Source organism: Crinia signifera, chromosome 4 (assembly GCF_055691185.1).
Source record: "Crinia signifera chromosome 4, ASM5569118v1, whole genome shotgun sequence".
Classification (NCBI taxonomy): Eukaryota; Metazoa; Chordata; class Amphibia; order Anura; family Myobatrachidae; genus Crinia; species Crinia signifera.
This window is the reverse complement of record NC_139220.1, coordinates 7,654,102-7,725,866: the sequence shown is the minus strand read 5'-3', so window position 1 is coordinate 7,725,866 and position 71,765 is coordinate 7,654,102. Positions and strand designations below refer to the sequence as shown.

At 51.4% G+C, this 71,765-nt stretch overlaps 2 protein-coding genes across 3 annotated transcripts; one reads left to right on the top strand and one right to left on the bottom strand.

Moving 5' to 3' along the window:
* The first annotated feature begins 22,352 nt into the window (after positions 1-22,352).
* TBXAS1 (thromboxane A synthase 1) lies at positions 22,353-47,472 on the top strand. The gene is made up of 15 exons (XM_083180926.1): positions 22,353-22,498; positions 27,666-27,819; positions 35,606-35,710; positions 37,856-37,949; positions 38,170-38,222; positions 39,888-39,984; positions 40,109-40,225; positions 40,416-40,504; positions 40,761-40,912; positions 42,272-42,402; positions 43,653-43,958; positions 44,432-44,520; positions 44,623-44,760; positions 45,304-45,466; positions 45,895-47,472. The coding sequence occupies exons 3-15, from the start codon at positions 35,628-35,630 to the stop codon at positions 45,967-45,969; spliced, it is 1,587 nt and encodes a 528-aa protein (XP_083037052.1). The 5' UTR covers positions 22,353-22,498; positions 27,666-27,819; positions 35,606-35,627; the 3' UTR covers positions 45,970-47,472.
* Positions 47,473-48,466: 994 nt separating this feature from the next.
* Positions 48,467-71,041, bottom strand: LOC146073621 (protein mono-ADP-ribosyltransferase PARP12-like). Of its 2 annotated transcripts, none has more exons than XM_083180925.1 (12): positions 70,783-71,041; positions 63,720-63,855; positions 54,833-55,136; positions 54,531-54,614; positions 54,257-54,377; positions 52,631-52,799; positions 51,733-51,853; positions 51,489-51,585; positions 50,756-50,840; positions 50,018-50,145; positions 49,772-49,923; positions 48,467-49,410 (listed from the first exon to the last, which is right to left on the bottom strand). In XM_083180925.1, exons 1-12 carry the CDS (start codon positions 70,809-70,811, stop codon positions 49,097-49,099), a joined length of 1,740 nt encoding a protein of 579 aa, XP_083037051.1. In that variant the 5' UTR covers positions 70,812-71,041; the 3' UTR covers positions 48,467-49,096. The 2 variants fall into 2 exon arrangements, with proteins under 2 accessions (XP_083037051.1, XP_083037049.1); XM_083180923.1 differs by lacking the exon at positions 70,783-71,041 and adding an exon at positions 69,126-69,673.
* Positions 71,042-71,765: the final 724 nt, after the last annotated feature.

Genomic DNA, 71,765 nt, shown 5'->3' with positions numbered 1-71,765 from the left:
CTCATATGTGGCTGCTTCTCCATATGGCCGCGGCAGTCCTTACTGTTGTCTGTCTTATCTGTGACTGAGTCCTCCTATGACCGAGGCGGTCCTTACTGTTGTCTGTCTCATCTGTGGCCGCTTCTCCCTATGGCCGCGGTGTTCATTACTGTTGTCAGTCTCATCTGTGGAGGCTTCTCCCTATGGCCGTGGCGGTCCTTACTGTTGTCTGTCTCATCTGTGGCCGCTTCTCCCTATGGCCGCGGCGGTCCTTACTGTTGTCTGTCTCATCTGTGGCCGCTTCTCCCTATGGCCGCGGTGTTCATTACTGTTGTCAGTCTCATCTGTGGAGGCTTCTCCCTATGGCCGTGGCGGTCCTTACTGTTGTCTGTCTCATCTGTGGCCGCTTCTCCCTATGGCCGCGGTGTTCATTACTGTTGTCAGTCTCATCTGTGGAGGCTTCTCCCTATGGCCGCGGCGGTCCTTACTGTTGTCTGTCTCATCTGTGACAGCTTCTCCCTATGGCTGTGCCGGTCCTTACTGTTGTCTGTCTCATCTGTGGAGGCTTCTCCCTATGGCCGCGGCGGTCCTTATTGTTGTCTGTCTCATCTGTGACAGCTTCTCCCTATGGCTGTGCCGGTCCTCACTGTTGTCTGTCTCATCTGTGGAAGCTTCTCCCTATGGCCGCGGCGGTCCTTACTGTTGTCTGTCTCATCTGTGACAGCTTCTCCCTATGGCCACGGCGGTCCTTACTGTTGTCTGTCTCATCTGTGACTGCGTCTCCCTATGGCCGCGGCGATCCTTACTGTTGTCTGTCTCATCTGTGACAGCTTCTCCCTATGGCCACGGCGGTCCTTACTGTTGTCTGTCTCATCTGTGACCGCTTCTCCCTATGGCCGCGGCGGTCCTTACTGTTGTCTATCTCATCTGTGGCCGCTTCTCCCTATGGCCACGGCAGTCATTACTGTTTTCAGTCTCATCTGTGGCCACTTCTCCCTATGGCTGCTGCGATCCTTACTGTTGTCTGTCTCATCTGTGGCAGCTTCTCCCTATGGCCGCCACGGACCTTACTGTTGTCTGTCTCATCTGTGACTGCTTCTCCCTATGGCTGCTGCGATCCTTACTGTTGTCTGTCTCATCTGTGACAGCTTCTCCCTATGGCTGTGCCGGTCCTTACTGTTGTCTGTCTCATCTGTGGAGGCTTCTCCCTATGGCCGCGGCGGTCCTTATTGTTGTCTGTCTCATCTGTGACAGCTTCTCCCTATGGCTGTGCCGGAACTCACTGTTGTCTGTCTCATCTGTGGAAGCTTCTCCCTATGGCCGCGGCGGTCCTTACTGTTGTCTGTCTCATCTGTGACAGCTTCTCCCTATGGCCACGGCGGTCCTTACTGTTGTCTGTCTCATCTGTGACTGCGTCTCCCTATGGCCGCGGCGATCCTTACTGTTGTCTGTCTCATCTGTGACAGCTTCTCCCTATGGCCACGGCGGTCCTTACTGTTGTCTGTCTCATCTGTGACCGCTTCTCCCTATGGCCGCGGCGGTCCTTACTGTTGTCTATCTCATCTGTGGCCGCTTCTCCCTATGGCCACGGCAGTCATTACTGTTTTCAGTCTCATCTGTGGCCACTTCTCCCTATGGCTGCTGCGATCCTTACTGTTGTCTGTCTCATCTGTGGCAGCTTCTCCCTATGGCCGCCACGGACCTTACTGTTGTCTGTCTCATCTATGGCCACTTCTCCCTATGGCTGCTGCGATCCTTACTGTTGTCTGTCTCATCTGTGGCCGCTTCTCCCTATGGCCGCGGCGGTCCTTACTGTTGTCAATCTCATCTGTAGCCGCTTCTCCCTATGGCCGCGGCGGTCCTTAGTGTTGTCTGTCTCATCTGTGACCGCTTCTCTCTATGGCTGCGGCGGTCCTTACTGTTGTCTTTCTCATCTGTGGCCGCTTCTCCCTATGGCTGCGGCGGTCCTTACTGTTGTCTGTCTCATCCGTGGCAGCTTCTCCCAATGGCCACGGTGGTCATTACTGTTGTGTATCTCATCTGTGGCCGCTTCTCCCTATGGCCGTGGTGGTCCTTACTGTAGTCTGTCTCATCTGTGACCGCTTTTCCCTATGGCCGAGGTGGTCCTTACTGTTGTCTGTCTCATCTGTGGCCACTTTTCCCTATGGCCGCGGCGGTCCTCACTGTTGTCTGACTCATCTGTGACTGCGTCTCCCTATGGCCGCGGCAGTCCTTACTGTTGTCTGTCTCATCTGTGACTGTGTCTCCCTATGGCCGCGGCAGTCCTTACTGTTGTCTGTCTCATCTGTGACTGCGTCTCCCTATGGCCACGGCGGTCATTACTGTTGTCTGTCTCATCTGTGGCCACTTCTCCCTATGGCTGCAGCGGTCCTTACTGTTGTCTGTCTCATCCGTGGCAGCTTCTCCCAATGGCCACGGTGGTCATTACTGTTGTGTATCTCATCTGTGGCCGCTTCTCCCTATGGCCGCGTCGGTCCTTACTGTTGTCTGTCTCATCTGTGGCCACTTTTCCCTATGGCCGTGGTGGTCCTTACTGTTGTCTGTCTCATCTGTGGCCGCTTCTCCCTATGGCCGCGGCGGTCCTTACTGTTGTCTGTCTCATCTGTGGCCACTTTTCCCTATGGCCGCGGCGGTCCTTACTGTTGTCTGTCTCATCTGAAGCCGCTTCTCCCTATGGCCGCGGCCAGGGGCGGGCTGGGCCGGGGGGCAGAGTGCCATATGCCCCCCGGGCCGCTTACCCACCCACTGGCTGCGGGCCGTGCTGCGGCTGGATCAGCTTCTCCAGCCCTCCTGCACTGGCCGCGGCTTACAGAACACGGCCGCGGCTACAGGAAAATGGCCGCCGGCCCCCTGCACTGAGGACATGTTCTCAGTGCAGGAGGCCGGCGGCCATTTTCCTGTAGCCGCGGCCGTGTTCTGGAAGCCGCGGCCAGCGCAGGAGGGCTGGAGAAGCTGATCCAGCCGCAGCACGGCCCGCAGCTAGCGAGTGGGTAAGCGCTCTCCCCCCCCCCCCCCCCTCCCTCACCCCAGCATATGTGTTTCTGTCACTGTGGGGGGCATATCTGGCACTGTGTGGGGGCATATCTGGCACTGTGTGGGGGCATATCTGGCACTGTGTGGGGGCATATCTGGCACTGTGTGGGGGCATATCTGGCACTGTGTGGGGGCATATGTGTATCTGGCACTGTGGGGGGCATATCTGGCACTGTGGGGGCATATATGTATTTGGCACTGTGGGGGCATATGTGTATCTGGCACAGTGGGGCATATGTGTATTTGGCACTGTGGGGGCATATGTGTATCTGGCACTGTGGGGGCATATGTGTATTTGGCACTGTGGGGGCATATGTGTATTTGGCACTGTGGGGGCATATGTGTATCTGGCACTGTGGGGCATATGTGTATTTGGCACTGTGGGGGCATATCTGGCACTGTGGGGGCATATGTGTATCTGGCACTGTGGGGGCATATGTGTATCTGGCACTGTGGGGACATATGTGTATCTGGCACTGTGGGGGCATATGTGTCTGGCACTGTGGGGGCATATGTGTATTTGGCACTGTGGGGGCATATGTGTATTTGGCACTGTGGGGGCATATGTGTCTCTGGCACTGTGGGGGCATATGTGTCTCTGGCACTGTGGGGGCATATCTGGCACTGTAGGGGCATATGTGTCTTTAGCACTGTGGGGGAATATGTGTCTCTGGCACTGAGGGGGCATATGTGTCTCTGGCACTGTGGGGGCATATGTGTCTCTGGCACTGTGGGGGCATATGTGTCTTTGGCACTGTGGGGGAATATGTGTCTCTGGCACTGTGGGGGCATATGTGTCTCTGGCACTGTGGGGGCATATGTGTCTCTGGCACTCTGGGGGCATATCTGGCACTGTGGAGGAATATGCGTATTTGGCACTGTGGCAGAATATCTGGCACTGTGGCGGCATTTGTGTCTGGCACTGTGGGGGCATATGTGTATTTGGTACTGTGGCGGAATATCTTGCACTGTGGGGGCATATCTGGCACTGTGGACATCACATTGTGCGGTGTAATGGGCATCATGGTATGGGGCGTAATGGACATTACGGTGTGGGGAGCATTGGGTAATTGCCATCACAGTATGGGGTGTAATGGGCATCAAGGTGTGCAGCATAATGTGTAATTAGCATCACAGTGTGCGGTGTATTGAGTAATTAGCATCGCAGTGTTGGGCGTAATGTGTAACTGGCATCATGGTGTTCAGCATAATGTGTAATTGGCATTACGGCATGTGGCTTTATGTGTAATGGGTATTACACGGTTCGCTAAAATGTGCAATCTGCAGGTACACAATACAATCATGGTACAGGCAACGCCCCTTATGATAGGCCACGCCCCTAATTTTTCGGCGCGCCTACGGCGCGCAAAAGCATTCCTTCCGACGGTGACTTGGCTGATTATGGGCCAGTGCTCTGGACTTGCCCCCTAGGCTAAAAGTTGCCAGCCAGCCCCTGGCCGCGGCGGTCCTCACTGTTGTCTGACTCATCTGTGACTGCGTCTCCCTATGGCCACGGCGGTCATTACTGTTGTCTGTCTCATCTGTGGCCACTTCTCCCTATGGCCGTGGCGATCCTTACTGTTGTCTGTCTTATCTGTGGCCACTTTTCCCTATGGCCGCGGCGGTCCTTACTGTTGTCTGTCTCATCTGTGACTGCGTCTCCCTATGGCCACGTCGGTCCTTACTGTTGTCTGTCTCATCTGTGACTGCGTCTCCCTATGGCCACGGCGGTCATTACTGTTGTCTGTCTCATCTGTGGCCACTTCTCCCTATGGCCGTGGCGATCCTTACTGTTGTCTGTCTTATCTGTGGCCACTTTTCCCTATGGCCGTGGTGGTCCTTACTGTTGTCTGTCTCATCTGTGGCCGCTTCTCCCTATGGCCGCGGCGGTCCTTACTGTTGTCTGTCTTATCTGTGGCCACTTTTCCCTATGGCCGCGGCGGTCCTTACTGTTGTCTGTCTCATCTGTGACTGCATCTCCCTATGGCCACGGCGGTCCTTACTGTTGTCTGTCTCATCTGTGACTGCGTCTCCCTATGGCCACGGCGGTCATTACTGTTGTCTGTCTCATCTGTGGCCACTTCTCCCTATGGCCGTGGCGATCCTTACTGTTGTCTGTCTTATCTGTGGCCGCTTCTTACTATGGCCGTGGCGGTCCTTACTGTGGTCTGACTCATCTGTGGCTGCTTCTTCCCTATGGCCGTGGCCATCCTTACTGTTGTCTGTCTCATCTGTGGCCGCTTCTCCCTATGGCCGCAGCGGTCTTTACTGTTGTCTGTCTCATCTGTGACTGCATCTCCCTATGGCCACGGCGGTCCTTACTGTTCTCATCTGTGACTGCGTATCCCTATAGCCGCATCAGTCCTTACTGTTGTCTGTCTCATCTGTGGCCACTTTTCCCTATGGCCGCGGCGGTCATTACTGTTGCCTGTCTCATCTGTGGCCGCTTCTCCCTATGGCCGCGGCGGTCCTCACTGTTGTCTGTCTCCTCTGTGGCCGCTTCTCCCTATGGCTGCTGCGATCCTTACTGTTGTCTGTCTCATCTGTGGCCGCTTCTCCCTATGGCCGCGGTGGTCCTTACTGTTGCCTGTCTCATCTGTGGCCGCTTCTCCCTATGGCCGCGGCGGTCCTTACTGTTGCCTGTCTCATCTGTGGCCGCTTCTCCCTAAGGCCGCGTCTGTCCTTACTGTTGTCTGTCTCATCTGAGGCCGCTTCTCCCTATGGCCGCGGCGGTCCTTACTGTTGTCTGTCTCCTCTGTGGCCGCTTCTCCCTATGGCCGCGGCGGTCCTTACTGTTGTCTGTCTCATCTGTGGCCGCTTCTCCCTAAGGCCGCGTCTGTCCTTACTGTTGTCTGTCTTATCTGTGGCCACTTTTCCCTATGGCCGCGGCGGTCCTTACTGTTGTCTGTCTCATCTGTGACTGCATCTCCCTATGGCCACGGCGGTCCTTACTGTTGTCTGTCTCATCTGTGACTGCGTCTCCCTATGGCCACGGCGGTCATTACTGTTGTCTGTCTCATCTGTGGCCACTTCTCCCTATGGCCGTGGCGATCCTTACTGTTGTCTGTCTTATCTGTGGCCGCTTCTTACTATGGCCGTGGCGGTCCTTACTGTGGTCTGATTCATCTGTGGTTGCTTCTCCCTATGGCCGTGGCCATCCTTACTGTTGTCTGTCTCATCTGTGGCCGCTTCTCCCTATGGCCGCAGCGGTCTTTACTGTTGTCTGTCTCCTCTGTGGCCGCTTCTCCCTATGGCCGCAGCGGTCTTTACTGTTGTCTGTCTTATCTGTGGCCGCTTCTCCCTATGGCCACGGCGGTCTTTACTGTTGTCTGTCTTATCTGTGGCCGCTTCTCCCTATGGCCGCAGCGGTCTTTACTGTTGTCTGTCTCCTCTGTGGCCGCTTCTCCCTATGGCCGCAGCGGTCTTTACTGTTGTCTGTCTCATCTGTGGCCGCTTCTCCTTATGGCCGTGGTGGTCCTTACTGTTGTCTGTCTCATCTGTGGCCGCTTCCAGCCGGGCAGCATTTGAGCGAGTGCTCAGACGCTGTCCGGAATTAGACTTTACATGCGCAGTCTAATCCCAAAATCCTGGGATTGGAGACTCCTATCCCAGGATTGAAATCCCAGCGATTGGCTATCCTACAACCTATGGCCCACAACAGCTACACCCTATAGGTTTTGATGCTAATGCCTGAAGATGGCGTTATCCCGCTGTAGGCTAAGGAACCCTCCCCAGCAATGGCTGTCACTAGAGGTCCACATTTATAAAGATTTGGTGAGTGATAAAGTGTAGAGAGAGATAAAGTACCGGACAATCAGCGCTGCTATGTTACAGCTGCGTTTGAACAACGTCAGGAGCTGTCTGGCTGGCACTTTATCTCTCTCATAGGCTTAGTACATCACCCACAGAATCATTTACAGTCAACAGAATGGAAACCTCCCAAGAATGCAGCCAGCAGCTGTGTACGAGTCCTGTCTACTCCGCTGTATAAACAGCTTTATCCTGAACAAACACTCACACGCGCCCCCTGCTGGCCTGACAGGGGATCGGATTGAATAATAAGTTATTTTTCTGCTTCCTGTTGAAGTGAACTTGTCAACCCCACATAATCAGGGCCGGCAACAGAAATCTTGGGGCCCCATACACTGATATCTGTGGGGGCCCCCTTCCCCATTAAGCACAGTAATGGTAAAGAGCAGGATGGGAGTAGTGGTGCGGAGCATGGAAGGAGGGTGGGAGTAGTGATGCGGAGCAAGGGAGGAGGATGTGAGTAGTGGTATGGAGCAGATATGGAGGGTGTGAGTAGTGGTGAAGAGTAGGGAGATAGGGTGAGAGCCGAGTAGTGGTGCTGAGCAGGGAGGGAGAGAAGTACCTCTTTATTGTACCCACCTACCCATCAGCTGAACAGCAGCACTCAGGGGTCACTTCTGCGGTGGCCGGACATCTTAGTGGCGGGGGGGCGGGTGCCTGAGCGGTTGGACTCCAGGCACCTGGGTGGTGGGGGACCAGGGGGTTACGCGGGGGGGGGGGGGGGGGGGGGGTGCAGTGACAGGGGACTGGCTTTGGGCTAGTTAGAGCAGAGATATCCCTTTTGAACCACCCCTGTGCATTACACATACATATACACGCAGAATATACATACACACAAAAGAACACACATAAAATACATACACAGCTGTCATTGATGCCAGGTCTGGGCAGCAGCCTTCTTTACACCTCTGAGGCTCTGACCCATGGCTTAAAAATCACGCAATTTGCAGGTCGATTGTGAGGGGGCAGGGCCAATATGACAAGATTAAAGATTAAATGTGTGTCACTTAGGCTCCACCCCCTCACCGCCGACCCGCAAATCACGGCAAACAGCCGCGAGGGGGCGGGGCTACAGAACCAGGACTGTCTGCAGAGTGCAGACTGTCAGTGTAAAAATAAAACAATTGTTTGCCTAGGCCATCGGCTGGGCAGCACTGCAGTGCTGGGGACTCGGAGATGAGTAGCCGTGCGAGCAGCAGAGCTGGGGGGCGGAGCGACCGGGCAGCAGAGACTGCGGGGATGCGGTGACCGGCCAGGCAGCAGATCTGGGGGGCTGAGCGGCTGGCTTTGGGGCCCCTGAGATCATCGGGGCCCAGGACGACTGTCTCCCTTGACCCCCCCTGTTGCCGGCCATGCACATAATATGGCATTGCGGCGGGGGAGTTTTAGCCGCGATCAGGGGGGGAAGAGCGGGGGTCTCCCAGAAACCGGGAGGTTTGCCCACCTTTCCGGGAGACCCGATTTTCGGGACCCTCCCGGCCATTCCGGGAGGGTAGGCAACCCTGGGTTATTCCGGTGGATTTGCCTCGAATTGGCATCCTTGCGAGTCAACCAGATCCCGCCATTCGCATGGCACGTATGTTTGCCGCCCCCCGCACCCGTGTCATCGGCCGATTAGCATAAGAACGCTAGAGGTTACCATATGCTAATGGGCCATCCCACGCCCCCCACCCTCGCATGGATGGTTGTTCGCCATTGCCACACGCACCCAGCAAATGCAGAAATGCACATACGTAAAACATTGGCCCCGTGCAAACGAACGCGGCCCAGCTAAAGGACCTCAATAAGGTCCAATATTTAGCAGAGATCCTGAGATTTCGGGTCATCCACACACTGACTGTGGGCCTGATTCAGCGCTGTGAGCAAGGATGCAATTTTTGCAAATGGACAAAACCATGCTGCTCTGCAGGTGGGGCAGATGTAACAGGTGCAGAGAAAGTTAGAATTGGGTGAGTCATATTGTTTCTGTGCAGGGTAAATACGGGCTGCTTTATTCTTGCACTGCAATATAGATTTCAGTTTGAACACCCCCCCCCCCCCCCCCCCACCCCCCACCACCCAAAGCTAAAGGGGCCTACATTCATGAAGATGTGCTGAGCGTTCTGAGCAATCTGTCAGGTTCTCCGGTGAGAACGCTGGCCCTGACTGATTCATATCCAGAGACTTTACCTCTCTCCCATGCTTGGTACGTCGCCCCCTGTGTCTGGCGCAGCATCTGTTGCAGATCAGTAGACGCCTGCGCAGACTGCGTGTAATCACCACCGTGCATCTCTGAATTAGGCCCTCTGTGTGGAGGAATATTGGAGGAGAAGGGTGTCCAATGTGAGCTCCATTGTGGCGCTGACCAGCTTGTGTGATGGGGACATCTGAGGTGACTAAGTCGGACCAGTTTGCCCTTGAGAGGCCCCCAGCAGCTCCCCGCAACCGCTGTTGCGGCGGCAGAGGGAGGGCAGCGGGGTCCAGCTAGCGGCGTTCCGGCAGCGAGGATATGGGCTGGAAGCATGTAGCACTATTTGCTGGGCGGCGGGGCGGGTCTTTTCAAAATATGTTTTCAAATTCAGCAGCACTTCCCACCCCGCCGCCCGACAAATAGTGCTACAAGCTTCCAGCTGCCGCTGTCTGGATCCCCTCCGCTGCCTGGATGCCACTTCCTAGATGCCACTGATGCAGCGGAATAACTATAATTTGGGCGCCCCCGCCGATAATAAAGCACCCCCCCCCCTCACCACCACCCTGCCCCCCCCCCCAGATTTACCTGTATTCGCTGCGGTGGTCCCGGCTCCCCTCCTGGCTTCATTTTGATGCTATGAACAACGCCCCCATACAGCAGACAGTTTCAGAGAATAGGAAAAAATTCACAAGGAAAGAAATCAGGCACTATGACAGTAGCTGTATTTCTAGGTAAAGCTGCTGCTGAAAATTGGGGGGTAGTCAATCCCCACCTGGAGAGATAACACACAACACCAATCATGCACAAGGCATGTGAGCAGCGCTAATGAATTGAACCAATTTTTTTGATAAAAAATTATACCTTTTACTGTTGATAAAATATATAGACATATACATAAACAATACACAGTGGGATGCACACTAATAATATATCTCTTATATATTTGGCTACATCTGTCACTCAAAGTGTGTCTGAAGCTGTAACGCTGGGTGGAGCCTCTGGCTCACATGACTCACTCACACGACAGAGAACCAGCCCAGTGAGCCCACAGACAGTGCCAGACACCCTCTGCCTCTCCATGTTACACAGCAAAGACACAGCTACTCACCAGACACACCAGGTGAGCGCCCCACACCGCCATACCTCCCAACATGACCCTGTCCAGGAGGGACAGAATGCTCTGTTTGTGGACTTCCATCTTAATTTATGATTGTCATCACCTGTTTTAAACAGGGTAATTGATAAGAAAGGTGTTTAAGCACAGGTGATGGTAATCCATAAATTAAGAAGAAAGTCCAGAAACAGAGCAATGTGTCCCTACCCCCCATTCACGGCAACCCCACGATTAAATGGCACATGCAAAATACTGACATGGCTATGGTCGACAATGAAAAAGGTTGACATGAGTTTTTGAAGATCACTTTTTGAATGTTTTCATATTCATTCTCATGTGTCGACATGGTCACCAATGAAGTGCCAAACTTATGTCAACATTTAATGTGTTGACCTTTCTGTGTTGATTTTTTCTTGTGGCGATTCGCGTCACCCCCCGGCGACCCCCCCGCGATTCACAGCACACACACCCCCCCCAATTCGCGGCGACTCCCGCGATTTGCGGCCCCACCCCGTGACACACCCCCTCCTGTGATTCGTGGCATCCCGCAACCCCCCCCTCCCACGATTTGTGCCAACCCCCCAGGCCCCCCTTCCTCGCGGTACCCCCCACCCCCCGCGACCCCCCCCCTACCACGATCCTACCCCCTGTCATTGCGGCAACCCCCCGCCCCTGCGACCCACCCTCCCATGATTCACTGCAACCCCCCGCGTCCCCCCCTCCCACGATTCGCGGCACCCACACACCCCCCCCCCCCCCCGCGACCCCCCCTCCCGCAATTCACGGCATCCACCCACGACCCCTCCTCCCGTGATTCGCGGACACACCTCACCTCCTCCCCCCCCCCACCCCCGCTTGCGATTCACGGCAACCCCAGGATTAAATGGCACATGCAAAACACTGACACGGCTATGGTCGACAATGAAAAAGGTTGACATGAGTTTTTTAAGATTTATTTTTCTTTTTTGAATGTTTTCATATTCATTCTCATGTGTCGACATGGACACCAATGAAGTGCCACACTTATGTCAACATTTACATGTGTTGACCTTTCTGTGTTGATTTTTTCTTGTAGCAATTTTTTTACAGTGACAACTATGTGCACGTCAACCTACACATCATCAACCAATTCTTTGTATAATATATAACACCTGTTTTGTTTTACTGTAGGTGTTTTAAGTCAGATCTTTTACTGCTACTATTACTGTTTATGTAAATGCATTTTGAATGACAGCAACATCCTACCATCCTGCTACAAGAATATATAAACAACTAGGTGATTTATGGCGCCCCATGCCCCCCCCTCCCGCAATTCACGGATCCCCCGCGCACCCCTCCCCACGATTCACGCCCCCTCCCACGATTCACGTCACCCCCGCACACCCCCCCTCTCTCAATTCGCAACCCCCCCTCCCGCAATTCACGCCCCCTCCCACGCTTTGCGGACCTCCGTCCTCTCCCGCGATTCGCGGACACGTGCGCCCCCTCCCTCCCTTGATTCACGGCACCCCCCACGCCCCTCCCACAATTGACGGCACCCCTAAGCCCCTCTTTAGTCCCCCGTATACTCACACACCCCTATCACTACCCAGCTTCCTGCTCTCCTGAACCGTAACTTCCACCACTGGGGAGTCGCTGACACTGTTTTGGCCACATGCCCCTATCATGCCTCATAGCCCAGCCTCCTGCTCTCATGTACCCTAACTCCCACCCAGTAGGAGGAGACACTGACTCAGGGCCACCATCCTGTACTCCTGTACTGCCACGCTGGACCCTCACCCACTGGCAGAAGCTGCACAGTATCTCCCACCCTCCTCTTTAGTCCCCCTTATGTCCACACACCCCTATCACTACCCAACCTCCTGTTTTCCTGTGTCGTGACCTCCGCCAGTGGGGAGCCGCTGACTCAAAAACACCCTACTATATTATTGCACACACACACCTAAACAACATGCACACACAGCCCCCCCCCCCCACACACCCACAAATGTCACTGTACCATCCACACTATCAATGTACATCTTACTCTGTAACCGCTTTTTAATTAAACAAAACAATACACACCCCCTTCCAAATCATATGCTCTCTATTTAACACATTTCACCTATAACTCAAGTTGCAATACAGGCATCTTTCATACAATTCTAACCATATTTCTCATATACAAATGTTCACAAATTAAGGGGGCGCAGCCCCTTACGACGGTGTGAAGAGCGCCCGTAGGGCGCGATGAATCACCTAGTAGTATAATAATTGATAAAATCACGCCACAGGAGGGTGGATGGAGTGTGGAGATGGCCCAAGGAAACAAGAAAATTTGGGGGTACAGTGGGTCACAGGTAAGTGCACTTTACCGATTTGGTGGGTGACCTTTTGGTCCAATGAGATCCACTTTATGGAGATGATGGTAATTCTCACTAGTTGTTGTGGCGTTGTAATTGCCGTTGGAGGAAGAGAACCGTGGGCTTCCGCATTAGCTGGTAGTTTACCTTAGTGGTCTATGTTGGACCATAGCCACCAAGGTGGTCCAGGGTGCGAATACAGGTAAAGCTGTGGGGGATGGAGGGGGGGACATTACAATAGCGCCGCAGCCCCCCCGGCGCCCGCATTTACACAGCACCCCCCCCTAACCGCGGGGGCTGCGGTGCTATTGTTACGCCACTGCACTGATGGGATCCCCGCTGCCTGGTCGCCGCTGCCCGGACCCCGTGCTTCACCATTGGGGGACACCTGCGGATTGGACCGACTAAAAAGCACCCGCGATGTGCCACTGATGGGTCCAACCCAATAGATTTAGGGTGGGATGCACTAATGCAAAAATGCGGTAAAAAACCCCGTTATCTGGGTTTTTACCGCATTTTGATATGCCGAAACACCCGCACGCCGGATTTTCACTGCGGAGGGTATCAGCAAAAGACTCCGCCTCCGCCGCCCTGCACCAACCTCCGCCGCCCCGCAACGCCACACGCCCCCCCACACCTAAGTCCGGGCAGCACAGTGCTGTGCTGCCCGGACCAGTGACCTCCTCCTCCCTAGCCCCTACATCCCATCCGGGTGCAGGGAGGAGGAGGCGGAGTCCCTGGCTGAGCAGCAGCAGCGGCCGGGTAAGGGAGGACTGGGAGCCGCCGGGGACCCACTGCACATCGTCGGGCACATCGCAAAAAGGCAGCTCTTAACGCAGATGTTAGTGTATATGGGATCATTATCTATGCGGTAGCCGGCGATGTGCAGCGGAGAGGGGCTGCGGATCTTAGGGCATCTGGCCCTTAATGTGCAGCCCGTCCGACCTCCCAATTTCGACCTGATGCATACGGGACCGCGCATAGGGTCTGAGGGGATGTCAAACACATCCGATTTAGGCCGATTTCTTGGCCCGATCCGTCTGGATTGGGCAAAATCGTCCCGAATCGGACAAGTGTATGGGCACCTTTAGAGGGTACAATATAAACACAGTAGATAATTATTGGGACTGGCCCACAGGGGTACAGGGGTAACTTGCAATTGGTCCCTCTGCCTGGGGTCCACCCCCTCTAGTGATCAGGTTCCAGACTGTTCAATTGAATTATACATTAGATGTTACACCGGGACTTCCCACACCAAAGGGTGTGGAATGGGCAGGCCTGCATGATGGGGGTGTGGCCAAGCAATACAGACCCTGTTTTCAGCATTTTGAGGGCATGTCCAGCGCTCCCCTCCCTGCACTGATAGATGCATGCGCAGGGCATCTGTTCAGTGACCACCCCCTGCACAGTGTCTAATTATTAGCGGGACAGTTGGGAAGTATGTATATATAAATGTATGGTTGGCCCTCACATGCTATGTCTGAATTGGGGTACGAAGGTGGGTACGTCAGGTAAATCCCCCTTGACCCATGCCCTCACTGCACAGCTCACAGATACACACCGTGGTGCTGATTCTGAGTCACATGCAGCTGTGCGAAACATCTGTAGGACACAGAATCACACCCCGTACATGTATCCGTCGTCCCCTTTGCATCGGGATCTGATCGGGATCGCAAGGGTTAAAACCCTTGCGATCTGCATCCGATTCTGATCCGACTATATCGTCAACATCGAAAGGCAATCGGACCGTGTGTACACACTATTAGACTCAAAACCAAAAAGAGAGTAAAAAAGTGACTTTGGCCCAATCTGGGTCACTGTCGCTTTAAGAAGCGCAGTCTTGTCGGGACCAATAAATGGATCAATTAATCTGATATAATTCAGTATATTTATTAAAAATACTAATACATGAGACGGAAGTGCACTTCACATTTACAATAAAGAATATAAAACCACATACTAGACATACAACATAAAACATGCAATACTGGCTAATTCCGTGAGGCTTATTGTGGGCTTAGAATTGAATATGGCAATATACTGTAACAGATCCTTTTAGTATGGCATTTTGTAATCCACAATAAAGGCTGAATAAAGACTTGCGTCCATCTAGTGCAACCTATGTTTATAGTAGCTTATCCCTTGTTGTATAGTATGTTCTGATATTTTAAAGACAGATTGTTACTTATTCCTACCCATGGATGTTTTTAACCAATAAATGTTTGTCCATCCTTATTTTACATGTATTTATAGTGTCTGCCGACACCACTTCTTCAGGAAGAGAGTTCCACAGTTTGACTGCTCTGACTGTAAAGAAATGTTTTCTTCTAGATGAACAAAATCTTTTATCTTCTAATCTATGCCCTCGTGCCCTCGCGTCCTAGATTCCTGTCTAGCAGAAAAAAGGGTGTTTGACAGTTCTTTATATTGGCCCCTGATATATTTGTACATGTTGAGCATGTCCCCCCTTAAACGTCTCTTCTCTAGTGTAAATAGTCCCAAATTGCATAATCTCTCCTCGTAGCTTAAATTCTCCATTCCCCTAATAAGCTTTGTTGCTCTTCTTTGGAATTTTTCTAATTCTATGATGTCCTTTTTATAGGGCGGGGCCCAGAATTGTACTCCGTATTCCAGGTGAGGTCTAACCAATGATTTGTACAGAGGCATAATTACTTTTGAATCCCTAGTTTCCATGCCCCTTTTGATACATGCTAGAGTTTTGTTGGCCTTTTTTGTTGCTATATTACATTGAGCACTACACCCCAGTTTGTTTGGACTCCTAGATCCTTTTCGAGCACTGAATTACCCAATTCATCCCCGCTTAGGTTATAACTAGCACACTGGTTGTGTCTCTCAAGGTGCATGACCTTGCATTTGTCCACATTGAACCTCATCTTTCACTTTTTTGCCCACTGATCTAGATTGTCAAGATCATTTTGAAGCGTGGTGACATTTTCTGATGATTTAATAACTCCGTTTTGTACCGTCCGCAAAGATGGATACATTGCTGAGTAACCCCATCCCAATATCGTTAATAAAAATGGTAAACAAAATGGGCCCTAGAACCGAACACTGAGGCACTCCACTTAGTACTGGTATCATATTAGATACGGCACTGTTCACAACCACTCTTTGTTCTCTATTACAAAGCCAGTTCCCTACATTCTAGGGGAATCAAGGCAGAGAGGGTGCAGAGATGAGAGATGCTGAGGTTATCATTCAAGGCAAGTGATCCCCAACCTCTGTCCTCCAGTACCCCCAACCAACAGGTCTCCACACAGAAATTCAAAGTGAAATAATTAGCTCCACCTTTGGATTTTTATAATGTGTCAGTCAGTAATGAGTGCACCTGTGCACCTGCTGGGTGACCTGGGAAACAGGAACTGTGTGGGATACTTGAGGACCGAGGTTGGGAACCAATGATGTAGGCTGAGAGGGCTGGTAGCAGTCTCAGGAGTACGGAGAGAGCGTGAGGGTGAGTGATTCTGTATAAGGAGCCAGTGGAGTGACTGACAGATGGGGATAGCGGTGGTGGGACAGACAGGGAGATGAGGATGGATAGGAGGCAGGACAGAGAGGCGTAAGAAATAAAAGCAGGAGATCGGGATGTGGGTGACAGTTTCAGTGGCTTCCAGAGTAGCACAGGCACAAATCCAATGACTATTACTGAGGTGAAAGCAGCAGAATTGTGCGAGGGACTGTGGGGTGTGAAGGAGAGGAAGGAAGACACAGGTGACACCCAGACAGCGGACTATGCTGACAAAGGGGAGGAAAGACCTAGAGGGGTGAGTTCAGCTTCATAGATGTTATGTTTCAGGAAGAGTTGGGTCTCCATGACAAAATGGCCGACAGTCAGCGGGAGAGGACAGACAGTGAGGGGTCGGGGTAGGAGAGGTACATTTCAGTGCTGTCAGCGAGTACAGGAGGTATTCGAGGCTGAAGGAGCTCTGAGGAAAGAAATACAGAGGAAGACGAGGGGGACAGTGACTGGAAGGGGGAGAGGAGGACGCAGAAGTGTCATGGAGGCCAATGAACAAGTGTCATGGAGGCCGGTAGAGTGGAGGATGTGCAGGAGGAGGGTGCGGTTGCTGATAATATTGGAGGCTGCCATGAGGTTGAGGAGAGTAGAGGTCTTCTGATCTACCAGTCACTGGCCACTGCTCCTGGTGCCACTTGGTCATCGGGCTCTCATAGAACCCAAGGGCCTGATTCAGAGGCACACACAATGCCACCGGCAACTCGCTTCTCTTGGCCACCAACTGTGGACGCCATATTGATGTATCCATTAGACTTTCTCCTCTTCTCTCCCACTACTGAGGACATTGCAGACCTATCTTCCCAAATAACCTGCACCCGTGACTCCATTCCCTCCCACCTCCACCGCTCCCACCCCTAATTCCTGCCCCATATCCAGCTCACCTATTTCACCTGTCCCTTCTGGTACTTTCCCTTCTGCCAATGTACCTTATAAATAAAACACCTCTTGACCTTGACCCTCTGTCCATCTACTGCCCTGAATGTCTTCTCCCTCTTTATTCCCCAACTACATGAGCGGTTGTGCACAAGCACGGAACCGTCTGTCTCTTGGCTCGCACACTCAGCGGCCACCTGTGTTTTCCTGCACTCCACTGAAGGTGATCTCACCATAGTGACCAACCATCTGCCCGCAGGTAAGATCACAGGACTTGTCCCACAGCTAGGAAGGTGCTTGCTAATGAGGGGCAATGGAGTAATCTGGATACAAGAAGAGGCTAATGTTATTTTAGGTTAAGTTACTGGTTGAAGATCAAGGTAAGTAGTCCCAGATTGGGACTCAGATAAGGTGAGTGTAGGTTGTATCCTGATGGGTTCCCTGTGATTGGCCCTGAAACACCGGTACAAGTCTAAAGGCCGGCCCTCATACACTACTGCAATTTGACCCGATTCCAACAGCTAGGGCTGATAAATCGGACCAAATTGCATGTGTTTGACACCCCATTCAAACCAATACGCGGTCCCATTCGCATGGGGTCGGACCCTGGAGATTGAACCTCCTGCACATATGCTCTATCGGATCTGACCCATTAGTGGCACATAGATAGATGCTATGTGCGGGGGGCGGCATCGGGTCCAGACAGTGTGGCGGACGGCAGCTGCTGAGCAGACAGCAGCAGGTCCTGGTGGCGGGGTGGGCAGCAGCTGCTGAGCAGGCAGCAGCGGGTCCTGGCGGGATCATTTAAAATAGACTAGCCCAGCCGCTGATTGGCTGAGAGAGCTCTCTCAGCCAATCAGTGTCCGGCCAGTCTTCTGACATGGTTTTTTTTTATTCTTCTGGCTCTCGCTGCTGCAGCTTTTTTTATTGCATGTAAAAAAAATGGCACATCAAGTGCCAAATCGTATGTGAGCCTCCCGGGGAGCTGCCGGGGGAGCTCAAGGGAAAATATGTCCGACCTCTCCAAAGGAAAAGTCAGCCTAATGTATGGGGCCTTAAGATCTGTATATCTCTAAATATGGATGCATTCTTACACCAATGCCAAATACACGTGTTTTATGCTCTCTGCACATGGTTCTTATTTTTAGGAACAAGAAGAATCATACCCATGGTTCAGGTACTACAAGTGTTATCTCTCAGAGCAGAAATGGAAAGGAAGGGCAGATTTAGGAGTTACACGTCAATGGTTCCATTCCCTGAGGATGAGAGGTAGAACTCACGAAACGCATACAACTCATGAAACGCGTGAAACTCATGAAATGCGTACAACTCACGAAACGTGTACAACTCACGAAACGCATGCAACTCACGAAACGCGTACAACTCAAAAAATGTGTTGGTAGGCTGGCACTTTGCATCTCAGGAGGGTCTTTCCTGAATGAGTGCGGCCATCACAGAGATTGGGGGGTCCAGAACCTCTAATTGTAACCCCCATCATGTTGATTGCAGAAGTCCCCAATCTCGCTCATTTCTTATTTTTCCTGCCATATTTGTATGTGTGTCTGTTATGTTTTCTACCAACATTGTTGGATTTTATACATACTGTATATGATTTATATTGTTTTATAGTTGCACTGTCATTTATTTCTATATAATTTCATATACCGGAGAAGCATCTACAATAACTTGAAGGGTTATTTGGTTATTGTTGTCATGTGCACGTTCCCCGTTATTCCCCGCTCCCCAGTTCTGACTAGTGCCATTTTGCAACACTTGTCTTTTTGTAATGGATCCCTCCAATTGTCTTAACTAAACGTTTGGAATATTGACTGACCTGACTGACTTGCATTTGGTTATGATGTTGGATTTATGCGCCAGATTCAGTTAGGCAAAAAAGCAAGTCATTTTGTGTCTGGAACAAACCAAGTTGCGATGAAAGGGGAACAAATTATTTATATTGTTTCTGTGCAGAGTAAATACTGGCTGCTTCTGCATGTAGCCCACAGATGTTAAACAGCTTTATTGTTACAACGCAATTTAGATTTTAGTTTGTGCACACCTACCCAAATCTAACTCTCTCTGCACCGGTTGCATCTGCCCCACCTGCAGTGCAGCATTTTTGTGCCCATTTGCGTGCTGACAAAGCTGAATCAGGCCCTATGTCCACTCACATGGGGCCTTATTCTGGTCGATGCGTAAATTTCCGAATTCTTTCGGATGGCGTTTTTTAGCCGTCTGTGCATGCGTAGGCAATGATATGCGCATGTGCCACGCAAGGTCTCCGTACTTGTTCTCACTAATACCGTACAGAAATGTGCACCGCATTCTCTCGGGAGATATGGGCGTCATTCGGAAGTACACAGGTGCGTAGTTTCAAAGTGGGCTAAACTGGGCGTAAACATGGGCGTACACGGGGGAGTGCACTAATTCTGGTAGGCCTGCATTCGGACTGAACACCGACTGCAAACGAACCAAAAGGCAAGAAATATGCGGTGTCCATAAGCAAGTATTTCTTTGCGGACACCACTCGGTCATGCGCTAGGCATTCGGATCGCCCAATTAGTACTCCCGCACCTGACCCAATGTCAGCAGAACACAATACAATCAACTCCTCTACTCATTACTCATTAATTACACTCTTTTCATTGCTTCAATTGGAAAACTTGCAGCTTAAATGGTCCATTACAAAACACACAAATCTATGCTGAAAGCACGGCTGCATTTGTTAAACACATTTACACTGCAAGCAATGGACAGAACTTCCTATCACTAATATAAATATACATGTCACTTTTACATTTACCAATAACACCACACATTTGGGGATCTAATGAAAAATGTATTTATTTAAGGTTCCCGTCCGTTCTGACGCTGTAAGGTTCCCGTCCGTTCTGACGCTGTAAGACCGTGCAGACGCTGTAAGACCGTGCAGAATATGTGTGTGTCCACAGCACACGCAAGGTTTGGATGTAGTCCGTAAACACGCCCTCTTCTTAAAGTGTGAGTCCGTCCGAATGCGGAGGACCGGTGGCCGTTTCTTCGTACGATGTCCGCACAGCGTGGCGTGCGGACCGCTCCGAAAGAATTTCGGAAATTTACGCACCAACCAGAATAACCTCCATGGTGATTTTTAAATAATTTTTAGCAATTTGACAAAAAATCGTATTGAATGGCGGATTTGTAACGTGCGTGACAAGACGTTTGCATGGAAGTGACTGAGCCTAGTTTTAAAAAGCTAAAAAGAAGGTAAAATGGGCAGAACTGGAACAAAACGTCAGGCGTAATGTGCGACTGGCATTAGCAGTGACATCGTGCTGGCTGAACGATGTGGGCCCTCTAGTGGTAACTAACAGCAACTGCCATAACTGCAGGAACAGGGTGATTTGTAACGGCAACAGAATATTCTGTATTCCTTGTAACAATTCCGTAAGGGCAACAGAGATATGTCTGTACGACAGGAGCATGAACACGCAGGACAGAGTAGGCAGAGAGGCCTATTTATTAAAGGGAGAAATGCCCTGTGACTAGTGAAAATGGGGGGTATGATTTAACAATGATTGCGGCAGTGCAGGTATGTCAGGATGGCCATAGCGGAAGATCCTAGAGAAAATGGGGGAAATTTACTAAGCCCTAAAATACGACCGATGTTGGGTACATCGACAAGCATCGGTCGTATTTTCGAGAAAATACAAATCGTAAATAGGGCAGATTTACTAATGTGCCCTATTTACTGATTTGTATTCTCCCGATGGCGTAGGCCGTATGCCGCCGTTTTCTTGACTTGTACAAATACAAGTCAGCAGCCTGCACAGATCAGAAAAAATGATTAACGCCTTGAGTCCTGTTGGAGAAAGTGCGCTACATAAATTAAACTTACTTACTTAACATAAAAATAAATCATTTGAAAGAAACGCCGTGGGGTCCACGCCCACGGCCGTAACCAGCCCTGGGCTCAAAGTGCCAGCCCCGATTTGAAAAAAAAATCTCAGGGCAAACGACAAAGGGGATTCACCAATTTATTTATTTTCAGCACCAGGCTCAAGGGCCGTTCCTGGTTTCCAAAATACAGAGGATAAAATGAGTAGGGGTCTTCCGCATTTTGAGAACCAGCACCGGGCCCAACCAGCCAGCAGGATAATGCCACAGCCGGGGGACACTTATTATATAAGGTCCTCCAGCCGAAGCACTATACCCTCTGACAGGTCAGGGACCCTGGGGGAGTGGGGACCCCCCAATAATAAGTGTCCCCCTGGCTGTGGCATTAACCTGCAGGGTGGTTGGGCCCAGTGCTGGTTCTCAAAATACGGGGGACCCCTACTCATTTTGTCCTCCCAGTGTATTTGGGTGTGTTGGTTTTAAATTATCCGTGGATCCCTTATGTCGTTTGCCTTTTTTTTTTTGCTATTTTTTAACACTGCTGCCTGCACAGATCTGACTGATCCGTGCAGGCAAAAGCCTAATACTGTAATACTAATGTATTTTCCAGGCGTATTTTCGCGTCAACTAGTAAATTAGCTGCTTAGTAAATTAGGAATCACCATTCAACTGAATAGTGATCCCTACTCGTGTTCTTTTGATGGCAAATGCATTTACATCCGTACGAATACTAGTGTGCCATGAATATGAATTATTTGCATACAACTGTTTCCAAAAACGCCAAATCCCGGCGTATTCCCCTGAGTTCATTTCCCCCAATATGTGTTATTCTGTCAACAAATCATTTCTCTGTGCTTAGAGATTGTTTTAGTATAATGTAACTGACAATCACGTATCGCTGCTCTGGCCAGTAACATCGCTGGTACTGAGCGTCCATTCGCCACAATGGAGACATATTTTGTGATAAATTGCACCAATAAGAGAATTTCAATTCATCTTAATTCTGGACCAATTGCGGTACATGAATGTATTCCATAGTGTCCAATTATGGAACAGAACAATAAGATCATAATTGTATTTTATTGTTGTCATTTTTTTTTTGTAGGCCGAAAAAGATCACATTTCCGGCAATTGGTTTTTTTTTTGTAATTCTTTTGTAAATAAAAGTTTGCTTTTTTAAAATTACTTAAAAATATATAAATAAAGCAAAAATCAGCAAGCGTTAGATCGACAGGTGCGTGTTAAGACAGTCACATGGTCGACATGAGGTTTTCACATTTTTTTGGTGGCTATGTCGACAAGGGGACACTGCACTGTACAAGTGCAGTGTCCCCTCGCATGGCTCGCTGCACTCGGCACTTGTATAGTAAGGTAAAAAATCAAGTCAACCTGCACCAAAAAAAATTAAAAACTCCTGTCTCATGTCGACCATGGTTAATGCAGGCTGGGTCCACACCCATAGGTGTTCTATGATGTCGCTCTGGGATCCCAGCTGTTATCACTGCTCCCTCTTACCTCCGTACAGATAACAGCGTGGTGCTCGGGAGTTGTAGTCTCCGGCCGCGCGTCACTCGCTCAGCTGCAGCGCACAGGACTACGTATCCCAGCGGCCACCGGGAGCAGCACTAGGTCTCCGCACAGTGGTGGGACAGCGCATTACAGCCCCGCTGTATAGTGTGCGCACAGTGTGGATGTCATGTTATAGGGCAGGTTGCGGACGGGCGGTCCTGGGTGTGCGGCAGGTGAGTAGGTGCAGGGGGCTCATTCCCTGTATGCACCCAGCCGGGGGGAATATGTGCCAGGGCAAATGGGGTAATGTGTGCTGGGGTAATGTGTGCTGGTGGCATTGGGGTAATGTATGGTAGGGGTAACAGGGTAAATGTGGGAGGGGGGCAATGGGATAAAAGTGTGTGGGGGCAATGGGATAAATGTGTGCAGGGGGCAATGGTGTCAATGGGTGCTGGGGGGGTAATGAGATGGGGTCTGTGTATGGGTTATAGGTGATGGGGGTCTGTGTATGGGTAATGAGATGGGGGGCTGTGTATGGGTTATAGGTGCCGGGGGTTATGAGATGGGGGCCGTGTATGGGTTATAGGTGCTGGGGGTAATGAGATGGGGGGCTGTGTATGGGTTATAGGTGCTGGGGGTAATGAGATGGGGGGCTGTGTATGGGTTATAGGTGCTGGGGGTAATGAGATGGGGGGCTGTGTATGGGTTATAGGTGCTGGGGGTAATGAGATGGGGGGCTGTGTATGGGTTATAGGTGCTGGGGGTAATGAGATGGGGGGCTGTGTATGGGTTATAGGTGCTGGGGGTAATGAGATGGGGGGCTGTGTATGGGTTATAGGTGCTGGGGGTAATGAGATGGGGGGCTGTGTATGGGTTATAGGTGCTGGGGTAATGAGCTGGGGGCTGTGTATGGGTTATAGGTGCTGGGGTAATGAGCTGGGGGCTGTGTATGGGTTATAGGTGCTGGGGGTAATGAGATGGGGGCTGTGTATGGGTTATAGGTGCTGGGGTAATGAGCTGGGGGCTGTGTATGGGTTATAGGTGCTGGGGGTAATGAGATGGGGGCTGTGTATGGGTTATAGGTGATGGGGGCTGTGTATGGGTTATAGGTGCTGGGGGTAATGAGATGGGGGCTGTGTATGGGTTATAGGTGCTGGGGGTAATGAGATGGGGGCTGTGTATGGGTTATAGGTGCTGGGGGTAATGAGATGGGGGCTGTGTATGGGTTATAGGTGCTGGGGGTAATGAGATGGGGGGCTGTGTATGGGTTATAGGTGCTGGGGGTAATGAGATGGGGGGCTGTGTATGGGTTATAGGTGCTGGGGGTAATGAGATGGGGGGCTGTGTGTGGGTTATACTGAGCGATTTTATATATTTCACAAAGATTGATCTTTGATCTTCCTGCATGCATGGAGGATTATAGACCAAGCTTAACTATCGGCGGGAACGGCCATTATGAACGATACAAGGAACGATTGGTCGTTCTGATCTATTGGGATCACCCACATCGTGCCTCAAATCGTAGGCAGCTTGGCACACAGGAAGTGTGATGTGCGTATGGAAAACGACTCCCCCTGTGGCCGCAGACTAGTGTCTGTTAAGTTACAGAATCTGTCACATACGCCTTTGATTTATTCCCCTTACGTATGGACAATGTACTCCGCAGTGTTGTACATGTACTGAACATCATCCAGCTGCGTTGGAGCTTACACTCTAATGTCGCTGCGGCAGAGGCACATGCCGCCATATGCGATCTCTAGTCAAAATACTTCACAGGGTTTATTTTTAATTGAAACTAACCAAAGTGGCCATTGTTCCAGCCCCTGCCTGTGTTATCGAGGCTGAAGGTCGCATTCTTCATATACTGTATCTGGAAGAACAGATGTCATCTGCAGGGTGCAGGTCTCACCATGTCTTCCCAAATCACAGCCTCATTACATAACCCCCGCAGCCCTTCTTCCTGGCCTCCCTTCAAGGTGACGTCCCTGCGCTCTGCACTGTGCAGGAACTGTCTCCAATAGACGGTACGCGCAGGATTTCTCTGATCTCCCATGTACAGTACATGCAGGATTTCTCTGATCCCCCGTGGACGGTACGCGCGGGATTTCTCTGATCTCCCGTGTACGGTACGCGCAGGATTTCTCTGATCTCCCATGTACAGTACATGCAGGATTTCTCTGATCCCCCGTGGACGGTACGCGCGGGATTTCTCTGATCTCCCGTGGACGGTACGCGCGGGATTTCTCTGATCTCCCGTGGACGGTACGCGCGGGATTTCTCTGATCTCCCGTGGACGGTACGCGCGGGATTTCTCTGATCTCCCGTGGACGGTACGCGCGGGATTTCTCTGATCTCCCGTGTACGGTACGCGCGGGATTTCTCTGATCTCCCGTGTACGGTACGCGCGGGATTTCTCTGATCTCCCGTGTACGGTACACGCGGGATTTCTCTGATCTCCCGTGTACGGTACACGCGGGATTTCTCTGATCTCCCGTGTACGGTACACGCGGGATTTCTCTGATCTCCCGTGTACGGTACACGCGGGATTTCTCTGATCTCCCGTGTACGGTACACGCGGGATTTCTCTGATCTCCCGTGTACGGTACACGCGGGATTTCTCTGATCTCCCGTGTACGGTACACGCGGGATTTCTCTGATCTCCCGTGTACGGTACGCGCGGGATTTCTCTGATCTCCCGTGTACGGTACGCGCGGGATTTCTCTGATCTCCCGTGTACGGTACGCGCGGGATTTCTCTGATCTCCCGTGTACGGTACGCGCGGGATTTCTCTGATCTCCCGTGTACGGTACGCGCGGGATTTCTCTGATCTCCCGTGTACGGTACGCGCGGGATTTCTCTGATCTCCCGTGTACGGTACGCGCGGGATTTCTCTGATCTCCCGTGTACGGTACGCGCGGGATTTCTCTGATCTCCCGTGTACGGTACGCGCGGGATTTCTCTGATCTCCCGTGTACGGTACGCGCGGGATTTCTCTGATCTCCCGTGTACGGTACGCGCGGGATTTCTCTGATCTCCCGTGTACGGTACGCGCGGGATTTCTCTGATCTCCCGTGTACGGTACGCGCGGGATTTCTCTGATCTCCCGTGTACGGTACGCGCGGGATTTCTCTGATCTCCCGTGTACGGTACGCGCGGGAATTCTCTGATCTCCCGTGTACGGTACGCGCGGGAATTCTCTGATCTCCCGTGTACGGTACGCGCGGGATCTCTCTGATATCCCGTGTACGGTACGCGCGGGATCTCTCTGATATCCCGTGTACGGTACGCGCGGGATTTCTCTGATATCCCGTGTACGGTACGCGCGGGATTTCTCTGATATCCCGTGGACGGTACGCGCGGCATTTCTCTGATCTCCCGTGGACGGTACGCGCGGCATTTCTCTGATCTCCCGTGGACGGTACGCGCGGCATTTCTCTGATATCCCGTGGACGGTACGCGCGGCATTTTTCTGATATCCCGTGGACGGTACGCGCGGGATTTCTCTGATCTCCCGTGGACGGTACGCGCGGCATTTCTCTGATCTCCCGTGGACGGTACGCCCGGGATTTCTCTGATCTCCCGTGGACGGTACACGCGGGATTTCTCTTTAAAAAAGACACCTAAGTCTCAGTACTGTTAAATCTATAACCCATCAATGAAAGTGACACAACGCGTTCCTACACTAGGCCCCACCGGCCCCTTAGTACCCAGCATCTCAAAACTTGTTCCATAGAACCACATGTAACCTAAAAACCTCTCCACGTTCCTTAAAATATCCCTCAGCCTCCCACCCACTTTTTGAATAAAAGCTTGGACACTAGTGAAATGCATTTGTTCATAAGGGAAAAGCATTTCATTATTTAGGTATGGGGGGTTTACCAAAGCATGTGGGGTGGGATGTACTAAGCATGAAAATGAGGGCAGTATGAACCCCTCCCCCGGAGTAAGAAGGGGCCTCGTCTGCTCAGTCACAAATCCTGTCAGTGGAGTCTCTCTGGGGTATAGTGTAAACTTACTAACACCCCCTCGGGATCCGGGATCTGCCATGAGAAAGGGCCACTGGAAAAATTCCTGGGTTGAGCAACCCTGGTCACAACAAGGATTGAACAAGGCCTGGGTTGAGATGTGAACGGGTAATATTGGTCGAGCGATCCAGGTCACATTGACGCTATGGAGGAGGCAGAGCATTGGGGACATTGTCAGCTCTGGGTGCTGCCTCCCCTGCTGCCCGGTCTGATGTCAGCGACCCGGCAATATGCCAGAATGCTGTGGGGGGGAGAAAAGCTGGTACTCTTTACCTAGCACGGCGGCGCGATTTCCCATAGGGAACAATGTTAAAAGTGTGATTGGACGCGATTTTTCTGTTCAATGCCTCAATGCCCGCGATTTTTCCATAGGAAACAATGTTAAATGGGCCACAGAGCCCTAATAGTCCCCCTGAAGTGTGAAATGGCCCCCACAATTGTTAACGCCACCCCACGATCAACGTGAACCCGAAGCGTGGCGAGCGCAGCGGTACGCGTCCTCCGACCTTTTCATACCCCCACTATCCACGTCGGCGTGGAGTTGAGAATAGAATAGTGTGGCGAGGGGACGCGGATACCTTCACAGGTAAACGCGGGCTTCACAGGTATCCGCGTCCCCTCGCTGCGCTCGCCACACTTCGGGCTTTAACATTGTTTCCTATGGAAAAATCGCGGGCATTGAGGCATTGAACAGTAAAATCGCGTCCAATCACACTTTTAACATTGATCCCTATGGGAAATCGCGGGCATCGCGTCACACCCGATTTTTTAGTGCATGCGATGGCCGCGATGCCCGCGATTTTTTACCCCCGATGACCGCGATGGACATCGTGGGCACCGTGCTAGGTAAAGAGTACCGAAAAGCTTTCAAATGCCGTGTTGCTCCTGGGAAGGACCCATGTACAAATCCCAGGTATGACCCAGCATTTGCGGTCTGAAAGGATATAAAACTTCTAAAAATGTTAGTTTGTCCATAGCAACCAACCTTGCAGCCTAGAAAATGATAAACAGAATTTGGTTTCTATGGGCAAGTACGTGTAATCAGTGGCAAAATGCAAAGTCATTGGTTGTATGTAAATCTTTCCTTTGCATTGTCGGGGCGATGGGCCGTGTTGCCGGGGTGATAGTCCGTGTTGCCAGGGCGATGGGCCTCTATCACTGGTGGATTGGGTACATCGGGTGGCTGGGTCAGAAGTCCATGTAATCAGTGGCAAAATGCAAAGTCATTGGTTATATGTAAATCTTTCCTTTGCATTGCCGTTAGCCTGGACTGTTATCTGGGCGCGGGCTGACGGTGAGGAAGTCGGCAGCGTGTCCCAGTCACTTTTAATCAAATCCTCTTTTTTTTCCTTCTTCTTTTTGTTGGTCTGTGTAGGTGTGCGATGTTCTGCAGGTCTGCACAAGACGTTCTCTGACACCGCAGTACGATACATGTCTGTGCATGACCCTGGTACAAGGATTCTACCTCCCAGCAGCGAGAGCTTTACAGCGTGCACAATCCGGGCTGCTCTGAAGAGCTTGCACTCTAAGTAAGTACTATGTTAATTTGTACATTCGGGGACATATCCCCCTGTATATTCTAAAGCCGAGCCTGTATCCTTCTACCACCTCTCAGGGTTGCAGTGCCACAATGTCGCCCCCTTACCATGGGGCCTTATTCAGAGGCGCGAGTGGTTCCGACGTCAGTGTAGTTGAAGTCTGCACACGCGTTATCGGACAGAGGCTCAGATGGGGTCATACATGGGTCAGCAATGCACGGGGGGATCCTGGAGGGTGACCTGAAATCAATGCTTTTGGGGCGTGTCTGTAACAGCGAGGGCGTTCCCAGATGCACAGGTGCTAAAAGTGGGTGACTCAGAGGTGGGTATCTACACCAGGGGAAGGCTTACGCTAGCATTTGTGTATTATCGCCACGGCGACAGCAGCGCCCCCACGCCGAGTCAGGCCCATTATGTAATTGCACTGACTGTGTGTGATATAGGGGCTTGGACTGCACAACCTAATTACAAACATAAGAGCTGCTATCATGCTGAGACTTGTAGTTCCACAAAAAAGAAAATGAAGATGCGCTGCTAATCAGACTAAATAAAACTCTGTAATCTAACATAGAGCAAACATGAGGTGCTCCGCTAACGTGACCAGACCTGGGGGAACCTTCAGGTTCAATTCCAGGGTACGGGGCCCCCAAGTCAGCCCAGGCCAACCGCCCCAAGGTCACACTAATGAGGGTAAAGCGTATCATATATGACACTATACCCAACTATGTGACACTTTCACATTACTACCGGTCACCTATGTAACACACAGCTCCCTATGTCTCTGACACTTCCCCGCGCCTCCCTCCTGTGTGTACCGGGCTCCTGTTGTTGGGCGGTGATATACTACCGGTCACCTATGTAACACACAGCTCCCTATGTCTCTGACACTTCCCCGCGCCTCCCTCCTGTGTGTACCGGGCTCCTGTTGTTGGGCGGTGATATACTACCTGTTACCTATGTAACACACAGCTCCCTATGTCTCTGACCCTTCCCCGCGCCTCCCCCCTGTGTGTACCGGGCTCCCGGTGTTGGGCGGTGATATACTACCTGTTACCTATGTAACACACAGCTCCCTATGTCTCTGACCCTTCCCCGCGCCTCCTCCCTGTGTGTACCGGGCTCCCGGTGTTGGGCGGTGATATACTACCTGTCACCTATGTAACACACAGTTCCCTATGTCTCTGACACTTCCCCGCGCCTCCCCTCCTGTGTGTACCGGGCTCCCGGTGTTGGGCGGTGATATACTACCTGTTACCTATGTAACACACAGCTCCCTATGTCTCTGACACTTCCCCGCACCTCCTCCCTGTGTGTACCGGGCTCCCGGTGTTGGGCGGTGATATACTACCTGTCACCTATGTAACACACAGCTCCCTATGTCTCTGACACTTCCCCCGCCACCCCCCTGTGTGTACCGGGCTCCCGGTGTTGGGCGGTGATATACTACCTGTCACCTATGTAACACACAGCTCCCTATGTCTCTGACACTTCCCCGCGCCTCCCTCCTGTGTGTACCGGGCTCCCGGTGTTGGGCGGTGATATACTACCTGTCACCTATGTAACACACAGCTCCCTATGTCTCAGACACTTCCCCGCGCCTCCCCCCTGTGTGTACCGGGCTCCCGGTGTTGGGCGGTGATATACTACCTGTCACCTATGTAACACACAGCTCCCTATGTCTCTGACACTTCCCCGCGCCTCCCCCCTGTGTGTACCGGGCTCCCGGTGTTGGGCGGTGATATACTACCTGTCACCTATGTAACACACAGCTCCCTATGTCTCTGACACTTCCCCGCGCCTCCCCCCTGTGTGTACCGGGCTCCCGGTGTTGGGCGGTGATATACTACCTTTCACCTATGTAACACACAGCTCCCTATGTCTCTGACACTTCCCCGCGCCTCCCCTCTGTGTGTACCGGGCTCCCGGTGTTGGGTGGTGATATACTACCTGTCACCTATGTAACACACAGCTCCCTATGTCTCTGACACTTCACCGCGCAGCCCCTCCCTGTGTGTACCGGGCTCCCGGTGTTGGGCGGTGATATACTACCTGTCACCTATGTAACACACAGCTCCCTATGTCTCTGACACTTCCCCGCGCCTCCTCCCTGTGTGTACCGGGCTCCCGGTGTTGGGCGGTGATATACTACCTGTCACCTATGTAACACACAGCTCCCTATGTCTCTGACACTTCCCCGCGCCTCCCCCCTGTGTGTACCGGGCTCCCGGTGTTGGGCGGTGATATACTACCTGTCACCTATGTAACACACAGCTCCCTATGTCTCTGACACTTCCCCGCGCCTCCTCCCTGTGTGTACCGGGCTCCCGGTGTTGGGCGGTGATATACTACCTGTCACCTATGTAACACACAGCTCCCTATGTCTCTGACACTCCCCCCCCCCCCCCCCTGTGTGTACCGGGCTTCCGGTGTTTAGGCAGTGATGCATTGTATCAGAATGTGACAGAACAGGATCCTGCTATCTGAGCCCTGAGAGGTGAAACATGAATCAGGGAGACGTCCCCCCTCCTCTCCTGCCCCCTCCCCTCCTGCGGATACATTACAGTGTGTGTATAGTGTTACCTGCCGAGCCGGCTCTGATGCTGGTGTTACTGACGGGTGTAGTATGATTTATGCAGGTGTGACTCTGTATACACCTAGTCAGTGTGTGGGGATGCACGTAGCTTGGACTCTCCGCCCCATCCTTAGCACTTCTGTATGACCCAGGAAAGGGGACAGGGGGTGTGTATAATGCCCCCTCTTATTCTTATCATATTATAACCCACAGTCAGATTAAGGTCCTACGGGGTACAGTGATGGCTAACCTTGACACTCCAGATGTTGTTGAACTACACATCCCAGCATGCCCTGCTACAGTTTTGCTATTTGGACATGCTAAAACTGATGCAGGGCATGCTGGGATGTGTAGTTCAACAACAGCTGGCGTGCCAAGGTTAGCCATCACTGGTATAGGCAAATATATATTGTTTCCTGTACTTGCCCACAAAAACCGCTGGGTGAATGGAGGCGTGGCTAAGACCTGCACAGAGTGGGGGGAGAGCGTGGGGTTACCAGCAGGCTGGGGACAGGACACAATAACCCAGTCTCCCAGATGTTTGCATGAAGAGAGGAATGTATGGGGTAATGTCGCTATTTATATCGGGGTCCTCTGTCCGCATATAACAATCTGACGCTGCTGAGTTATTACCCCTGACGGGCGCTGCCCAAAAATGATCTCAAATTAAACTTTCAAACATCAAAAAAAGTTCAGAATTGTTAGATATGAAATAACCCCCCCCCCCCCCCCCCCCACTCCCCCCCTAAGGATATCGCATTTATTAAGAAGTATTATGACAGCCAGATAACAGTGTGTGCGATATCTCCCCGTGTACCCTGGCACCGCGCCTGTGTTATCTGGGCACAGCCCAATTTATACCCACAGAGTAGCGTTCAAGGTGCAGGTAGGCCTCTTGTTAAGGGGGAGATGTATCAAACATTGGTACCGAATCTCTCTCCAATCAGCTTCTAGCTTCCATGTCACAGACTTTGTTCAAAAAATGACAGGAGCGGATTGGCTGGGACTGGGTTAAGGTTTGTACTATGATCAGAAATACCATATATTGGGGTTCAGCAGTAGTGCGGAGAACAGCGAGGGTATATTAGCAATGTGTATCTGTCTACATGATTGCATGTGCGTCCCCTTATTTATACTGTATGTAGGGTGACAGGTGCGCAACACCCCCATATTTATACTGTATGTAGGGGGACAGGTGCATGGCACCCCCTTATTTATACTGTATGTAGGGGGACAGGTGCACGGCACCCCCCTTATTTATACTGTATGTAGGGGGACAGGTGCATGGCACCCCCTTACTTATACTGTGTGTAGGGGGACAGGCGCACGGCACCCCCCATATTTATACTGTATGTAGGGGGACAGGTGCATGGCACCCCCTTATTTATACTGTATGTAGGGGGACAGGTGCACGGCACCCCCCTTATTTATACTGTATGTAGGGGACAGGTGCATGGCACCCCCCTTATTTATACTGTATGTAGGGGGACAGGTGCATGGCACCCCCTTATTTATACTGTATGTAGGGGGACAGGTGCATGGCACCCCCTTATTTATACTGTATGTAGGGTGACAGGTGCGCAACACCCCCATATTTATACTGTATGTAGGGGGACAGGTGCATGGCACCCCCTTATTTATACTGTATGTAGGGGGACAGGTGCACGGCACCCCCCTTATTTATACTGTATGTAGGGGGACAGGTGCATGGCACCCCCTTACTTATACTGTGTGTAGGGGGACAGGCGCACGGCACCCCCCATATTTATACTGTATGTAGGGGGACAGGTGCATGGCACCCCCTTATTTATACTGTATGTAGGGGGACAGGTGCACGGCACCCCCCTTATTTATACTGTATGTAGGGGACAGGTGCATGGCACCCCCCTTATTTATACTGTATGTAGGGGGACAGGTGCATGGCACCCCCTTATTTATACTGTATGTAGGGGGACAGGTGCATGGCACCCCCTTATTTATACTGTATGTAGGGGGACAGGTGCATGGCACCCCCCTTATTTATACTGTATGTAGGGGGACAGGTGCATGGCACCCCCTTATTTATACTGTATGTAGGGGGACAGGTGCACGGCACCCCCCTTATTTATACTGTATGTAGGGGGACAGGTGCACGGCACCCCCCTTATTTATACTGTATGTAGGGGACAGGTGCACGGCACCCCCCTTATTTATACTGTATGTAGGGGACAGGTGCACGGCACCCCCCTTATTTATACTGTATGTAGGGGGACAGGTGCATGGCACCCCCTTATTTATACTGTATGTAGGGGGACAGGTGCACGGCACCCCCCTTATTTATACTGTATGTAGGGGACAGGTGCACGGCACCCCCCTTATTTATACTGTATGTAGGGGGACAGGTGCACGGCACCCCCCTTATTTATACTGTATGTAGGGGGACAGGTGCATGGCGTCCCCTTATTTATACTGAATGTAGGGGGGACAGGTGCATGGCGTCCCCTTATTTATACTGTGTGTAGGGGGACAGGTGCATGGCGTCCCCTTATTTATACTGTATGTAGGGGGGACAGGTGCATGGCGTCCCCTTATTTATACTGTGTGTGGGGGGACAGGTGCACGGCACCCCCCTTATTTATACTGTGTGTAGGGGGGACAGGTGCATGGCACCCCCTTATTTATACTGTGTGTGAGGGGACAGGCGCACGGCACCCCCCCTTATTTATACTGTATGTAGGGGGGACAGGCGCACGGCACCCCCCTTACTTATACTGTATGTAGTGGGACAGGTGCATGGCGTCCCCTTATTTATACTGTATGTAGGGGGACAGGTGCATGGCACCCCCTTATTTATACTGTGTGTAGGGGGACAGGCGCACAACACCCCCCTTATTTATACTGTATGTAGGGGGGACAGGCGCACGGCACCCCCCTTATTTATACTGTATGTAGGGGGACAGGTGCACGGCACCCCCCTTATTTATACTGTATGTAGGGGACAGGTGCACGGCACCCCCCTTATTTATACTGTATGTAGGGGGACAGGTGCATGGCGTCCCCTTATTTATACTGTATGTAGGGGGACAGGTGCATGGCGTCCCCTTATTTATACTGTATGTAGGGGGACAGGTGCATGGCGTCCCCTTATTTATACTGTGTGTGAGGGGACAGGCGCACGGCACCCCCCCTTATTTATACTGTGTGTGGGGGGACAGGCGCACGGCACCCCCTTACTTATACTGTGTGTGGGGGGACAGGCGCACGGCACCCCCCTTACTTATACTGTGTGTGGGGGGACAGGCGCACGGCACCCCCCTTACTTATACTGTATGTAGGGGGGACAGGCGCACGGCCAGGGGCAAACGCTGGATTTTCAGAAGGGGGTTTCCAGAGGTTCAGAGCAAAGCACAGAGATGGACACTTAGGTGACCCAGTATGTGCATGGTCAGTTAAAGTATTATAGATAGACCAAATGTATAAAAATAATAATAAAAAAAAATATATATATATATATATATATATATATATATATATATATATATATATATATATATATATATATATATATATATATATATATATATATATATATATATATATATATATATATATATATATATATATATATATACACACAATTGTGGTATGGCGCCTAAATTGTGTTAGTTTAAAGTCCATAAATGGTGTTTATCCAAATTGACAATCGGATAAACACCATTTATGGACTTTAAACTAACACAATTTAGGCGCCATACCACAATTGTGTGTTTAGATTGTTGTATTTGTCCCCTAACCCTCTAGGGACACTGTGGTAAGGCTGCCAATAGTCTAATTCTTTCTGTATCTAGCGCGATTGGATTATTGGTCTGTATATATATATATATATATATATATATATATATATATATATATATATAACACGCACGGGCATAGCAATGTATTGGGGCCCCTACTGATCCTGTAGGGGTGGGGGAAGCTTGATGTCCCGCGGGTGGTAGGGGGTATTACAGTATATCAACCACTCAGCATGTAGGGCCTGGATCAGTAATTTCCACTAATTACCCCTTTACTGCACAGATGGTGGGAGATGGGGTGGGAGAAGGGGGCATTGGGCTGAATGAAGGGGTCCTGATACATAACTCCCAGGGTGGTAGAGGATGTTTAATACGCAGAGGAGGGGTGTATAATGGAGTGGGCTTATTATTCATAATTTTCTGGTGGGAGGACAGCTTGCTTGACTGAGGATATCTCCAGTTACCGTAAATAGATTTCTTAGATTTCTAGAGAATTCCACCTACCAAATGGTGCTGGGGACTAGGGGATCAGAGTTCAGGAGGCAGAGCAATCCGCCAACGAGTATATAAAACTACATACCAGGTGTGTGGAGCTGGAGCAGTAACCAGCTGCTGGAAGGCTGATATCTCTGGTTCTGGGAAAAGTAGAGACAAGCTGCTAGTGTCCATTAAAGGGGGAGAGTCCCAGATTTTGGAATATACCCTCAGAAAAACTCTAAGTCAGACAGAACCTGAAATATCTGACTGGGAAGGGGACCACTGGTTTGAAGTCAGATATCCGATTTTTAAAATTCTTGTACCCATGGAAAGAGGGGACCCTCAGCTTTCAGCATAGGGACCTTAGACTCCTGGAGGGGTTTCTGGGTACTCAGAAACCCCCCCCCTGCGTGCGCTACTGACGGCACCCCCCTTACTTATACTGTATGTAGGGGGGACAGGCGCACGGCACCCCCCTTACTTATACTGTATGTCAGGGGACAGGTTCCCCTTTATACTTTATGCCGATGACATCAGGGGTCTGCAGCGCCACCTAGTGACCAGTGATAATTGGATGAATCCTGTTAAATGTCTTTATTCTTTGCTGTTTCTATTTGAGAATAAGTTTGAGTGGCAGCTGAGCGGCTACATGGAAATCTGCCTCTTAAGATACCGCCGGAGGCTGTTTATCGCTGCAGAAAGCTGTCACGGCTATGTGTATATATAGATCTGTATAGCTATATGGGTGTGTATGGCAGGCAGGGAGGAAGTGCTTCTGCGTAATGATAGCAGCCACCTCATCTGATTATATACAATGTTTACTTGTCACGTTCCGCGCTGCAGACTCTGCCGGAACCACGTAAATATTTATGGTAAAATGCTGCTTCATCCTGCGTCGCTGTGGGGGCCGCGGAATGTCCCTGCAGCCCCCTGACTGCATATCCCTCTGTCACAGGGTCTGACGGGACAGAACAGACATGGAGGAAGCCTGGACAGAGAAGCTGGGCGGCTGCGGCGCTACCTGGGCGCTTATTGCTGGGCTCCTGGGTCTGCTGTACTGGTGAGTACCCCACGTCCAGTCCTATAATGTATTGTCTGATGGTGGACGTGTTTCCCCGAAGTCTCCAATCTGTAATGTGGTCATTTGTTGCAATATGCCGAGTTGTGTTACTAGCCGCATGGTTTACAGGTGGAGTGTTACGCAGTGGAAAAGGTCGCAGGTGGAGCGACTTAGCATCAAACTCTCTACAGAAAACTTTGTATAAAACACATGCAGATGTTTTCCAGAGAAGATTTTGTCGTTAAATAATATTACAGCTGCGTCCCCACCATCTGCACATGTCATAGGACACGCGTGTGTGATCTCCACATGCATCCAGCTCTTAAGTGTTGGAATGGGAAATCCCCTCCTATACAGTGTCGGCATCAGTGTAGTTTAGTGGTGCACGTCGGCTCTGCACCGCCTCGTACAGCCGCTGGTTCTAAGCTGAGCCAACAGAATGTGACACATTGTAGGGAGAAGAACTGAGGGGCAGATGTATGATCAGTGATAAGGGAGGAGAAGTGATAAAGTGCCTGGGACTTTATCACCGGCCAATCAGATCCAGGCTGAGTTTAAAAAAGGGACAGTCAGGAGCTGATTGGCCAGTGATAAAGTACAGTACCGGGCAATTTATCACTTCTCCTCCCTTATCCCTGCTTCATACATCTGCCCCTGAAAGTGGAGGTGCGTTACAGTAGTAGCAGCCATATTCACATTATATGCACTTGGCGGATACAACATTAAAGGCAAATTAACTCCATATTATTATATAACGAAACAGTAAATGAAATTTATAGATTACAGACTTGTCACGTTGACACCAGTGACTGATAGGTTACCCCTATATTCAGGGGTGTAACTAGATATTCGTGGGCCCCATAGCAAAAGTTTGTAAGGGCCCCCTATTTAGCAACTGATGGTGATAAATGTATGTAAAACATATTACATAGACAGGAAATATGGGCCCCCTTCAGCTCTGGGCCCCATAGCAGCTGCACCCCTTGCACCTATGGTAGTTACGCCTTTGCCTATATTTTGCGCTCTCCAAGTTTATAGAGTTCCTTACTTGGATCCTGTTGAACGTAAAGGCATTCAAGTTCATTGAGGCGCAGAGGCAAGCGTCTGTTGTCCGCATATTGATGGTTTGTGAGCTGTGAGTGCGGTCCCAGTGAGATTTAAGTTGCAGATGGATTGACAGGAAGCCAGCGTTGGAGGTGGGAACAGGGAGTGGTCGGGCGATCGCTGTCTCGTCTTGGCAGATCGGACGGTGGTTTCTCAGCCTGCATATATATTACAATCACAAGTGCGTCCCGGGAGATCTGATCAGGCTCCGGGGTGACCGGATGATTGCGATGTTTCTGCAAATGATGCCGTCGCAGTGGGTCCTGTGTCACACGGGTTAGCGTCTCCCCATATTAGCATTTAACCGCAACTTCATATGGCAATTCGTGACTCCTTACAGCCATCTGATGAGGCAATGTACCTGCTAGTGTATCTTCCAGCAGACCGCGGCTCAGATCTTACCCTTTGGCAGAACGCAGCGGTGGGGGGGGGGGGGGGCTTCTACCGCCTGACCTCACGCTGGCTGTGCCGCAGGATGACGGTGATACATTAGGACAGGCATGAACAGCGACCCTCAGTGTCTGCGTTGGAAGCAGAGTTACAGATCACCTCTGCTCCCCAGGAGACTGCTGCGAATGCAGGCGGCCGTCTCTTCTTCTCACCACACTCTGCCCCCCGTACCATTGCGATGTGAACTCCCGGTGTCCTCTCATCCCCGCTGGGTATCTGTCTCCTGTATTGATGCCGAAGCCTCTCTCGTGTTCCAGACGGACCATTCTCTAGCGTAGGAAAAAAAAACATTTTAACCTTCTGCAAACAGCATTTCAGGCCCAGAGCAGTTCTACATCTTCCCATAGATCAGAATGTATTTGTCTATAGTGCACAGGTGCCCGTGGGGCTGGCTTTCCTGTGAAACGCGTAGGGTCTGGCTCATTTTACACCGTGCCCCAAGTTTCCCTGCAAGCCTTCTGGTAGGTGAGACAAAATGAGGCTGCAAGGCAATGTCGCCCCCTAGCGGCCAAATGATCACGAATGTACAGCTACTGGAAATAAGTGCAGTAATTGTAAGGCATTTTAATGTTTGTGTGCTGTAACCTGCAGGTACTCTCTATCCGCTTTCTCCCAGCTGTGGGAAATGGGGATAAAACATCCTAAACCGCTTCCTCTAATCGGGAACGTCCTCCTCTTCCAGAAGGTGAGAATTTACATGAGACCTTGTATGTTTATGGGGGTAATAGACGTATCTGCCGGATAATTGCTCTGTCTGTGTCCTGGTTACATCCGGCAGAGCCGCCCCTTTGTGTGTTACATTGAAGTAGACAGAATTTGGGGTGGGGGTGACGCAGGGCGTATGGCTGAGGCCTAGATTCTCCCTCTGCAATGTGATGATGGTAAATTCTGCTTTTAATTCCCAGGGAGTCTGGGAAGGTACGAGGGAGATGCTGCAGACCTATGGACCAATCACAGGGTGAGAACTGATCGTCGTGTTCCGTCTCTGTCCCATACTCCAGTGACATGTTCATGTGTGATTCATTGTATGTTCAGTAGAATTAGGAGGGTCAGAAAATCGGGTCCCAGATTCTCCCTGGTACTAAACACTTAGATTGGATGCCAAGCGCAGTAAAGCCTCTGCCAGGTACCAGACGGGGGATATACACTAGCATGGGCGTATTACCACCAGAAGGGCCCATGTGTAGCTGGCAACCTTCTCCCCCAAGCTGGTTCCTCCTCCATCTTCCTAGTGATATTCAGAAAGTGGCCCCAGCACACGAGCGAGCACAGATGTCACTGGGAAGATGGCACCGCAGAGGAGGAGGGCTCTGCCTGTAGGTAAAGGTAAGTAGACTTTGTGTGCAGGGTAATATAATACATGAAAAATTGTAGTCAAAAGCTTTAAAGAATAACAACATCTTTCAGCCCCACCCAAGGGCGTAACTACCATAGGTGCAGGGAGTGCAGCTGCTATGGGGCCCAGAGCTCAAAGGGGCCTATTTTCCTGTCAAAGTTAAATATGTTACATATTTTTTTCACCATTGGATGGTACATGGGGTGCCCTTACAAATATTTGATATGGGGCCTGCAGATATCTAGTTACGCCACCCCACCTAACAAAGCCATGGCCCCCAACAAAATACAAAGAGTACTCAAGTGGTCGAAACACACTACAGGGAGCATTCTAGTGCCTGATATCCAAATCAGGGTTCATTCTAGTGGCTGGTATACAATACAGTGAGAGTTCTAGTGTCCCAAATACAATACAGTGAGCACTCTAGTGGCCGATATATAATACAGTGGCCATTCTAGTGGCTGGTAAACAATACAGGAAGCATTCTAGTGGCTGGTATGCAATACAAGGGCAATTTTAGAGCCCAATATACAATACAGGGACCATACTAGTGGCCAATATGCAATACAGGAAGCATTCTAGTGGCTGGTATGCAATATAAGGGCCATTTTAGAGCCTAATATACAATACAGGGACCATACTAGTGGCCAATATGCAATACAGGGAGCATTCTAGTTACCAGTATATGGTGCATAAACCATTGTACTGGCTGATATACAGCACATGGGCAGATGTAGTGAATATATGATACAGGGACCAGTCTATCTGCTTTTTGGAGAATGGAAGGAAACTGGAGCATCATGGAGAAACCTATGCATACCTAAGGAGGACATACAAACCCCACACAGATAGGACTTGCTAACCACTACGCCACTGTGCCATAGGGCTAGATGAAACCCTGTATATTGAGGACCAGAGGCGGAGCTGCAGCACAGTTCAAAATTCAAACAGGGAGCCACTCCCACTGCCAGTAAGTCAGTTTGGAATGGCAGTTGGTGGCAGTTGCTGTGCCGCCCCTATTTAAATTTTAAACTATGCTGGAGCCGCCCCTGTTGAGGACTGGCCTCCATTAGGCCTATGAGGGGTTGTGTTTTTAGGAGAGCGTTCTCATGCAGTATATAACGTTACCATAGCCGGTAATGACCTGAAACTCTGAGTAACACGCCTAGAATGTGCAATGTTTATGAATCGCTGATTGATACCTGGCGAGAGAACCAGGAACATTTAACCCGAAATCACTGATCCTCTACAGGGAGAACCTGACTGTTCTCTCCATGCCACTTGCAGGTATTACATGGGGAGGCGCCCGGTGGTGCTTATATCGGACCCCGAGGCCGTCAAACAGGTCCTGCAGAAGGACTTTGCGAACTTCACCAACAGGATGGTAAATGCCCCTGGATAGCGCAGGCGCTGCCGCTGCGTTGTGCTCCTATGTGGTCGGTGGTGCTGTTGCGGTGTCTGTATCTTCCCGTCCCCACCCCATGTGTCTCTCTTTCCTGCCCCCGCAGAAGATGAACCTGGCCACCAAGCCCATGAGCGACAGCCTGCTGTGTCTCCGGGACGAACAGTGGAAGCGGGTGCGCAGCGTTCTGACGCCGTCCTTCAGTGCAGCGCGCATGAAAGAGGTGACTCCATCTGCGGACGCAGGAGTAGGGTCGGAGGGAGGGTCGAGGTGTCTTCAGGATTTTATTAATTAAATATGGACGAATTAAGTTTCTGAATAATGACCTTTATTATCGTCTGCGGTTATGTGGTGCTGGCTGCGGGGGTCGCTAGCGGCATCTGTATAAAATTGGGCGCTTATCTCTCTCGTAGATGTGTCCCCTGATAAACCAGGACTGCGACGTCCTGGTCAGTAGCTTACAGCGATACGCCGACTCCGGGGAAACCTGCAACGTCCAGAGGTAATACTGCCACTTACAGCCTTGAAAAACGCTAAAGACGCCTGATAACAACGAACAATAGCTTATACTTTCATATGATATTTATATTTGCCATTTCAAAACGCCTCAAGTTCTTTTACAGTAAATATTTGTATATTACAAGGCACTTTGGGGCAGATGTGCGAACTCTCAGAGGCTTAGTACACCCCCTTTGTATTTTGCACCTGAATATACAATGTAGTGGTTATTTTCTGTTGTCAATGTCCCCCCTCCTCAGATGTTACGCCTGTTACACTATGGACATCGTGGCCAGCGTAGCGTTCGGCACAAGAGTGGACTCCCAGAAGAACCCGGACCACCCCGTTGTGCAGAACAGCAAAAAGTTTCTGGAATTGTTCACCCCCTTCAAGCCGCTGGTCCTGTTGACAAGTGAGTGTTCTTGGCGGGGACGTCATCCGGAGATGCACTCCACGTGGTCGTATGTCTGTGTTACCCCAATCTTGCTAAGCCAGGTCACTATGGCCCTTATTCTGATCTGTGCGGCCAGATCAGAATATGCGGCCAGGACCGTGCAGGCGAATCCCCGCCTTCCATACGGATCGCCACCTCCGTCCGTACGCGGATATGTGGCGGTCCGCATGAAAGTGGACGGGGATACGCCTCCTCCATCTTGGGAGCAGCCCCTGCATTCGATGGTCGCCGACCATCGAATGCAGGGCCGCACGCTCCACCAGCTCCCGCCACCCTAGACCACACGGACACTTGTCCGTATGAAATCATGTATGGGGGCGGGCAGCTGACATCCGGCGATGTCAGATGGCCGCCCCCTACACATGCGTCACGGCTTTATTACCATGCATACGCCCAGCGTTTGCATGGTAACGCCCATGAAACGCGGGGCGTATGCATAGGGTAATGAGGCTAAGTAGCCCCTCTCCGCCCCCTGTGCGGAGTCTAAAAAAAACGTACGGCGAAACCGCTTGCACATGCGCAGAGTGACCTCTGCACATGCGCAGACGAAAAACATCGGCGGTACGACCGCAAGCGGAAAACACCGCACCGATCAGAATAAGGGCCTATGTAAGGACAAAAGTACCATTCGCCATCTTGCCACAGAAGTGGTTAATCACCTACGACTCATCATTGACCCGCCATAACACAATTTTGGAACCACTTTTTCAAGTCCATAGAACTATTGGGAAAGGGGAAATTTGATAATAAAAAATAAAATGATTATAAAATCTATTTGTTGCAGTAAAATAATGAATTGAGGTTTCTGAGGTAAAAATTTTAACACGAGCATTAATAAATATTTATTTATTTTTTATTTTTGTGAGATTTTAGTTTCCACCACATTACATTTCAGTTGTTGTGGAATTTTATGTTTTAGAGACTTTTTACCTCAGAAACTTACAGTATTATGGTCAGTTCACAAAGCGGAGCTGCGGGTGTGTGGATTCTTTTTATATAGTTGTCATTGGAAGGTGATTCCATTAATATTGAGTAAAATCCTAATTATTGGTGTTTTCTGTGCATTATAGTAAGGTTTTCTTTCTATAAACCGGGTGGGCTCTCTCTGACCACTGCAATGTAATGCTGCAATTCGTGGCACTATGTTGTGGAGGGTGGGGCCATGATCCAGTTGACAGCAAATTGCATCATTAGTCCCCGCCCATTTCACTGAAGAAAGGACAGGGCTGTATAATCTCCCAGGAGTTCAGAAGGAACCCCTTCCCCAAATTTCAGAGTGTCTAATTAAAATCTTCTTTCTGTCCTTTATCTCCACAGTGGCTTTTCCGGCCATCATGATCCCAATCGCCCGCTGTCTGCCCAATAAAAACCGCGATCAGATCAACGGCTTCTTCCGCAAATTCATTAGGGATATGATCGCTCAGCGGGACCAGCAGCCCACTACAGAGGTACAGATTGGGTAGATTCCAGCAACGCGTTTCGCTCTGCAGTGCTTTACCTGTATTAAAGATCTGCACTTTGCTAATCCCGGTTAGGAATAAGGACGTTGTTTTGTGTGAAGGGTGTGCAGTAAGTTTCCAGATGTGCGGTGCATAAGTAGATGTAATCTGACTCTGAACTGTAAAAGTTCTTGTCAAATGTCAGGACACAGAACCATATAGAAGCAGAACTGCACACCGAAGAAAACGTCACGTTCACTTTATTCACAGACCCCTTATGGCCCTCAGCAGAGAGAAAATACAGGATCTTGAAGGACTTGTGAGTGGTTTGTGCATTGCACTGTGTGTGAGACAGTGTTGCTGCCACAGTTGTGGACGCCAGGGTGACCGTGGCCCAGTTAGAGAAGGAAACGGGCATTTCATTGGGATCCACCCTCTTGATACAACATAAAAAGTTTGGCTGGAGCAAGGTTTCTGCAGCTGACGAGAGCAGGAGAAGGCTCGGGTGACTTGGTCCTCGCAACATGCTGACTAGGTTTGATGATTGGTCGCTCAAACTCTGTTTGGGAGATCATCAATGGTGATGAATTCTGGATCTACGGTTTTGACCCGGAGACCAAACAGTGAGCCCAATTGGTGGTGTGCCACCACAGAAGTTTCGATGTGAGCTCAGTGTGGCCAAACAGACAGTGGCTGTTTGTGGCCAAGACTGGTCATGTAGCTACTGTACCACTCGTGCAGCAGAGCACCATCGCTCAAGACTGGTACGCCAACCCAATGCATGTAGAAGACACTGACAATGGCTATGCACTGGTCCAGCGGTGTCACCAAGTGGTTTGAGGGCCTCTAACTTTGCACAGACTCTAATGGTAAATACTTAAAAAATATTTAATGTTCACTTTGTTTGTAAATTAGAATACTTTTTGTGCATCCGAAAACTTATTGCCCACCTCTTGTAATACAAGCCAAAGAGTAGATATATTTTGTGTCTGTTGACTTTCCAAAAAATGTATTTCCTTTAAAAAAAAAAAAAAACCTGCAAAGCTTTATTTAAGCTATTTACAGTATGCTGGGCCTGGTGGTCTTCTGTCTCTCTCCACAATTCTTTTCAAACAGGACAAATGATTGTCAGTTCCCCTCCCCCGCTGATCCCTAATTCATACAAATCTAAACTTCATCGTGGGAGGGGCATTGACAACCACTTGGTTGTTTTGAGGAGAAGTAACACAATGTCCCTGGTTTGTTTCCTCTGTGCCCAGAGACGCCGTGATTTTCTGCAGCTCATGCTGGAAGCCAGGGACTCTGTCGCCCATGTGGCCGTGGATCATTTTGACATCGTGAACCAGGCTGACTTGGCGGCTCCGCAGAAAAGGTCCGCCGATGAGCCGAGCAAGAAAACCAAAACGCTCAATGAGGATGAGATATTAGGCCAGGCCTTCATCTTCCTTATCGCTGGCTATGAGACCACCTGCAGTCTCCTGACTTTTGTCACTTACCTTCTGGTCACCAACCCTGAGTGTCAGGAGACTCTTCTTAGAGAAGTGGATGAGTTTGCGGAAAAACACGTAAGTAGTTCCATTTCGTGCCATGGTTGCAATATAAATTATTACAGTTGATTAATAAGTCCTCCATTGTGGTCCACAACAGTTTCCAATGTCCTCCATGGTGGTCCACAACAGTTTCCAGTGTCCTCCATGGTGGTCCACAACAGTTTCCAGTGTCCTCCATGGTGGTCCACAACAGTTTCCAGTGTCCTCCATTGTGGTCCACAACAGTTTCTAATTTCCTCCTTTGTGGTCCACAACAGTTTCCAGTGTCCTCCATTTTGTTCAGCATCCTCTCTATAGTTTTTCTTTTTAATAATGGCTAGTGTATCTTCTGGGGTACTTATCCTAACATCTCTTAACAAGCCTTGAACCCACTCTAGAGACCTCTAGGTAGAGGTACTTGTATTTTAGCAGCCCCGCATATTGGTAGATTGGCGGTTTCACATGTAAAACCTACCTCTCTTAGAAGATGCCGGTTGTTGTTCCTGCAGGAGAGCGCAGACTACAATACGGTGCACGATCTTCCGTACATGGACATGGTGATCTCGGAGGCTCTGCGCATGTACCCTCCCGCCTTCAGGTGTGTTACAGTTCTGTTCTAGGTCTCACGTTTCTGCCATTTTTCAGGGTTTCAACTGCTACAAGAAAAGTTTTAGATTTTTTTGCCTCTCCCGATGTCTAGATTCGCCCGGGAAGCGACTCATGATTACACCGTGATGGGGTGTAAGATAAAGGCCGGCACTTTGGTGGAGATTCCGGTCGGGTGTATACAGAATGACCCCAAGTACTGGCCGGAGCCTGAGAAGTTCCGTCCGGAGAGGTAACGCAACCGCTAGACCAGCTGCACTTGGTTTATCCATCGGTCACACTGTACTACGGATGTACCGTGTGATAATGGCTGGCGATGCGGAACATTGCTGGAATAAGGTTATGATTCTAAGCGTAAGGTTCTGCGTTGCCAGCAGAAATGAGACGCAACCGCTGCACTAAAGACAAATCTTATCTCCTGTAATACCCATAAAATGTTAGGTCTTCAGTTTACCTGGTCGCTCACTAATTAGCATTTGGCTGATACCCTGTAACGTCTCGGACCGCTTTTACTACATCTAAATGTATAACTCTGTGTCACTGAAGCTTGTGGCAAACTCTGGAGGTGCTTCTGAGCTGCATTTAGCGAATGGTAGTCCTCACATGATCACAAATCATTAAAGGAAAGGATTACGGAGAAGAGGCAGTACATAATGGAACTGTACTCTGAAGACATAAACTTACTAAATCATTGTAATATTTTCCTCAATGTTTACAGCAAAAGGGGGAAAATATATATAGTTTCAAGTCACATTAATTTATTTATTTTTGACAGGTTCTCTGCTGAAGAAAAACAGAATCGCCACCCTTTCTCCTACCTTCCATTTGGGGCAGGACCCCGCAGCTGTATCGGCATGAGGCTAGCCATCTTGGAAGCTAAAATCACCTTGTTCCGGATCCTGGAGAAGTTTCGCTTTGAGAAGTGTCCCCAAACTCAGGTAACCTTTTGTTGTACTCCATTACCTACTACAGTATGTACAGTATTTACTTGTGTGTCTAGAACCCTTCATTACAGGCAACAGCACCATCTGGTGACTGACCGGTGGTATTACATCATGGCAGCCAGAACATAGCCTTTCAATAAGGCAAAACAGTCCACATCTGTGTGTGTATATGTCACAATGTACAAACCCAGGGGTAGCCAACTCGTCCTCGAGAGCTACCAATAGTTAACGTTTTCCAGGTCTCCTCACAGAATCACAAGTGACATAATTAGCTCCACCTGTGGATCTTTTAAAATGTCAGTCAGTAATGAGTGCACCTGTGACTGGAGTTGGCCATCACTGTACAAACCGATAAGTCTACATCTGACAATGCTGCTGCAACAGAAGGGTCAGATTAGTTATGGTTCTGATCTCTTCTGCAGATCCCGCTCCAGGTCACCACGGCGTCAACGCTGCGGCCTAAAGACGGAGTGCATGTGAAAATCTTATCTCGCTAACGCCTAACCCAGCCAATCGCGGCAACTCAGCATCACTACCAATGATGTGCCCACCTGGATCTGCATCAATCGCGGCAACTCAGCATCACTACCAATGATGTGCCCACCTGGATCTGCATTCTATTGGATGTATCTAAAATGCGGAATATGGCACTGCAGGTCCAGCAGCAGAAAGGGTGATAGTCGCCCCTTGGGTCAGAACTCTCGCCGTTACCGAACACGGAGCCATTAGCTTTGTGGCAGCGCTGGAGACTGTGTGCTCTACTGTAACCCTATGACCACCGCGCCAGGCTAATTACTGCGCCATCCTCTTCCCGAGCAAAGTGTCTTTCTCTAGCAGTGGATCTGCCATCGCCCTGCTAACCGTACCCCATTGCTGGCTGTCCTGTCGCTGCAGTGGGAGCTGGTGGAGGATTGGGTGCATGGCAGGGTGCTGTATATATAGCTCATCAGTGTCCTGAATGCACCACAATAATTAGGACTTAGTAATAACAGAACTGTGTGTACAGTAACTTCTGTCACGTTCTTAAAGGAAAAGGTCATGATATGAAATCGCCATCCATTAGTCTTCTATCCCAAACCTCTTGTAGCAATTTGAGGCTTTGTTAAATGGGCTATAATCCAGTGTGTCTCCCCCCCCCCCCCCCCCCCTCTTGTAGAATCTATTGAACGAATGTTATAAAATATCAAATAAAATATTCTCGTTATTTTTCTTCTTCCTTTTGCTTGTGTATGTATTGGCAGGCGCTGCAGAACCCTTGTGGCGCCTTATAATAGGAATGTTACTTTTTATATAGAGTAGAGTTTCCATTGTTTGCCTCCTGTTTTCCTCCCAGAGCTCTGCTACCACTGAGTGAGGGGAGATGATCTCATAATGCAGTGTCCTATCCTGTCATAACCCTGCTACAGTCATAGCATTCCCGTTCATTCGATTGTAAGCTCAGCAGGGCCGAGTTCCCCCTGATTTTGACATTTATTTTGTATTTACCCAGTATGTCTGTATTATGTTACACCTGTTCTCCCACAGTCATGTGCTCTGGAGCCGTGCAAATCCACAGGAGCTTCCTATAGGATGAGTCTGCTTGTGACAGCCCCTGAAAGCCATAACAAAATTGGTTGGTTGCTATGGGTTACTGCACGATGCTTTATGCACCATGTTATTCAGGGTATGGATCATAAGGTCCACCAGCATGTTGGTCGACATTAGTTTAGGTTAACGGGGTCATTAGGTCAACATGAGAGGTAGGTTGACAGGCAAAATGCCGACATGGAGTTTTTCACTTTTTTCTGTCCTGAATGTCGACATGGACACTGAAACATAATCAATGGGTGGCTCCGGATTGGCTGCGAGCTCTTAGCCAATCAGCCTTATTCATTTGAAATCTCTTGCCCGCTGCCAGCCTCTCGGTGTCTGTGCTGCCGCAGAGGGGCACATCCCATATACCCCTGATCATGTCCACACTGAACTACTGAGTAAACCTTCTGATCGTTTACTCAATCGTTCTGTGTGTGGCCATGATCAGGGGGTTCTGGATTTCAAAGGAAATAGGATAGATATCGGATTGGATCCGATATCTATCCGTGTGTGGGCACTTTTTAGTCTCCAGTACACAAGCTGACACAGCGGTGCTGCCCTATGCTACCACAAGCTGACACAGCGGTGCTGCCCTATGCTACCACAAGCTGACACAGCGGTGCTGCCCTATGCTACCACAAGCTGACACAGCGGTGCTGCCCTATGCTACCACAAGCTGACACAGCGGTGCTGCCCTAATGTTACCACAAGCTGACAGCGGTGCTGCCCTATGCTACCACAAGCTGACACAGCGGAGCTGCCCTATGCTACCACAAGCTGACACAGCGGAGCTGCCCTATGCTACCACAAGCTGACACAGCAGAGCTGCCCTATGCTACCACAAGCTGACACAGCGGTGCTGCCCTATGCTACCACAAGCTGACACAGCGGTGCTGCCCTATGCTACCACAAGCTGACACAGCGGAGCTGCCCTATGCTACCACAAGCTGACACAGCGGAGCTGCCCTATGCTACCACAAGCTGACACAGCGGAGCTGCCCTATGCTACCACAAGCTGACACAGCGGTGCTGCCCTATGCTGCCACAAGCTGACACAGCGGTGCTGCCACAAGCTGACACAGCGGTGCTGCCCTATGCTACCACAAGCTGACACAGCGGTGCTGCCCTATGCTACAACAAGCTGACACAGCGGTGCTGCCCTATGCTACCACTGAGCGCGGTGCCCTTCATTTTTGGAATTAGTAATTTCTCCTCTTACTGTGGAAGTGCTCTCAGCTCCTGTCCCCATTAGAAAATTATTTTAAAACCCGTTTGGATGTTTTTTTCATTACTGTTGTATGGACCTTAGTTCAACAAAATCTGAATATTTCTGGCCTTGATAACCTTGACTGTGCCACGTTAGGCTGACACTTGCCCATATACCTTCTGGCAGATATTAGTACCAGCAGTCGCACCACTCTGTAAGGTTGGTAAAGCCATTTAATTAAGGAAATAGAAATTGTTCGCAAAACTGTAGAAACACTAAACAATCGGTAGAAGATTCAGTAGGCACAGCCCCGATGTACGTGACTTCCTGTCTGTATCGGTCCGCAGTGGCGGAACAGAGAGGCGACATCTCAGTATGTAGCCCAGTAACATCTCGGCCTTATCTTCGTTCATTAACCGTTTACCCACACCAACGCGACATGGGTCATAAATGCAGACAGTGAGGCTTCGTATGTTATGCCCTAAATCCATGAACTAAACCGTTAAGGACAATACAGAAATCTCTTGAATATATTCTTTAAAAACAAAACTAAAAAAAACATTTAAAATTCTAGACAAACCGGAGTGACTGCTATACATTGTTATTAGTGATTTAAAACCTTAATATACAAAAACGTTTGCTGCGTCTATGTACGTTTGCTGCCAGTAGAGGTGCCTGATTATGTTGCGGCGGTATAATAACCGCTACGAGTACAGAAGATTTCCAGCATGGCAGCAGCGGTCTACAACAACCTCAGTAGATGGAGGCTCTAGTGTTTTCTATATGATCTAAGCATTCTGTGGTTATGACGACGCACTACGATCAGATTATGCCGACAATCTGGGTCATATCCGACCCTTACCCAGCAGTGCCCTCAGCCCGGACAGGCCCTTCTGCTGTTCCGTGTACCTGATGAGGTATTCCGGGTATATCTGATGCTTTTCAAAGAGGACGAATATCGATGGGTTACGCTCACTGTCAACACAGCTGTCGTAGAAGCTCGAGGAGGAGGCCGATTTGGCAGGCGGGCGTAGGTAGGAGGAGGATCCACGGATAAAGTCTCCCACCAGCACCCGGGCCACGAAGATGACGTATTGGTGGCGGTCTGCGTGGCTGCTGTACTGATGGGAATAGGAGGCGTCTCTGGCGAAGTAGCTGCCTACAAGAGGGACAGGAAGTCAGAAACTGGGAGGACCTTGTACATTACTGGCTCAGCGGGAGGCGGGGCCTCGGCAAATGACATCTCAGCGGGAGGCGGGGCCTCGGCAAATGACATCTCAGCGGGAGGCGGGGCCTCGGCAAATGACATCACACATTAATACGGGAGATTCTAAGGTAGTTCTTGAGCAACTGTGGCTTCTCCAGCTAATGTGGGCTTGCTGGGACTTATAGTTCAACAGCATCTGGAGAACATCATATTGTCTATATGTGATATACAGTAGTACAATATTTTTATGTATTTTCCAACAAGGGTTGGAGGTAGGGAATGGGGGAGCCCTACCCTAAGACGCATTCCTCACCTTTCCCATACGCTGTGCCATGAACCCCACAGATGCGCCAGTCAAAGTTCTGTTGGCAGATGGCGTCCACCAGGTTACTGCTGGTGCCGTGAAACAACTGCCGTTCGTCCACCTCCTTCCCCCCGTTCTGCTTCTTCATCTGCTCTTTCTGCCTGTAAGAAATGATCTATTACTAACGCTGCAGGAGTGAGGCAATGGAAGCGGCCGCAATACATGGAGCTCCCGCCAGGGGGCGCTCACACCCACCACTGGTAAACCTCCCAGAGCGCCGGATTCTGAATCCTCTCAATACTCTTGATCTGGTAGTCTAGGGTGCGGAGAAGCATGGTCTCGATCGTCTTGTACTCCTCCGACGCCCGGCTCAGGGGCACCAGCTGCGGAAACAGGAGCAGAAGCTTCAGTTTTTTACATGAGACAATATTGTCTGTGTGTTTCGTTATACATATGCTGCGCTGCAGGTGGGACTAACTCAGGTGAGAGAGAGTTACTTTGTTTCTGTGCATGATAAATAGTGGCTGTTTTATTTTTACGCTGCAATTCAGATTTCAGTTTGAATCTGCCCCCCTGCACTGCAGCATGATTATGTCCATTGGCAAACAAAATGTGCCCTGCAGTCAGTCCTGAGAAGTCCACATGGACAGTAAGTAGACAAGCAGTAGGCCCGGCTCCTATCTTATACAGTTCTCACAGTTTTGATACGTTATCTTAATCTCTATTATAACAGACTTTTGTATGATTGAGCCTATTGGGTTATTGCTCGATTATTATGACTCTCCATTACCTATGTACTACATAGTTCTCTGTGATTATTGCTGTATTTGTTAATTGTACCTTTAACCCTTACAATGTCTGTATGTGACACATGATGCTTCAATAATAAAGTAAAAAAAAAACCCAGCTGCAAGCCAATATCAGCTACAGACTGCTGTAACAGCGCCCCCTAGTGACCGCTCGCTGTATCACAAGGCTGTTCCACCTACTCACCGTGTATCCCACTTCTGGGACCTGCCCTTTGTCCCAGTGTGTAGGTGTGGACTTATCGTTATTTGTTTTAGAAGAGTCAGACTTCCTGGAACACAGAAAGATTCCATTAGTTCTTCAGCGCCCAACATTCAATATCAAATCCCCCTCTGCTGCGGTGGCTCGTGCCTCATTGTACATAAGCCCATTCCATATTGGTGGGGACGCTCTATACAAAGTAGCCGGACTCCGCAGCATTCTAGTAGTATAAGAAGGCTGACCAATAATGGTTCAGGGATGGGAGAATGAAGACATTAGGGGCAGTATTCAATGCTGGGGGCGAGCTGTGACAGTGCTGCCTGCTCGCTGTCACAGCTCGCAGGGTCCGTATTCAACTACCCCCCCCCCCCCCTGCATACGCTGTTTCCCCTTGCTCCGTTTTTGGAGCGAGGGAGAAACAGCGCATGCGGGCGCTAAAACAGCGAGACTCGTGGCTAAATGCAACGAGCCTCGCTGTTTGGGGGAATCCTCGCCGTCCTCTGACAGCGAGGATTTTCCCCTGGAATGTTGAATAGGGCGAGCGGCCGGCACGGGGGTTAAACGGCGAGGATCGCTTGTTTTCTGCAATCCCCGCCGACCACATTGAATACACCTCTATATGTATTTGTTACTGAATATTGTATTTACATCGGTGTTGCTCTGAGAAAGGGGGAGGGGACATAATACAGATCCTAGAACCACCGCCATGTACACTTACTTCATTTTCATCTTCCTCACGTCCTCCGCAGACACAAACTTAGGTCTCCGACACACGTCCCGTTCTGTTCCGAAGCGCGTGTTCCTCTGCACCATGTCTGGGAGAGGCAAAGATGGAGTAAGCCAGGGTGGCCGATGTCAGACAAGGGACAGAAACACAATAAGTACAGGAACAGAGAGTTTGGTGCAGAGACTGTGTATTGTCCGCAGCGAGCGCTGTTATAGCAGACACCGGTGATCTATACCTTTAAAGCTCAGCACGTAATCCTGCTTCCCGGCCTTGAACTGAATGTTGGTCGTCTTATCAGACAGGAAAACATTCTCTAGGTCCCGGCTGGTGATGGTGGAAGATTTGTGGCCGTCCGTCTGTTGCAAAACAAAATGAGCTTAGATCTGGAGTCTAGTGACTAAGGTGCTGGACAAACAGAAGAGCATACACGGTGCAGTATTGGGGTGGGGCTGGTGATACTGTAGCAGGGGTCCCCCTACCAGCAGCCCCAGCCCGCAACATGGGACTGAATTCCCTACGGGAAAGCTAGCTTACCCATAATGACCCTCACCCGTATCCCTGGGTGTCGGGTGCCATAATATTGAGAACTACAAAGTCAAGTCGTCTCTGGCTCCCAGTGCAAGCTAGGAACTTGTAGTTCCTTAAGTGCAAACATACCATGACAGCCATGTGTATGCTGACACTTGTAGTACTACAAACATGGTTACAGGATGCTTACAAATGACCGAGAGTGTACTGGGGGCATCGACCTGCGGACCCTTGCTGCATATACGGTGTAAACCGGTGCAGGCCAAGCGGGCACGGAATAGTAGTGTCTACGGAAGTCTTACTCGCTTGACGTGCAGCGCCTGTAATTGAGGGTGCAAGACATTTGTATGAGCCCCCTCCCCCCAGAATTATGTGGCTGCCCGGTCAGACCCAGCCCTGGCTCGGGGAAGGAAGGAGCAGCCCCCCCCCCCCCCCCCCCCCCAGGCTTTGTGGACAGCACCCACCGTCAGTACCCCAGGACAAGTCTTACTTTCCCTAATATACAAAAACCAATCTATTCTCATTCCATCTGGATAATACAGAGCAAATAGGGAACAAACGCACTAAGGAATGATTGTGAGACCAGAGCGTAGGCTGTTATTTACCTCCTGGCCATACTCAATCCACTTCTTGCATTCATCCCTCCAGTACCAGCGCCACTCGGTGGTCAGGATGAAATGAGGCGGCTTGGAGGCGGAGGACGGTGTGGAGAGGCGCCTTATCTTCCCGCTCTTGAACGTCATGGCATCAAAGTTTATGTGCTTCACCGTCTTTCTGTAAGCGGGGATACATCATGGTTACACTACAGCGCCCTCTACAGGCTAGCACAAGAAACTGCACCCAACCGGGACAGTCACCGGTACTCTTTACCTAAAACGGCGCCCATCGCGGTGATCGCGACATCGCGGGCAGTACATAAATGGCCGCGACGCGATGCCCGCGATCACCGCGATGCCCGCGATCACTGTTAAAAAGCCTGATTGACCGCGATTTTGCATTCAATGCCCGCGATTTTCACATAGGAATCAATGTTAAATGGGCTACAGAGCCCAAATAGGCAGAATTAACCCTTAAATGTCCCCCCAATTTTTGTACGCCACCCCACGATCCACGCCAACCCGAAGCGTGGCGAGCGCAGCGAGCCCGCGAGGGGCGGCGGTACGCGTCCTCCGACCTTTTCATGCCCTACTATCCACGTCGGCGTGGAGTTGAGAATAGAATAGTGTGGCGAGCGTAGCGAGCCACCGAGCCCGAAGCGTGGCGAGCCCCGCGAGGGGACGCGGATACCTTCACAGGTAAACGCGTCCCCTCGCGGGCTTCACAGGTGTCCGCTTTTCGCCACGGATACCTGTGAAGCCCGCGAGGGGACGCGTATAACTGTGAAGGTATCCGCGTCCCCTCGCGGGGCTCGCTGCGCTCGCCACGCTTCGGGCTCGGTGGCTCGCTGCGCTCGCCACACTATTCTATTCTCACACCACGCCGACGTGGATAGTAGGGCATGAAAAGGTCGGAGGACGCGTACCGCCGCCCCTCGCGGGCTCGCTGCGCTCGCCACGCTTCGGGTTGGCGTGGATCGTGGGGTGGCGTACAAAAATTGGGGTGACATTTAAGGGTTAATTGTGACTATTTGGGCTCTGTAGCCCATTTAACATTGATTCCTATGTGAAAATCGCGGGCATTGAGGCATTTTAAAGTAAAATCGCGGTCAATCAGGCTTTTTAACATTGTTCCCTATGGGAAAATCGCGGTGATCGCGGGTACACGATTTTTATGTACCCGCGATTTACCCGCGATGACCGCGATTTTTTACCCCCGATTAGAATCGCGGGCGCCGTTCTAGGTAAAGAGTACCCAGTCACCCTATTTGGTTACATAATGCTGACATTTTCTGTGACCTATTACACGAACACAACATAGTAATCAACAGTAGTTACAATTTAAATCAAATCAAATGACGTCCAACTCTGCGTCCGAGATCGGCCGATTGAGGCCAGACTCAGGTCACTTATATATATGTGCGCACAGAAATTCGGGGTCAGCTGACTTTCGGTGATGACAGCTGCCTGCCCACGTCACCCGTCGAATTCCATGGGAATGCCCATGAAACGCTGGGTTTAGCCATGGGTGAGACTATCCGCCGATGCCCCGTGTACCTGGTATATGCACATGTGCAGAAATGCGGCTGCACAACATTGGTCGCTGTGAGAACGAACCAGAATAAGGTCCAATACCTGGTGTTGGGGTCACAGTATGCCTCCTCAATGCTCTCCATACCCGGTAAGTCCTCCCACGTAGCGTCCACGCAGACCTGCCAGCGATACGGAAGGTGATAATGTTCCCGCAAGCACCTTTCTGTAACACCGGACAAAAGCCAGTTACCCAACATTCTGCCACATTGTATTGTTGTTCCGCATCATAGAAAAGCTGCGATGTGGGGGTGGGGGGTCACGTGCACAGATATGGTGTGTGTGTGTGGGGGGGGGGGGGGTGTCTTCTGGGTCTCACCGTTGAAGCTGCAGCTGTTTAATGCAAAGTACAAGCAGATTTCCTCTATCGGCTGCTCGGCTGATTTCTGGGGTCTGGCTGAGGCTGCGGAAGAAACAGTTCGGTTATCATTACTTTTGCCCTCGCCCAGTTCCGGGGTACCGTTCCCGCACCAGGCACACAGGGCTAGAGCCGCAGAACCCCATTTATGACCTCATGATACCGTGTCGTGGGTCTCTGCTTTCTGTGTGCGTTCCGAGCTCTGTGCCAGGGAGAGAGGTACAAGATGGCGGTGCGTCACAGAACCGTCGCCCCAAACAAACCTGGACGCTTGCCCTCCTTAGCCGGGGATCTAATTGCCGTTTCCGGAGGAGCATTAGTGCCGTTCTTTATAGCGTTGGCGTTGAGGTAAATTTCCAGGATCTCCGGCACAATGCTGGCGGCCAGCCCCCATTTCATCAGTTTCTGTATCGTCTCCTCCGCAGCCAGGTTATGGGACCTCCTGCAGCTGCCTCCGAACTTGCAGTCGTCTTGGAGGAAGTGCTGACAGATGTGCAGCTTGCTGCAGCTGGCTTTGTAGGTGCAGGAACCGTGAGGGCCTTCTCCGCGGTTATAATGCAAACAGACCTGCAGGAGAGAGAGATGATGGGGGTTATTCAAACCTTCCTGCAATAGCACCCAGCTGCCTTATTTTTATTTTTTTGGGGCGTTGGCAAGGTGACTGACAGGATGCTGATGTTTGAGTGGTAACCGGACATTTTCTGGGAGTGTCCAGGTGTGTGAGGGGAAGTCATGTGACGTCAGCTCCGCCCCTGATCAGCCTGATCCTATCACACGCCGCTGAGTAAGTCCTGGGCTACGCACAGACTGCACACACTGGGGAATCATTACATGGTGAGCGGCTGTTATCTGGGAGTGTCAGGGAATACGCAGGCGTGGCCAGGTGTGTGAGGGGAAGTCATGTGACATCAGCTCCGCCCCCGATCAGCCTGATTCTATCACAGCCGCTGAGTAAGTCCTGGGTTACACACAGACTGCACACACTGGGGAATCATTACATGGTGAGCGGCTGTTATCTGGGAGTGTCAGGGAATACGCAGGTGTGGCCAGGTGTGTGAGGGGAAGTCATGTGACATCAGCTCCGCCCCTGATCAGCCTGATCCTATCACACGCCGCTGAGTAAGTCCTGGGCTACGCACAGACTGCACACACTGGGGAATCATTACATGGTGAGCGGCTGTTATCTGGGAGTGTCAGGGAATACGCAGGCGTGGCCAGGTGTGTGAGGGGAAGTCATGTGACATCAGCTCCGCCCCCGATCAGCCTGATTCTATCACAGCCGCTGAGTAAGTCCTGGGTTACACACAGACTGCACACACTGGGGAATCATTACATGGTGAGCGGCTGTTATCTGGGAGTGTCAGGGAATACGCAGGCGTGGCCAGGTGTGTGAGGGGAAGTCATGTGACATCAGCTCCGCCCCCGATCAGCCTGATTCTATCACAGCCGCTGAGTAAGTCCTGGGCTATGCACACACTGCACACACTGGGGAATCATTACATGGTGAGCGGCTGTTATCTGGGAGTGTCAGGTAATATGCAGGTGTGGCCAGGTGTGTGAGGGGAAGTCATGTGACATCAGCTCCGCCCCCAATCAGCCTGATTCTATCACAGCCGCTGAGTAAGTCCTGGGCTACGCACAGACTGCACACACTGGGGAATCATTACATGGTGAGCGGCTGTTATCTGGGAGTGTCAGGGAATACGCAGGCGTGGCCAGGTGTGTGAGGGGAAGTCATGTGACATCAGCTCCGCCCCCGATCAGCCTGATTCTATCACAGCCGCTGAGTAAGTCCTGGGCTATGCACACACTGCACACACTGGGGAATCATTACATGGTGAGCGGCTGTTATCTGGGAGTGTCAGGGAATACGCAGGCGTGGCCAGGTGTGTGAGGGGAAGTCATGTGACATCAGCTCCGCCCCCGATCAGCCTGATTCTATCACAGCCGCTGAGTAAGTCCTGGGCTATGCACACACTGCACACACTGGGGAATCATTACATGGTGAGCAGCTGTTATCTGGGAGTGTCAGGGAATACGCAGGCGTGGCCAGGTGTGTGAGGGGAAGTCATGTGACATCAGCTCCGCCCCCGATCAGCCTGATTCTATCACAGCCACTGAGTAAGTCCTGGGTTACACACAGACTGCACACACTGGGGAATCATTACATGGTGAGCGGCTGTTATCTGGGAGTGTCAGGGAATACGCAGGCGTGGCCAGGTGTGTGAGGGGAAGTCATGTGATGTCAGCTCCGCCCCCGATCAGCCTGATTCTATCACAGCCGCTGAGTAAGTCCTGGGCTACGCACAGACTGCACACACTGGGGAATCATTACATGGTGAGCGGCTGTTATCTGGGAGTGTCAGGGATAATGCAGGCGTGGCCAGGTGTATGAGGGGAAGTCATGTGATGTCAGCTCCGCCCCCGATCAGCCTGATTCTATCCCAGCCGCTGAGTAAGTCCTGGGCTACGCACACACTGGGGAATCATTACATGGTGAGCGGCTGTTATCTGGGAGTGTCAGGTAATACGCAGGCGTGGCCAGGTGTGTGAGGGGAAGTCATGTGACATCAGCTCCACCCCCGATCAGCCTGATTCTATCACAGCCGCTGAGTAAGTCCTGGGCTACACACAGACTGCACACACTGGGGAATCATTACATGGTGAGCGGCTGTTATCTGGGAGTGTCAGGTAATACGCAGGTGTGTGAGGGGAAGTCATGTGACATCAGCTCCACCCCCGATCAGCCTGATTCTATCCCAGCCGCTGAGTAAGTCCTGGGCTACGCACACACTGGGGAATCATTACATGGTGAGCGGCTGTTATCTGGGAGTGTCAGGTAATACACAGGCGTGGCCAGGTGTGTGAGGGGAAGTCATGTGACATCAGCTCCTCCCCCGATCAGCCTGATTCTATCCCAGCCGCTGAGTAAGTCCTGGGCTACGCACACACTGGGGAATCATTACATGGTGAGCGGCTGTTATCTGGGAGTGTCAGGTAATACACAGGCGTGGCCAGGTGTGTGAGGGGAAGTCATGTGACATCAGCTCCTCCCCTGATCAGCCTGTTCCTATCACAGCCGCTGAGTAAGTCCTGGGCTACAGACACACTGCACACACTGGGGAATCATTACATGGTGAGCGGCTGTTATCTGGGAGTGTCAGGTAATATGCAGGCGTGGCCAGGTGTGTGAGGGGAAGTCATGTGACATCAGCTCCGCCCCCGATCAGCCTGATTCTATCACAGCCGCTGAGTAAGTCCTGGGCTACACACACACTGCACACACTGGGGAATTATTACATGGTGAGCGGCTGTTATCTGGGAGTGTCAGGTAATACGCAGGCGTGGCCAGGTGTATGAGGGGAAGTCATGTGATGTCAGCTCCGCCCCCGATCAGCCTGATTCTATCACAGCCGCTGAGTAAGTCCTGGGCTACACACACACTGCACACACTGGGGAATTATTACATGGTGAGCGGCTGTTATCTGGGAGTGTCAGGTAATATGCAGGCGTGGCCAGGTGTGTGAGGGGAAGTCATGTGACATTAGCTCCACCCCCGATCAGCCTGATTCTATGGCAGCCGCTGAGTAAGTCCTGGGCTACACACACACTGGGGAATCATTACATGGTGAGCGGCTGTTATCTGGGAGTGTCAGGGAATACGCAGGTGTGGCCAGGTGTGTGAGGGGAAGTCATGTGACATCAGCTCCACCCCTGATCAGCCTGATTCTATCACAGCCGCTGAGTAAGTCCTGGGCTACGCACACACTGCACACACTGGGGAATTATTACATGGTGAGCGGCTGTTATCTGGGAGTGTCAGGGAATACGCAGGAGTGGCCAGGTGTGTGAGGGGAAGTCATGTGACATCAGCTCCACCCCTGATCAGCCTGATTCTATCACAGCCGCTGAGTAAGTCCTGGGCTACGCACACACTGCACACACTGGGGAATCATTACATGGTGAGTGGCTGTTATCTGGGAGTGTCAGGTAATACGCAGGCGTGGCCAGGTGTGTGAGGGGAAGTCATGTGATGTCAGCTCCGCCCCCGATCAGCCTGATTCTATCACAGCCGCTGAGTAAGTCCTGGGCTACACACACACTGCACACACTGGGGAATCATTACATGGTGAGCGGCTGTTATCTGGGAGTGTCAGGTAATACGCAGGCGTGGCCAGGTGTGTGAGGGGAAGTCATGTGATGTCAGCTCCGCCCCTGATCAGCCTGATTCTATCACAGCCGCTGAGTAAGTCCTGGGCTACACACACACTGCACACACTGGGGAATTATTACATGGTGAGCGGCTGTTATCTGGGAGTGTCAGGTAATATGCAGGCGTGGCCAGGTGTGTGAGGGGAAGTCATGTGACATTAGCTCCACCCCCGATCAGCCTGATTCTATGGCAGCCGCTGAGTAAGTCCTGGGCTACACACACACTGGGGAATCATTACATGGTGAGCGGCTGTTATCTGGGAGTGTCAGGGAATACGCAGGTGTGGCCAGGTGTGTGAGGGGAAGTCATGTGACATCAGCTCCACCCCTGATCAGCCTGATTCTATCACAGCCGCTGAGTAAGTCCTGGGCTACGCACACACTGCACACACTGGGGAATTATTACATGGTGAGCGGCTGTTATCTGGGAGTGTCAGGTAATACGCAGGCGTGGCCAGGTGTGTGAGGGGAAGTCATGTGATGTCAGCTCCGCCCCCGATCAGCCTGATTCTATCACAGCCGCTGAGTAAGTCCTGGGCTACACACACACTGCACACACTGGGGAATCATTACATGGTGAGCGGCTGTTATCTGGGAGTGTCAGGTAATACGCAGGCGTGGCCAGGTGTGTGAGGGGAAGTCATGTGATGTCAGCTCCGCCCCTGATCAGCCTGATTCTATCACAGCCGCTGAGTAAGTCCTGGGCTACACACAGACTGCACACACTGGGGAATCATTACATGGTGAGCGGCTGTTATCTGGGAGTATCAGGTAATACGCAGGCGTGGCCAGGTGTGTGAGGGGAAGTCATGTGATGTCAGCTCCGCCCCCAATCAGCCTGATTCTATCACAGCCGCTGAGTAAGTCCTGGGCTACGCACAGACTGCACACACTGGGGAATCATTACATGGTGAGCGGCTGTTATCTGGGAGTGTCAGGTAATACACGGGTGTGGCCAGGTGTGTGAGGGGAAGTCATGTGATGTCAGCTCCGCCCCCGATCAGCCTGATTCTATCACAGCCGCTGAGTAAGTCCTGGGCTACACACAGACTGCACACACTGGGGAATCATTACATGGGGAGCCGCTGTTATCTGGGAGTGTCAGGTAATACACAGGTGTGGCCAGGTGTGTGAGGGGAAGTCAGCTCTACAAATTAACAGCCGAGCAATCAGGTCTGAATAACCCCCTATATACGCCCAGACTGGCATATACTGACGGTGCAGAGAGAGACACACACACAGGACCTGCCGCGTACGATATGCGCTGTCCAGACACGTGGCCTCATATGAGGCCATGATTTGGCGCAACCACAAAATGACTATCTGCGCAGTTTGGGCCACGGTATAACTACCTACAAATGCATGCACCAAATGTCAGAAAACCATACGGTATTTGGAACCAGAGGGGGCCCCCTCCGCTCATCCAGCTGTCTGAACATAAACCCGTCTCCTTCAAATATGTGACTAAAGGGTTAACTGAGAGGTTTTGTCCCATATCCTCCCCCATATTCTGCATTCTGAAAAGTATCTCTGCGCCTATCTCACACCCAAGGACACGGAGATATTGCCTCCCCCGGATCCTCACAGGGAACAATGCGGGGGGAGTAATCATAAGGAAGGAGCATAAACCAGGAAACAAAGAACTACAGCTAGACTAAGTCTGCAAACGATAACGATATTGGTAACAATGTATCGGTGCATATGGTCTAGTGTGTGCGCACTATGTCGTTAACGATGCTCCCGCAGGTCCTTAATGATGTTCTCCATCGTCTGTACGTGCAGCTCAATGTTGACTATGGGGGGTATTCATTCCGGGATTCAGAGTGTTGGAACTTCGTCACTGAATGATAATACCCCCTATACTGTCAGAGACTGCGCGGTGACGTCACTGAATGATAATACCCCCTATACTGTCAGAGACTGCGCTGTGATGTCACTGAATGATAATACCCCCTATACTGTCAGAGACTGCGCTGTGATGTCACTGAATGATAATACCCCCGATACTGTCAGAGACTGCGCTGTGACGTCACTGAATGATAATACCCCCTATACTGTCAGAGACTGCGCTGTGACGTCACTGAATGATAATACCCCCTATACTGTCAGAGACTGCGCGGTGACGTCACTGAATGATAATACCCCCTATACTGTCAGAGACTGCGCTGTGATGTCACTGAATGATAATACCCCCTATACTGTCAGAGACTGCGCTGTGATGTCACTGAATGATAATACCCCCGATACTGTCAGAGACTGCGCTGTGACGTCACTGAATGATAATACCCCCTATACTGTCAGAGACTGCGCTGTGACGTCACTGAATGATAATACCCCCTATACTGTCAGAGACTGCGCGGTGACGTCACTGAATGATAATACCCCCTATACTGTCAGAGACTGCGCTGTGATGTCACTGAATGATAATACCCCCTATACTGTCAGAGACTGCGCTGTGATGTCACTGAATGATAATACCCCCGATACTGTCAGAGACTGCGCTGTGACGTCACTGAATGATAATACCCCTATACTGTCAGAGACTGCGCTGTGATGTCACTGAATGATAATACCCCCGATACTGTCAGAGACTGCGCTGTGACGTCACTGAATGATAATACCCCCGATACTGTCAGAGACTGCGCTGTGACGTCACTGAATGATAATACCCCCTATACTGTCAGAGACTGCGCTGTGACGTCACTGAATGATAATACCCCCTATACTGTCAGAGACTGCGCTGTGACGTCACTGAATGATAATACCCCCTATACTGTCAGAGACTGCGCTGTGACGTCACTGAATGATAATACCCCCGATACTGTCAGAGACTGCGCTGTGACGTCACTGAATGATAATACCCCCGATACTGTCAGACACTGCGCTGTGACGTCACTGAATGATAATACCCCCTATACTGTCAGAGACTGCGCGGTGACGTCACTGAATGATAATACCCCCTATACTGTCAGAGACTGCGCTGTGACGTCTGTGAATGATAATACCCCCTATACTGTCAGAGACTGCGCTGTGACGTCACTGAATGATAATACCCCCTATACTGTCAGAGACTGCGCTGTGACGTCACTGAATGATAATACCCCCTATACTGTCAGAGACTGCGCTGTGACGTCACTGAATGATAATACCCCCTATACTGTCAGAGACTGCGCTGTGACGTCACTGAATGATAATACCCCCTATACTGTCAGAGACTGCGCTGTGACGTCACTGAATGATAATACCCCCTATACTGTCAGAGACTGCGCTGTGACGTCACTGAATGATAATACCCCCTATACTGTCAGAGACTGCGCTGTGACGTCACTGAATGATAATACCCCCTATACTGTCAGAGACTGCGCTGTGACGTCACTGAATGATAATACCCCCTATACTGTCAGAGACTGCGCTGTGACGTCACTGAATGATAATACCCCCTATACTGTCAGAGACTGCGCTGTGACGTCACTGAATGATAATACCCCCTATACTGTCAGAGACTGCGCTGTGACGTCACTGAATGATAATACCCCCTATACTGTCAGAGACTGCGCTGTGACGTCACTGAATGATAATACCCCCTATACTGTCAGACTGCGCTGTGACATCACTGAATGATAATACCCCCTATACTGTCAGAGACTGCGCTGTGACGTCACTGAATGATAATACCCCCTATACTGTCAGAGACTGCGCTGTGACGTCACTGAATGATAATACCCCCTATACTGTCAGAGACTGCGCTGTGACGTCACTGAATGACATCTGCACTATTACATTAGCCTGGGAGTTCTGCGGAAATAGGTAACGATATCGTGGTCAAGTGTGTACCCAGCTTAAAGATACAATAGGTTCGCTGGGCAGATGGGCCAAGGGGTTCTTACCTGTCGTCACATTCTATGTCCTAATGCAAATTCGGTTCTTGTGTATGATCACGGCGCCAGGCTATGCTACGTTTTCAGCATAGCCTAGCGTAGTCACCGTACTGTCCCCGGGAGCTGCAGCTCTGTCCCCGGCATCCCTGGTAAGCCTAGTGAGCGCTTCTCACACAGCGCCGGTAACCGGCAGATCCCCTTCGCTGGTGGACGCCGGTGGAGGGGTGCTCCATCTGCCTGAGACGCACGAGCGCCTCAGATGCTTATGCGTCTCAGTAACGATTGCCGCAGGGTACGGCAACCCTGCGGACAGGGTTAGGGGTTCGGTAGCAGGGGGTGCGGTGCTCCGTGTTACATACTGGCAAATGCCTCCATTTCAAACCCCCACTGTCTATGCCAGCCCGAAGCGTGGTACGCGTCCTCCTGACTTGTTCATACTCCCACTATCCACGTTGCGAGGAGTTGAATTTATAAAGTGTGGCCAACGCAGCGAGCTACCGAGCCCCGCGAGGGGACGCGGATCACTTGACCACATTCGCTTGCCACACTTTGGGCTCGGAGGCTCGCCACACTCTATAAAGTCAACTCCACGCCAACGTGGATAGTGGGGGTATGAACAAGTTGGGAGGACGCGTACCACATTCGCTTGCCACACTTCGGGCTGGCGTGGATAGTGGGGGTGTTTCAGGAACACATTCACACCGGTCATGTCAGGCAGGTTAAAATGGTCAATGGTTCCCACACAATGTAATAAGCGCTGACACAACGCTGACCACGTAACGTTAGCTGTAATAAGCTGTAACCACCACCACCAGTAGGCCAGGGAACAGCACTTGTGAGCCGGGACCTTACATGGCTGATCTGAGTGAAGGGTCTCACCAGCTGAGATCTGACCAATGTGCTGGAAAGGGGACCAATGGACAGGACGGGAGATCAGGTGATCTCTGCGAGAAGAGGGGATTCTGCAACATGATTATTATACACCAATATCTTAATACTGAGATCTGACAGACCCAGCTAAATAAAAGCCGCTGTGTGACGGATTCACCTCGGTACTTACATCGGGCAGGAGGTTGGGGTCGTTCTGTAATAATAGGGGGCGGAGCTCCGTAATGGTCAGGCCCGCGAGCAGGTGCTGCTGTAACACGTGGGTGATCTGCTCCTGAACGATGGAGTGATTAAACTTACAGTGCGACCTGTGGTATAACAGAGGAAATGACGTTAGGCTGGTCTGCGAGCCCGCTGCTTGTGCTTCGGGGTCCGCTCTAACACAGACTATCGGAAACCATCGCCACTATGCGGATATCCTATAGAAGCAGTCGCCAGGTTACATATAGATCTCACAAGAATAAAGAAGCGTGGGGCGCTCAAAGGTCCACAAAGAAATGTAACTTTATTAGACACAATACAATACATATGATATACACAAAGTTATTACATACCGGTATACCTCCTAATGCTTCTTATGGATTTTTTGATCCTTTCAATAGACAGTCAATGTGAAGGCTGGTTTATATCTGCGCAGTGCAGCCTCAGCTATAGTCAGCGGCAAATAACTTTGAAGCCATCCAGTAAGTAAATATATTGGGTATATTCCGGCCAAACTGGTATAGTGCAACAATGTCTCTGTTTATGGTTCTTAAATAGACAATTATGTTACCTCCAATGGTGCCAATATCAGCAACAGTGTCCTTCCTTGTAGGAGAATGAGCAGCTCCTGCAGCGATAACCGCTCACACAGAACCAGTGCAGCGAGCGGGCCGTGGGTTGGAGTGGCGGCCCTAGCTCCGTGAGGGCATCTGCCTCTCCTGGCTGTATATGTATCCGTGAGGGCATCTGCCTCTCCTGGCTGTATATGTATCCGTGAGGGCATCTGCCTCTCCTGGCTGTATATGTATCCGTGAGGGCATCTGCCTCTCCTGGCTGTATATGTATCCGTGAGGGCACCCGCCTCTCCTGGCTGTGTATGTATTGCGGTGCGCCAAGTCTCCCTGGATCTCCCGTCTCCTGCACGTAGCTGTGACAGGCATGCTTCGGCCTTGACAGCGCTGCTCTGGTTAGCCGCTGGGAGGTAGACGTGCACTCGGGTGTGGGGGTGCACGTGTTACCGGGTGCCACTTGCAAACTCCTCTGAAACGGGCTCCTGACGCTCTGCCACAGCATTGGCAGAATGCGTTTCGCCGCTCTGGGTGGCTTTTTCAAGTCAAGAGCCCAGAGAGCAGCGAAACGCGTTCTCAGAGGAGTCTGCAAGTGTCACCCGGCAACACGTTCTCTCCCATACCCGAGTGAACGTCCCTCTCCCAGCGGCTAACCTCAGAAGCGGTGGCAGAGCGTCGAGGCCGAAGCACGCCTGTCACAGCTACGTGCAGGAGACGGGAGATCCAGGGAGACTTGGCGCACCACAATACACAGCCAGGAGAGGCGGGTGCCCTCACGGAGCTGGTGCCGGCACTCCAACCCATGGCCCGCTCGCTGCACTGGTTCTGTGCGCGCGGTTATTGCTGCAGGAGCTGCTCGTTCTCCTACAAGGAAGGACACTGTTGCTGATATTGGCACCATTGGAGGTAACATAATTGTCTATTTAAGTACCATTGTTGCACTATACCAGTGTGGCCGGAATATACCCAATATATTTACTTACTGGATGGCTTCAAAGTTATTTGCCGCTGACTATAGCTGAGGCTGCGCTGCGCATATATAAACCAGCCTTCACATCTATTGAAAGGATCAAAAAATCCATAAGAAGCGTTAGGTGGTATATGTAATAACTTTGTGTCTGTATATGTATTGTATTGTGTGTATGTGTAATAACTTTGTGTCTGTATATGTATTGTATTGTGTGTATGTATGTGTAATAACTTTGTGTCTGTATATGTATTGTATTGTGTGTATGTCTAAGAAATTTTAATTTCCTTGTGGACCTTTGAGCGCCCCACGCTTTTTTTTTCTTGTGCATTGATTAAAGGAGGTTGGCATTCCTCCAGCCTGGTGGCCGCAGGGTGACACATTACACTACCATATTCCCTAGCGCCAAAGACATTTTTCTTTTCACTTTACATATAGATCTCAGCTCACCTGGTGCAGCCATCAGGGTGAGGTATATACCCCCCAGCTCACCTGGTGCAGCCCCCATGGTGAGGTATATAGCTCCCAGTTCACCTGCTACAGCCATGAGGATGAGGTATATACCCCCCAGCTCACCTGCTGCAGCCCCCAGGGTGAGGTATATAGATCTCAGCTCACCTGCTGCAGCCATGAGGATGAGGTATATACCCCCCAGCTCACCTGGTGCAGCCCCCAGGGTGAGGTATATAGATCTCAGCTCACCTGCTGCAGCCATGAGGATGAGGTATATACCCCCCAGCTCACCTGGTGCAGCCCCCATGGTGAGGTATATAGCTCCCAGTTCACCTGCTGCAGCCATGAGGATGAGGTATATACCCCCCAGCTCACCTGCTGCAGCCCCCAGGGTGAGGTATATAGCTCCCAGTTCACCTGCTGCAGCCATGAGGATGAGGTATATACCCCCCAGCTCACCTGGTGCAGCCCCCATGGTGAGGTATATAGCTCCCAGTTCACCTGCTGCAGCCATGAGGATGAGGTATATACCCCCCAGCTCACCTGCTGCAGCCCCCAGGGTGAGGTATATAGATCTCAGCTCACCTGCTGCAGCCATGAGGATGAGGTATATACCCCCCAGCTCACCTGGTGCAGCCCCCATGGTGAGGTATATAGCTCCCAGTTCACCTGCTGCAGCCATGAGGATGAGGTATATACCCCCCAGCTCACCTGGTGCAGCCCCCATGGTGAGGTATATAGCTCCCAGTTCACCTGCTGCAGCCATGAGGATGAGGTATATACCCCCCAGCTCACCTGCTGCAGCCCCCAGGGTGAGGTATATAGATCTCAGCTCACCTGCTGCAGCCATGAGGATGAGGTATATACCCCCCAGCTCACCTGGTGCAGCCCCCATGGTGAGGTATATAGCTCCCAGTTCACCTGCTGCAGCCATGAGGATGAGGTATATACCCCCCAGCTCACCTGGTGCAGCCCCCATGGTGAGGTATATAGCTCCCAGTTCACCTGCTGCAGCCATGAAGATGAGGTATATACCCCCCAGCTCACCTGCTGCAGCCCCCAGGGTGAGGTATATAGATCTCAGCTCACCTGCTGCAGCCATGAGGATGAGGTATATACCCCCCAGCTCACCTGGTGCAGCCATGAGGATGGGGAATATACCCCCCAGCTCACCTGCTGCAGCCATCAGGATGAGGTATATACCCCCCAGCTCACCTGGTGCAGCCATGAGGATGGGGAATATACCCCCCAGCTCACCTGCTGCAGCCGTCAGGGTGAGGTATATACCCCCCAGCTCACCTGGTGCAGCCATGAGGATGAGGTATATAGCCCCAGCTCACCTGCTGCAGCCATGAGGATGAGGTATATACCCCCCAGCTCACCTGCTGCAGCCATGAGGATGAGGTATATAGCCCCATCCTCACCTGCTGCAGCCCTCAGGATGAGGTATATACCCCCCAGCTCACCTGCTGCAGCCGTCAGGGTGAGGTATATACCCCCCAGCTCACCTGCTGCAGCCATGAGGATGAGGTATATACCCCCCAGCTCACCTGATGCAGCCGTCAGGGTGAGGTATATACCCCCCAGCTCACCTGGTGCAGCCGTCAGGGTGGGGTATATACCCCCCAGCTCACCTGCTGCAGCCGTCAGGGTGAGGTATATACCCCCCAGCTCACCTGCTGCAGCCATGAGGATGAGGTATAAAGCCCCAGCTCACCTGGTGCAGCCCCCAGGATGAGGTATATACCCCCCAGCTCACCTGCTGCAGCCCCCAGGATGAGGTATATAGCCCCAGCTCACCTGCTGCAGCCCCCAGGATGAGGTATATACCCCCCAGCTCACCTGCTGCAGCCCCCAGGATGAGGTATATAGCTCCCAGCTCACCTGGTGCAGCCATGAGGATGAGGTATATAGCCCCAGCTCACCTGGTGCAGCCATGAGGATGAGGTATATAGCTCCCAGCTCACCTGCTGCAGCCATGAGGATGAGGTATATAGCCCCAGCTCACCTGCTGCAGCCATGAGGATGAGGTATATACCCCCCAGCTCACCTGCTGCAGCCCCCAGGATGAGATATATACCCCCCAGCTCACCTGGTGCAGCCATCAGGGTGAGGTATATAGCTCCCAGCTCACCTGCTGCAGCCGTCAGGGTGAGGTATATAGCTCCCAGCTCACCTGGTGCAGCCATGAGGATGAGGTATATAGCCCCAGCTCACCTGGTGCAGCCATGAGGATGAGGTATATATCCCCCAGCTCACCTGCTGCAGCCGTCAGGGTGAGGTATATACCCCCCAGCTCACCTGCTGCAGCCATGAGGATGAGGTATATACCCCCCAGCTCACCTGCTGCAGCCGTCAGGGTGAGGTATATACCCCCCAGCTCACCTGGTGCAGCTGTCAGCGTGAGGTATATACCCCCCAGCTCACCTGGTGCAGCCCCAGGATGAGGTATATACCCCCAGCTCACCTAGTGCAGCTGTCAGGGTGAGGTATATAGCTCCCAGCTCACCTGCTGCAGCCCCCAGGATGAGGTATATAGCTCCCAGCTCACCTGGTGCAGCCATGAGGATGAGGTATATAGCCCCAGCTCACCTGGTGCAGCCATGAGGATGAGGTATATACTCCCCAGCTCACCTGCTGCAGCCATGAGGATGAGGTATATAGCTCCCAGCTCACCTGCTGCAGCCATGAGGATGAGATATATACCCCCAGCTCACCTGCTGCAGCCATGAGGATGAGGTATATAGCTCCCAGCTCACCTGGTGCAGCCATCAGGATGAGGTATATAGCCCCAGCTCACCTGCTGCAGCCATGAGGATGAGGTATATACCCCCCCAGCTCACCTGCTGCCGCCCCCAGGATGAGGTATATAGCTCCCAGCTCACCTGCTGCAGCCATGAGGATGAGATATATACCCCCCAGCTCACCTGGTGCAGCCATCAGGATGAGGTATATACCCCCAGCTCACCTGCTGCAGCCCCCAGGATGAGGTATATAGCCCCCAGCTCACCTGCTGCAGCCCCCAGGATGAGATATATAGCCCCCAGCTCACCTGGTGCAGCCCCAGGATGAGGTATATAGCCCCCAGCTCACCTGCTGCAGCCCCCAGGATGAGGTATATAGCCGCCAGCTCACCTGCTGCAGCCCCCAGGATGAGATATATAGCCCCCAGCTCACCTGCTGCAGCCCCCAGGATGAGGTATATAGCCCCCAGCCCACCTGCTGCAGCCCCCAGGATGAGGTATATAGCTCCCAGCTCACCTGGTGCAGCCCCCCAGGATGAGGTATATAGTCCCCAGCTCACCTGCTGCAGCCCCAGGATGAGGTATATAGCCCCCAGCTCACCTGGTGCAGCCCCCCAGGATGAGGTATATAGCCCCCAGCTCACCTGGTGCAGCCCCCCAGGACGTAGTAGCGGCACAGGTGGAGTCTGTCGCAGTTGCCAGCACATTCCTGGTTCCTGTCCGCACATATCCGCAGTTTGCTAACGTATACACACAATCGGTTGTTTCCCTGCTGCCTGGTCACCAGGGTGCGACCCTCTTCTGCCTCCAGCAGCTGTGCCATCTTCTGAGAGGAGAGACCCAGGGCCCTGCCCAGCTGCCACAGCTCCATGCTGCCCCCATTGGTGCAGAGCACCTTACAGAGTCGCATGGAAAGGGAGTCCGACATGTCCTGAGGCTTCCGCTATGGGAATTATCTACCCTTATATGTAATATATTGCCGCCCTACCAACTAGGTGTGCCCTCAGAGAGCTGGGCACATTTACCCCAAGTCTTCTCTATGTACTGAGCCTCACACCCCCTGCCACCTCTATCTACCCCAACTGTGTACTCCCTACCATCGTATATTTACCCCTTCCTGTCTGTACTTACCCCTACAGTCCTCTCTACCCCTCCTGTACTTACCCCTACAGGCCTCTCTACCCCTTCTGTACTTACCCCTACAGGCCTCTTTCTGCCCCCCTCCTGTACTTACCCCCACAGTCCTCTCTACCCCTCCTGTACTTACCCCTACAGTCCTCCTGCCCCCCTCCTGTACTTACCCCCACAGTCCTCCTTCTGCCCCCCTCCTGTACTTACCCCTACAGTCCTCTCTCTGCCCCCCTCCTGTACTTACCCCTACAGTCCTCTCTCTGCCCCCTCCTGTACTTACCCCCACAGTCCTCTCTCTGCCCCCCTCCTTTACTTACCCCCAGTCCTCCTTCTGCCCCCTCCTGTACTTACCCCCGCAGTCCTCCTTCTGCCCCCTCCTGTACTTACCCCCACAGTCCTCTCTCTGCCTCCCTCTTGTACTTACCCCACAGTCCTCCTTCTGCCCCCTCCTGTACTTACCCTACAGTCCTCTCTCTGCCCCTCCTGTACTTACCCCCGCAGTCCTCCTTCTGCCCCCTCCTGTACTTACCCCCACAGTCCTCCTTCTGCCCCCTCCTGTACTTACACCCGCAGTTCTCCTTCTGCCCCCCTCCTGTACTTACCCCCGCAGTCCTCTCTCTGCCTCCCTCTTGTACTTACCCCACAGTCCTCCTTCTGCCCCCTCCTGTACTTACCCTACAGTCCTCTCTCTGCCCCTCCTGTACTTACACCCGCAGTCCTCCTTCTGCCCCCTTTCTGCACTTACCCCCACAGTCCTCTCTCTGCCCCCTTTCTGCACTTACCCCACAGTCCTCCTTCTGCCCCCTCCTGTACTTACCCCTACAGTCCTCCTTCTGCCCCCTCCTGTACCCCCGCAGTCCTCCTTCTGCCCCTCCTGTACTTACCCCCACAGTCCTCCTTCTGCCCCCCTCTTGTACTTACCCCCACAGTCCTCCTTCTGCCCCCTCCTGTACCCCCACAGTCCTCCTTCTGCCCCTCCTGTACTTACCCCCACAGTCCTCCTTCTGCCCCCCTCTTGTACTTACCCCCACAGTCCTCTCTCTGCCCCCCTCCTGTACTTACCCCTACAGTCCTCCTTCTGCCGCCTCCTGCACCTACCCCACAGTCCTCTCTCTGCCCCCTCTTGTACTTACCCCTACAGTCCTCCTTCTGCCCCCTTTCTGCACTTACCCCCACAGTCCTCTATATGCCTCCAGCATCTCCGTTTTCCTCCATAAACTTCCTACCAGTCAGTGAACCCGTACAGTCCTCTCTGCCCCAAATGCCCCCTGGCCTGCAGGTCTGCCCCTTGCTCGGTGCCCTGGGTGCTGCGATGCCGGGTCTGCCCCGCCCGGCCGCAGGTTTACCTCCCAGTCCCTCCTCCCCTATGGCAACAACAGCGCCGCCTGACCTGGGTGACACAGTCCTGACCAGACGGAGAAACGAAACTGAATGAAAGGCGGGGAGAGTGAAGAGCTCCTCCCCCGTCCCGCCCCTTGCTTCATCCTGGCCGCTCTACACCCGCCCCCTGCTTCCTCCCTCTTCCATGTGCAGCCCTGAGGGAACCCAGTGCGCATGCGCGGTACTTAACCCCTTGGAGACACCAAGTGCGCTTGCGCGGACAGAACGCTCAGATACCTACCCAGTGCGCATGCGCGGTTTTCAGTCACTGACTGACTGTGACTGAGGGGTAAAGGACTATACACTATCCTTATAAAGGCTGCTCCTGACAGGCTGACAGTCTCTGTAGTGCATCACCATGTAATGCTCACTGTGTGCTTCTTATTGCAGGCTTTATAGCATTATAATAGCAGCAGACAGAACCAGCATAAAGCACTGTGTCCATAGTTCTGGGCCCCCTAGGTAATGGCCTATATACGGTTAGGGTGCCGGATGACTGCCCGACAGGGGGGATCCTGACTGCCGGTACTCCGAAAGGGGGGATCCCGACTGCCGGTGCTCCGAAAGGGGGGATCCCGACTGCCGCTGCTCCGACAGGGGGGATCCCGACTGCCGCTGCTCCGACAGGGGGGAATCCCGACTGCCGCTGCTCCGACAGGGGGGATCCCGGCTGCCGGTGCTCCGGCGGGGGGATATCCCGGCTGCCGGTGCTCCGACAGGGGGGAGATCCCGACTGCCGGTGCTCCGACAGGGGGGGATCCCGATTGCCGGTG

What these genes read in the sequence shown, in the direction of transcription:
- LOC146073621 (XM_083180923.1), bottom strand. Translation starts at nt 69,409, where the DNA reads ATGTCGGACTCCCTTTCCATGCGACTCTGTAAGGTGCTCTGCACCAAT. An exon ending in GGATTGAGTATGGCCAGGAG is followed by an intron (nt 51,854 to 52,630) that starts GTAAATAACAGC and finishes GTTTTGCAACAG; the next exon opens with ACGGACGGCCACAAATCTTC. An exon ending in GTGAGGAAGATGAAAATGAA is followed by an intron (nt 50,841 to 51,488) that starts GTAAGTGTACAT and finishes TCTGTGTTCCAG; the next exon opens with GAAGTCTGACTCTTCTAAAA.
- TBXAS1 (XM_083180926.1), top strand. Translation starts at nt 35,628, where the DNA reads ATGGAGGAAGCCTGGACAGAGAAGCTGGGCGGCTGCGGCGCTACCTGG. An exon ending in CTCCTGGGTCTGCTGTACTG is followed by an intron (nt 35,711 to 37,855) that starts GTGAGTACCCCA and finishes TGTAACCTGCAG; the next exon opens with GTACTCTCTATCCGCTTTCT. An exon ending in ATGTACCCTCCCGCCTTCAG is followed by an intron (nt 44,521 to 44,622) that starts GTGTGTTACAGT and finishes CCCGATGTCTAG; the next exon opens with ATTCGCCCGGGAAGCGACTC.